The sequence below is a fragment of the Rhizophagus irregularis genome, chromosome 22, assembly GCF_026210795.1.
Source record: "Rhizophagus irregularis chromosome 22, complete sequence".
NCBI classification, from domain to species: domain Eukaryota; kingdom Fungi; phylum Glomeromycota; class Glomeromycetes; order Glomerales; family Glomeraceae; genus Rhizophagus; species Rhizophagus irregularis.
In genome coordinates this window covers 2,087,252-2,159,340 of record NC_089450.1, presented here as the reverse complement: position 1 = coordinate 2,159,340, position 72,089 = coordinate 2,087,252, and the positions used below count along the sequence as shown (strand labels likewise).

The window sequence follows — 72,089 nt, the reverse complement described above, 5'->3', positions numbered from 1 at the left end:
AAATGCCGATCTAATACTTTATTTAATTGAATTAGCTATTTCTCAATCCTTTACCTAATACCTTTTAAAAATCTCCTAACGTACTCATATTACTTATGGCTAAGCTTACGAGACCAGTATATATAATATCGCTAAATTTATAGATAGTTGTGATTAGTGATTAAAAGGAATTTTCCATCATAATTATATGGTATGGTGCATTTCTTTATTGAAGTTACACTAACAAACTTGAACATGTATTAAACTCCCATAAAATATTTTCTTTTCTTTCTAATTGAACTCGGAGAAGCTAATGGTGGGCATTTGGTGGCTTCTTACTATGTCTAGCTGCTATGTTTTTATTCCTTTATCTTTTGAATATGAATTTACGGTACGTGTAATGGTCGCACCAAGACAAGGACTAAATTAACAACGTTGCGATACCAACTGTTGTATCTATGTAATTTATAATTTCGTAATAATAAATATTATATACGAAATGTAATACGATAATCTGGATCTTACTGAACTACACGATATACCGGATTACTATTGGAGCGGACGTCCGGTATATTGAATTTCACTGTGTAATAGTATATATATGGAAGTATTATTTACTTCATTAATAAAATGTTATATATTAAATACAATAACTAAAGTTATTAACTTTTGAATTTGAAAATGATTGAATGGGTGATTAAAGTGATACAAAATTTTCTTTTACTTCTTTCGTTCACTTATATACATCATTTGTGTTTTGTACTCCTTTAAGTTAAAATATTATTAATTTGATGATAATCAAAAAAATTTTATTATCCTTATCTATAAAATATTCATTTATTTATGCATTTACTAATTTATTTTATTTTTTTACCAAACATTCTTTATAAGTATATTTAATTGGCAAATTGAATGGTTCGTGAAACAAGAGATCGGCGGGATAGTTCAAAATAGATGCTAGCTATAATGACTTATGTAAGGCGTACAAGAATTGCACAATTAATTGCTAGTATTGTGTGATAAATATATACTGAGTATAAGCGGTATTCGTATGTACAGTATATAATCAATTAAGAAAATGTATATAAAAAGGGTCTTGATTTTTTTTATCAAACATGTTACAATCATATTTTAAATAATGATTGACAAACGTGTGACATTATTTTTTAAAGTTTAATTAATCCAAGTGATCTAACCAAAATTGTCGTTATTACTTTGGTCAGCAAAACATTTTAAAGTTGGTGGCTAAGAACTTTTTTTTCTTTATAGAATTTTCGAAGTAAATTTAACATTATTCTCTGGTTTTACAGTAATCAATGTACTAAGTTTAGTTATATTCGACGTCAATATCTTTTTACTATTAAGATATCGATAATTTCAATAATTACCGAGAACGATAAGAACCGGCAACACTGGTCATATCCGTATATTGTTTGTAGCACAGTTGTAAAGTCTGTAGTAATATTTTAATATTTTTTCGTTAATAAGTAAGACCGGGGAATTTTATAGTTTGCTTACCTTATTTGTGCTAACAAACAAATATTGCGATGTATTTTGTTATGATAGCGATATGTTTGTGAAACAAAATATTGGATATTTATTAGATTTTATGAAACCTTTTATGACATCCCAAATTAGAAATATTGTACAACACTATAGGTTTGACCCGATTCATATTTAATTAGAGATTTCTTGAACTTTTATAAATTATTATTTAATATATTTTCATCACACCTATTTTACGCTTTTACGTTTCTTTCACCTATTTTTACCGATTTTGTATTTATTTTCCTTCCATATTTATTTAATAAATTTTACTTTCGCACACTTCGCACATCATTACATTCTTTTATTATCAATTTTTTAACATGATTAATAATAAGTTATTTATAAAATATTCATTTATGTCAATAATAATCCTTCTATTTCTATTCATTGACGTTATTTTAGCGATTGATGGTCGATTGGATGCCCCGGATAATATAAATAATTTCCATTTAGTGGTAGATTTTTCGTTAACGATGATTGTATTAGGCTTGATCGGATGTGTTTATGTTTTTTATAGGGTTTATATGCAGTGGATATTAAGTAGAAAAAAATTAGCCATGATTTATAGATTACCTTTCTATACTGCGTGCACAGGTACGTAGGATTTATAAAACGATTATGTCGTACATCGATAGCCTTTTTATATATTTGTCTTTACTTTTTTAGATTTTTTAATAAATTGCAATTTTTTTATTAATATGGTAAGTAATTAAATGCATATTTTAAATTTATAATTTCATAAATTTTTGAATTAGATTACAATTTTTTAAATAGTTACACACAGCTATATATGCACAAGTATGGAATAATATGCCATGTAAAATAATTGGCGCACTTAACTGGGCATTTCTTACGATAAACATATGCTTTTATGCTGTAATAGCGTAAGTATTAAAATTTTAATTTTACTTCTACTCGTTTTTTTTTTAAAGTTAAAGAAATCTTTCTTTCTTTTTTTAATAGGATAATAACCTATCTTCGAATTTGTCGCGAAATACATCTTAATTATGGCAAATATGATTATAAACTTTGGTTAATTGTAATTGCAGGAAGTATGATAATTCAATTAGTAAATATACAAAATAATGGTAAACGTGATTATTGGTAAGCCATTCTCACTTTCAAGATTTATTTCTCGGCAGCATATATTATATATTTAAAATTAAAATATTTCATTTTGTTAGGTGTGCTGCAAAATCAGGACAAATTAATTCAGCAATAATATTATTTTCTACTATAACGATAGTATTATCGATAATCTTATTTTGTTATATAAGTATATTAAGAAAAGTCCACAAAGCACCAGAATTTTTGTCATCATCATCATCAAATAGTCGAAGTAGTCGGAACGAAAATACTGCAAATGTTAGAGTTATTGCATTTGAACATTATTCTGAAGTTGAAAGAAAGGCTGCAAAAAAAATTTTGAGTTATATAGCTATGTTCATTTTACAATGGATCCCTATGTTAATTTCTCAAGGTGCCAGATTTGTTTTGGTAATGTATTCTATAGAAATAATATCTTAATATTTTTTTGATTTTATACTTAATTTATTGTGTTCATTTTTTTTAGAATGAAGAACCTTGGGTCTATGTTATGGGGACTATAGGTAAAGAATTAATAAAAACATAAACGTATATGTTTTTAAAGTAATTATAGTTTAAATAATCAAATTTTTTTTTTTTAAAAAAAAAAACAGGACGTTCATTTGGAGGGATTGGCAATTTAATTCAATTTATACTGAATGAAGGTTTTTTTCCAAAATCTTATGATATAAATTATGATAATGAAAATAGTGGTATATCACTTGAGAACACGAAACCAAAAATAAATAGTAAAGATGATAAAATTATTATAATTAACGAAAATAGCGATTAAAATCCGATATTGTATAATTAATAATTAAGTTTTTGTAAATATATAAATTATAATTTGTATAACAGTATTATAAGTTATGTAATAAATCATAAATCAACCGATGTTTCATATCCAAGACTGATAGGTCACAAAAAAAAAAATTTTTTTGAGTTGAGAACAGGACCCAGAAATATATAAAAGGGTTTGAGTTTGCGTAGTATTTTGAACTAAAAAATTCATGAAATCTTCCCTTTTTTAGATAATTTTTGATAACACCAGTCAGAATTTATTTCATATTATAGTAACCTACTGACATTATCATAATTCCGGCCCTGAAAAAATGCGTACTGTACATCTCATAGTAAAAATTTTTTTCATCACCTGACCCCTATATATATATTTCTGGGTCCTTTGAGAACCAACCACAAAAAATGATAGCGTATGTTTTAAAGCATAATATAAATTTTTAAATATAAAAAATTGTTTTAAATGAACAATAAAGACCTTGGTACTTACAAATACGATAATGCGATTACACATTATCTTTTAGCTATTACAGTAACAGAATCAAAGGATTTTGGTTCCACATTAGGAGTAATAATGAATACATTTCACTTTCATATTGCTAGTTTCAACTTATTTGTCTGGAGTGTAACGAAGGATCTAGATTATGGTACGTTTCGCCGAAATCTATTTTGCCGAGGCCATTTCACTGAAAGGAAATTTCGCCGAAGAGATATTTAGTATTCAAATGGTGTTTCGTTGAGGAAAATTAATGAATGCAATGAAATTGTTGAATAAAATTAATTTTCCTTTAATTAAAATACAATAAACAAACGCGGCTTGTAATTAGGGATGGAAATCAGTTCGTCAGTTCTAATTCAGTTCCACATCAGCTTAATAAATAAAAATATGCATCAAATTTTAGACACAAGTAGTGTGATCAATCAGAAAAATTTTGATTGGCCTTCAAAATGATTGTTGGAGTGTGATCGTCAGATGACTCAATAGCCATGTTCGGTTCGGTCGGATTTTGTTGTACAAAAATTATCCAATAAAATTTTTTTATTTTCGATCGCAAATTGAACTGTTTTAGATTGAAATTTAGTTCGAACTCCTTATATTGATATATATTGTTCCTTTTTTTCTTAAATGTCACGTAAACAGAAATTATATAATTTTGGTTGGTTATTATTTGGTATTCGACCAAAAAACCCAAAAAAATTGGGCTAAAAGTTCAAAAATGGTATAAATTAATCAGCCCAATCAAAATTAACTTAAATCTGACCGAAAAATGCGACCGACTGGAAATGAACAGGGCTAATTTGAAGTCAGTTCAAAATCAGTTCGAAGTTCAGAACGGTTGTTATGGTTAAAAGTAGTTTTAAGCCCAAGAGATTCAGAATCTTTTAAATTTAAGATCGGTTCCAGAATCGACTCAAGTCGACTCATTTTGAACCGATTCCATCCTACTTGTAATGTGTAAATAATTCAGTTGTCATATAAGAAAGAAAAGGAAAATTGAAAAATTCCATATCTTTGGCGAAATGTCCCTTCGGTAAAATGGCCATTCGGGGAAATGGAATTTCAGCGAAATGACACTTCGGTAAAACATTCCTTTGGCAAAATTGCTTCAGCTGGACTTCGGTGAAAAATCCAGATACCCTAGATCTGTAACCCATGTGATTTCTTTCTTTCTACTTACGACCGTCATAATTCCTTTTTGAATTAAACTACCCTTGCTTATTTCCTTTAACATTTGTATCACATTTTTTTGTATTTACACAAAGTGACAGCCTTCAATGGTTTCCGTCTACCTAGTTCTATAATATAATTGTTATACGATAAATTGGAAAGTGGTAAAATACTCCATGTATAAATTGTTATATTCTTGTCAGTTGCATATCTAAAAGTTTATTTTTACTTAAAATAAAATTGTCATGATCTAGTTGATATTTGCTTTCCTACTATCAAAGCATAAATTGTGCTTGCTGGTACCACAAATCACGTGATACAATTTTGTATTTCGCCGATACCTTTTTTCTATATACCGATCATCGTTATAAAAAAAAATGTTTTTTTATTCTATATGCCGATTTTAATCGAGAGAGTAACAGGTAAGATAAGATGTAAGTTAAATATCTCATAATTATAAGACAAAATTTTCGCCCTTTTTATTAACTCTTTTATTATCGTTATGTCTACAAATAAGCGTGTTACTTTATCTTTAGCTCAAGTTTATAATAAATAAAGCGCCTATTATAAAAAAAATTGATAAACCGAATTATTAAAAATTTACATATTAAGTTAGGTATAACAAGAATATTGGTTTTACCGAACTCTCAGTATAACGACCTAAAATCACCTGAACGGAGGGTTCGTTATATCGAGTTCTGACTAGTGTTCTGAAAGAGTCGAGTCGGGTCAGGTTTGAGGATGTATTCGAACTTGACCTGAGTATAAAAACCAACCTGTACAAATACCCGGGTTAATATTTACATGACCCGACCTCTGACCCGACCTGATATAGTTTAACCCCGGATAACCCGGGTCCAAATAAAATTTTCAGATATTTTATAATTTTTTAAATCCTCCTTACGCCCAGCCTGATTTCAAACATATACACGCGTGATTAGTGTTCCGAAAGGGTTGGGTCAAACCCGGGTCATTTGACCCGACCTGTGTTTAAAATCTGAATCGGGTTTATCATTATTTGACACGAGTCTTATATTCAACCTGACTCGTCGGGTCAGGGTCACACCTTTGCTTGACCCGGGTTGACCTGAGTTGACCCGGGTTTAATCAAATATTTATATTTAAAATATTTATAAACGTTTACATTACACGATTTTTAATTTCTAACTTTGTTTGTGTATAAAATGAGTGAAGCTGAGAAATTAACTCTTGGAAAGCGAACTTATTTAAGAAGTCTATAACACTTGAGCAGATCGAATTCAAGATGTTCCACTATGATGGAAGATATATGTTTAATAATAACTAGTCTATTTTATTAGATTTTATTAATTGTTATGAAAATATACTAGTTAAATATAGTAAAGTATTCACAGTTTCACACCTAGCAGCAATGGTAAGAGATTATATTGTAATCATTGAATAATATTAAAATTGGTTAAATTTTTTTTTTACCTGTAATTGAAAGTGTTACAGTTGAAGATTTTTTCTGGAGGAACTGGCCAAAAGAAGCAATCTAAAACCAAATACAAATCACGCATGTATATGTTTGAAATCAGGCTGGGCGTAAGGAGGATTTAAAAAATTATAAAATATCTGAAAATTTTATTTGGACCCGGGTTATCCGGGGGTTAAACTATATCGGGTCGGGTCAGAGGTCAGGTCATATAAATATTAACCCGGGTATTTGTACGGGTTGGTTTTTATACTCGGGTCAAGTTCGAATACATCTTCAAACCCGACCTGACTTGACCCTTTCGGAACACTACGCGTGATTTGTATTTGGTTTTAGATTGCTTCTTTTGGCCGGTTCCTCCAGAAAAAATCTTCAACTGTAACACTTTCAATTACAGGTAAAAAAAAAATTTAACCAATTTTAATATTATTCAATGATTACAATATAATCTCTTACCATTGCTGCTAGGTGTGAAACTGTGAATACTTTACTATATTTAACTAGTATATTTTCATAACAATTAATAAAATCTAATAAAATAGACTAGTTATTATTAAACATATATCTTCCATCATAGTGGAACATCTTGATTTCGATCTGCTCAAGTGTTATAGACTTCTTAAATAAGTTCGCTTTCCAAGAGTTAATTTCTCAGCTTCACTCATTTTATACACAAACAAAGTTAGAAATTAAAAATCGTGTAATGTAAACGTTTATAAATATTTTAAATATAAATATTTGATTAAACCCGGGTCAACCCAGGTCAACCCGGGTCAAGCAAAGGTGTAACCCTGACCCGACGAGTCGGGTTGAATATAAGACTCGTGTCAAATAATGATAAACCCGATTCGGATTTTAAACACGGGTTGGGTCAAATGACCCGGGTTTGACCCGACCCTTTCGGAACACTAGTTCTGACTGTAGATTTTTTTTTTTAGATAACTGAAGGTCCATATGAAAAATAATACTACATTTCTTTAAAACCCTTATTTAAATTTTAAATCTCTATACTTAAACAATTTCTTTGTCTAAGTATTAATATTGTAGATCCTGAACAAATCAAAAAATAATGAATTTAAATGATTTCCTTCTAACAAAATATAATTTAAAGAAAGTTATTTTCATCTGTAGTATAACTAACAATATATAAAATTATCTGAGAGATTTTGCGTCTAAATTGAGAATTATGGTTATATTAAAATGATTAAAATTCCTTAAGATACTAAAAATACCGCCAGTTTTTCACTTCAATATCATGATTGTCAAAAATTTCATTTCAGGATGTAATAAATCTCTGATAATCTGTTACGTGTTTTAAATTACATTAGTTCAAGATTCAAGATCCTTTGTTGTTAAATTCACAATTGCATTAGTTGTGTTTTGTATTATTAAATTTTATAATTAATTAAAGCCGAAGTTCTATTTTTATAAGATAATGCTAATAAAGCTGTCGTTATAAATACATTAAAAAATCTCTATACATATTTTTTTATAAACTTACAAATATCGTTAATTTTGCATCATAAATTAGGCTCTTATTGAATAAATTTCAGAAAAAAAATCTTATAAAGAGATTCATATAATTATTCAAAAAAGGAATTGTTTATTTTAGCATTGTCAATTGGGCCGTTCCAAATTAACTGTTTGTTTGACGTACCCATCCATCTATTTTTTTAAAAAAATCTATATATAATATTACCGTATACTATTACGGACCGGGTATGATGCAAAATCTGGAAGGTTGACCTTGTATTTAGTACCATGGTTTTCTAGAAATTTTATAAACATATAACAGATAATGTTTAAAACCTGTATAATAATCGGAAAAATATTTGTGTGTAATTCCTGGATAATATTACCGCATTTTGCAGTATATAAGCACTCCTTTTTTGCACTTAATGCCGGCCAAGATCCTCATAATTCCGGTCAGCAGTGGGATATTAACGACCCGAGTTTGGGAGTTATGCATTGCACGTGATAGCGTTCCGGTTGGAACTAACCGCAAATACGATTGTTTTCAAGTGAAAGAGGAGTACCTTTGGTCCGTGATATACCGACGGTATGTTAATACCTTTAAAGTTAAATAACGATTTTCAGAAATTTCTAAAATTTCTCGAATTTTTCCCAAAAATTTATTATTTAGTAACCTCTCTTTTCCCTCCACCAAACTTTTGGACGTTCAACAATAATAACAATAATATTCATATTACGTAAGTTTGTTTTGACTGTGTACAGAATAAAACTTTGGATTATTTATTTGTATCACACAAAAATGAATCATGCTTCCCTAATTCCCTAATAATATACTAAGGCATCCAGTTGGAGAATGTTGAAAGATTTATCTTTAAATCTAACTTACCTACTTTGCCGAAGAACATACAGCAATTTGATTATTTTATAAATTTAAGTATATTAATCAATATTATGGAAAGGCAATGTCCACAAAAAACGTTCGAATGTGTCCGGAAAAAAATGTCAAAATTTCCATCCGGCTTTGAAATAAAATGAACTGCCTAAAATCGGTAAAATTAGGGGAGGCATTATCCGCCCATTTCCCCTATACAGGTTCAGAGCTCTTTTCATATTTTAGAAGTTTCTGAAATTCGAATAAATAAATAGCATAAATGGAATTGATTTACCACTATATTTGGTTATATTTCTATGACAACTATACAAAATTTATATTCATTTTAATCGGTCATACAAAAAGTTGACTTAATTGTGTCATTAAAATTTAAAAAAGGAAATTAGAGATTAAACAGCCACTTTTTTTCGTTATCCACCTATCAGAATTTATCATATAAACTTTATTTTATTTGAACACTCATAAAATAAAGGTGCCTTCATGATTTTCAATTTTTTCAAAAAACTAATCAGTACAGGTTCTGCGTTACGTAATTATAATATCGGTAAAATGATGGGCGCATGATCAATGTAAGAAATAGAGGGATTAAAATTTTTGTTTATACTCGGTGTTTACTAAAAGTGTATATTGCATTGTGAATTTGTGATATACATTTATCTATTTATTTATACAGAATCTACGCATTCGTATAATATAAAATCGGGCCTCATATATAAAAAACTCTGTGAATTATATTATATATAGAAATGGCTGTGTCTTATAAAAGAAGCAAAACCAATGGAGATGAGGACGAAAATAAGTAGGATGTATAGATAGAAGACATGCTTAATTTAACGTACCCGTTATTACCTCTTGAGACGAATTGCAATAAAGATTCCAACAGATTACAGGTGAGACGAATATGAAGAATCATTTTTTATTGGTTTATCTTCTTCATCAGGAGAATAAAATAAGCGTAGATCTACAAAATATTACATGTGTGAAAAACTACGCAAATCTACACCACTCGCGACGATATACGAGTGTAAAAAATTTAGAGTAATTTTCAATAGTATAAAATAGTGTATTTTTAAAATTGACGTAGTTTTTTTAATAGTTAAAATAATGTATTAAATTTAATAAAATTTTCTTTTAATTTTTTTCACGTTTTTATTATTTTTTTTACTTATACTAGTCGAACTGATTGTATTTTATTATATTTTACTTACATAAGAGTCGAACTTACCTCACATTTTATTTATTTTTTTTTACATACACTAAGAATCGAACCGAATACCTCAAGATTCACTATTAATATATTAAGTCTCATTATCCGACCACTACACTATTTGTTCTTTTTTTTTAATTACTATTATATTATATTTCATATTTATCTTAGAATAAAAATGTATTTATATAATTTTTTTTAGTGTTAGATTATAAAAATACCAATTATTTTTAGTGTATGTCTATTTGTATAAATTTTATGCAACTTTTTTAAATACAAAATTATTCAAAATATTTTAAGTTACATTTTCGCGTGGGTTATGCAAAGTCATGTATTTATGCAAATTTCTAAAGCGTAGATTGCTGGAACTACCTACTTATGTAGAATTTATGAAACTTTTTAAGTTACAAAATCAACAAAATATTTTTTTAAATTGTTTTTATGTGTAGATTATTTAAATCATATATTTAAGAAGCTATTTCAAGATAAAAAGTATCATAAATTTTCATAAATAGGTAATTTCGAAGTTTTATAAGATACTCCTTATTAAATAACTATGTTTAAGTGTAAATTATGCAAAATTGTATATTTATAGATTTTTATGGAGTATAAATTTCCAGGGATTATACATATTTGACAACTTTACGCTAATATTCGCCTCATATAATCTCCTGATGTTATTATATTATATTCAGACAAAATTATTGGTTTACGTTTTCGTTATTCCTATCGGATTTGACAAAGTGTGGACTTGCTGACATAATATGACCAATCTTTATAATCACTTTGCAAATAATTTCGTTAAAAGTAAGAAAATTTTTTAATTTTGACCTTCTTTCATACAGTTATAAAAATTCGTTTTATTAAATTTTCGTCATAAATTGTAGATTAACACTATTTAGAATAAAAATAAATATATGATAACGGTTTATTCATTTATGAGTAAAGTTTCTGTTATCTTTTTTGAAAAATTTCATGCTTTATTTAATTATGTTTTTATTATAATTTCGGTTCTATTAACAAATATGTTTCTTTTAATAACGCGTAAATAGTATATTCTTAACGATTAAAAAGTATATGAATTCAATTTTTCGAAAATTATATACATAATTAAAGTGCATTTAAACATTCTTTCGATAATTCTTTATCGCTATCATGTCCTATGGTCTTTTTACAAATAAAAATACATAAGTAGATTTACAAACTACTAGTCGTATCGTACAGTGGCGGCCAAATGTTATGCATCACCTGAAAAAAAAATTAAAAATTTAGATATCTCATGATCTAAAAGTGATTGATGGCTAAAACTTAGGATTCTAAAATTAGAAAATTTAGGCTACCTATATGCAAAATTTAGTGTTAATTGATTGGCTAATTTATTAGTTACATGGCATTTAATCAAAAACCTCTGATGCATTTCTTTTGATCGTTATGAAATTCTTGAAAAAACTAAAATTTTACAAGAGTTATTGATATTTTTTATGGTAAATTAAATGACAAATTAGGTAATAAACAGCTTAAATTACTAAATAGGGTAAAAAAAAGTCAATAATTTTTAATTAATTTATTTAGATAATGTATTTGATAATTACTACTATATTAATAAATATACAATTATTAAATTAATAGCAATATTATTATAAATATCCTAAAAAAAAAGTTTTTATTAATTTTCTTAATGGAAGGGATTATTTCAAAAAAAAAAATTTCGTGCGATCATATTCGTAAATATGAAATGTGATTTGGTAATGATCATCATTTTACATAAATTCTATATATAGAAATAATATTTCATCATTATCTCAGCATCTAGCGATCGCAGAAGGATCATATATGACTCATCAGAATCGTCTCATCAAGGCGAATCTAATGGTGGTAGGTACATATTTCTAGGTACGATAGGTGTGGAGTTATTCACTAAACTGTCAAAAAATTGGCATTTCTTTATTTGATGTTTACTGTATTGCAGGAAGTTTTGATCAAGTAATCACAGAAAGATGAAACACAGCTCATCAGGATCATCTCATAAAAGCGAATCCAATGGCGGTAATTTCATATCTTTAAGTGCGATGAGTGAGAAATTAGACATCAAAACGTACTGCGGCACAGTAAACACCAAATAAAGAAATGCCAATTTTTTGACAGTTTAGTGAATAACTCCACACCTATCGTACCTAGAAATATGTGGCTACCACCATTAGATTCGCCTTGATGAGACGATTCTGATGAGCCATATTTTATCCTTCTGTGATCGCTAGATGCTGAGATAATGATGAAATATTATTTCTATATATAGAATTTATGTAAAATGATGATCATTACCAAATCACATTTCATATTTACGAATAAGATCGCACGAAATTTTTTTTTTTTGAAATAATCTCTTCCATTAAGAAAATGAATAAAAACTTTTTTTTTAGGATATTTATAATAATATTGCTATTAATTTTATAATATATTTATTAACATAGTAGTAATTATCAAATATATTATCTAAATAAATTAATTAAGAATTATTGACTTTTTTTTAACCTATTTAGTAATTTAAGCTGTTTATTACCTAATTTGTCATTTAATTTACCATAAAAAATATCAATAACTCGTAAAATTTTAGATTTTTCAAGAATTTCATAACGATCAAAAGAAATGCATCAGAGGTTTTTGATTAAATGCCATGTAACTAATAAATTAGCCAATCAATTAACACTAAATTTTGCATATAGGTAGCCTGAATTTTTTAATTTTAGAATTCTAAGTTTTAGCCATCAATCACTTTTAGATCATGAGATATCTAAATTTTTAATTTTTTTTTCAGGTGATGCATAACATTTGGCTGCCACTGTACGTAATAGATATATTCGCTAGCAATAGCGAACATTTGTGCTATGATTGATTTTGATATATCTGAATTTTCTTAGATAAACAAACTTAATCCTAGCATGTGATAATTATTTTAGCATATGATTAGATAATTATAGTGTGATAGTGCATAAGCGTGATTATTTTTTTCCAATCGCATATTCTTTCCGCAATTTAAAGTTATCGAGTTATAATTTGACACTGTAATTTCACCAAAAAAAAAAAAAAAAAGAATTGTATTGGTCTGTGTACAGACCATATTGTGGATCTTTTTTGTAAATCATTGAAAAAATTAATGATCTTTCAATTATAGTATTTAATAAAATATAAGATAGTTACCATTGGCACATTATAGTTACTTACAAAGTACTTTTTTTTTCGTTAATTTAATTGATCTTAATTGAATATATAAAAATTGTTTATAAATAAACGATTAAAATAATTTAAATAATCGATGTTTATAGAATTTAAAGCTTCTATAATTTGGTAATTTCTATATTTACAAGCTGAAAGTTTATTTTTTTCTGAGTAAAAATCATATGACAATAAATGTTTCGGGCAGTATTCGTTCAAACGTTCTGAAACCCAGGCACCTTTTGATACTTGATGATTCTACAGGCCTCATCTAACGCGTAAAAAATTCAATTCAAATATTTCTTTGCTCATGAACTACATCGTGCGTGCCTATATTAAGAAGCACGTGCATCTCATTTTTATAACAACTCTATAAAAAAACACTGTTCGGTTTTTTGTTCGGAAAATCGACCCCGTTCTGAACATTTACTTGACATTTATTGGACATTCATCATGATATTGTACGTTTTTTATGTGGTTAAAAATTCTCAATCTTCGCATCTTGTATTAAATTGTAACAAATATTGTATACTAATAGCGACCCCATTCCGAATATTTATCGGACAAACATTTTTATGGGGCAATGTAAGTGATAAATTTATACAATAGGACATGAAAAAAGATTCATATATGAATCTATGTTAAAGTTCTACTCTAAAACGGTTACATCCTACGTCTTGATATCAATTTTAGTGAGTCAATTTTTTAGTGTAGTCATGAGTACTATTTATTTAAATTTTTCTCCACATTTTTTATAATGTCAGCCAGTGCTACAAATTCCGGCTGGCATTATCATCTAAAAAGGAAAGATTTACCAGAAAGAATATTGTATTTAGTTATTTGCTAATAATTTAAAGAATGGGTAATTTAATCAGTTTTTAAACTAAATATTCTAGAGACGTTTATCAAAGAGTGAAATAATTATAAATCCAACTGTGAATGAGAAATAAATTGAATCGTATTGCAAAATATTACAGATTGTTCATCGTTATATATATTTTTAATTGACTTTCAATTTCTCCATTAATCACATTTTATATACAATATTAATTATACAAGTTATGTAACGTTAAATATAGAGATACATTTAGTTAACAAAGAAAAATGAAGTATCACGAAATCGGGTCATTTGACCAGCTTATATAAATTTTATGTGAAAATAATAACTTCACACTTTTAAAAATTTCCACTTTTAGAGTCCATAAAAGTTGTCTAGTATAAATATTTGATATATTATGCAATATTTACTAATCTGTCAAAACGAAACGTCGTGTACATTGCTTGGCGTTTTCCTTTTATAACACACCAATTTTTTTGCCAGACATAAACCCCTATTTTTCAACAATAAATTTGTCATTTCATTTCAAAAATTTTATTGTACAAAAACGAATTCCTCATACTTGAAAATAGTCAATAAATACGTAGAAATTGTGTTTGGGAATAAATAGTACTAGATGGAGATTGTGGTAAAACAAAAATGTGTAACAATTTACAAATTAGTATGAAAACTAGGCTATTTTGAGACTAAAATAAAAGACCAATCAGAATCAAGAATAGATCTTCGTGTAGGTTTTGGTTGGTTCAAATTGAAATTTGTGATTTTTACGGAGCATGTTTATTCAAATATCTAAAAAATACTATAATTATTGTATTAATACACTATAAATTTTTTCTTTATCTTTTCGCTATGCCCTTTGTGCTGTATATTTAAGCGCATACTGCAGCTTTTATAACTTTTTTTTTTACAAAAACTTATTAATTGAAAGAAAATGGTTTATTATTATATTATATAAACAACTATACATCTATTTATCATCAAAAAACAATCATCATCTTTCAAAGAAAAATAATAATAATTCTTTTTCTACTATAACGAACGACAATTACGATGAAAATATGAAAATGAATTCTTATATAGAAATGAAAACAAAATAACATTCCTGTGTGGTGAATATAATATTAATATATGTTTGTTTTATTATCATCCAATAAAAATATATGAACGTCTAATCTGAATGTAAACTGAAATGAACATTTGATAATGACTAAATGTTTAGAAAATAATTTTTCTATGTAATGTATAAAGACAAACACGACAATACCTTCAAGAAAAGCTCCGTGACTTTTTATGCCTCATTCTCTCGATATAAAGAGGTTGTTAACAAATAAATAAAAAAGACACAATGAAGGCAAACTAAAAAATGCATACGCTTTCGACTTGATGTTGTTAACTTTTAATTTAACGTTTAACAGCAACGGATTTAATTACAATACATCTCGCCTTTTGATTAAATTCCAAAAAGACAAAGAGTAAATATTTAAATTAATACTTAAACAATGGTACCATATATTTATGGCATGTAAAGCTGGAGTTTTCGCTTTTAACCGTTGCGAAAGACTTAAATTTCCTAATCTTGATGCTCATTTGATTCTAGTTAGACAAATTATTAGGCGCATATACAACTATTTTGAAATTTGACTATCATACAATATTGTGTTTGGGTTTAGCCTAAATTTATTTAAATTTTTTTAAAACTGATGTATCATAAATGTCATTGAAATTGAAATCGGCAATTTTACACTAATGCGTAACGGAATTTACTATCCTATTTGCTCAGGTTATGCCACGTCAAGTAATCTGACTAGCAGCTAAAGAATTTAAGAGCTGAAATAATTCATAATGCAAATATATATTGTTAGATAGATGCATTATAGTGTGATTATATACATAGTTATATGTCAACTGATTTATAAACAAATATGCATCATACTGTTATTGCTATAGTTAGTAGTCGCTCCAGTTACATGCAAATGATGCAATAACTCATTATATATTTATATTTATATAAACTCGTTTCTTGTTCTTTACAATGGCAATCGAACGTAATAACAATATCAATAAAACAAAGAATAGCAAACAATTATTCATCTTGTAATTTGATTTATTGTTTGAATGTATTTTAGGTTCATTAAAAAATCTAAAATTGTAAGAATTTACCATTGAATATAGTTTTTCCTTTTAGGTAAAGGACAAAGTTTTACATGCATGCATGTGCATTTTCATTCACAAAGACCTTTTTGATGCAAAATAAGTTATCTGTAATGATCCTACTTATCAGGTAATCATTTGAGACAATAAAACCACGTGCATATATTTCGTAAAGACTGCAAGCGATTGGACCAAACCCCTATAAAAAAAATTCTGAAAAAAACTCCGATAAATGAGTTTTTATTCCGAATATCCTAAAGAAACTCAGACACGTGATCATTTTTCTGAAAATTTTTTGTAGGGGACATCTACTAGAAGAAAGCGTATTTTTATCTAAACCAATTATATACCATACCACTAATAATTCGTTATCCTTAATATATTGAAAGGAGAGGTAGAAATGGAAAGAAATATCAAGCTGATAAATTTCCCCCTTGGATTTGTTTTTCTAAACAGTGGCCAAATTCTTAATTGAGATTTGGTCCTGAAGTCCTTGCATCCAGTTCTTGACCATCACGACATAATAAATTTTTGAAGAATATAATTAATATTGTTTGAATGTAGTTCTCAGTAAACATAAATACAAAATATTGGACTGACAACAAAATTTTTAACACAGTACACCTCCCCTGATAACATATATTCGGAGTCTAATTTAAAATTATTTTATTCGTTGACCATATTAAATCAATTGGCGCAATTATTTGGCATTATTATTCATCTATTTTATTTGATTTGTATATTAGTTTATTATATAAATACACGCACAAGATTAAAAAATATTTTCATTCCCTTACGTATCATAAAAACATCATTTTCCTTCAACATTTTATATTACTATATAGTATACTGTAATGGCTCCTCAAAGAAGACGAAGAACAAATAGAAAACATGTTCAAATTAATATACTCATCAGAAATGAAGACACGTTGAAACTCATTGAGAAACTTCCTCAACAAATTCAAAATGACGACTTATTGATAGACCAATTTTTTAATGGATTTTCTATGTAAATTATAACCGATTAAAAAGCTAAAATAAAAATTGACAGGTAAGAAAAGACTTATTATGTAAAAAATTGTAATAAAGTACTTCTTTAATTAGAATTTCTTATTATTTTAGACGTTTTATCTGATAAAATTTCATTATTATTATATGTATTTGTCTGTTTGAATTTTTTTCTTGAAAAACATGAAATATTATTAGCTGTCTTTGTAGTATCGGATAGACGTTTATAAAATAATCTTCATTATTTAATTATTAAATTGTCATCTTACCATTTTTAATTCTTCTATCAGTTCGCAATTTAAATATTGTTTACTTATACAAAGAGCGTATTTACTGTATAATAGAAGATTATTATTTTTATTTTATATTATTTATTATTGAAATAGCTAAATAATAAATTTTTAAGAAAATTGTTTACCTGATTTGGTCTAGAATTTTCCGATAAAGGTTTGGTTCTCAACATAAAATAAAGAAAAAATTAATCGGCAATAAAATAAAATTTTGTTATACGGCATCATAGGAAGGGTGGCTCTTGGACTGAGAATGTGCAAAGGACTGAGAAAATTATTTCTCCTGTTTATTCTAATTTCGATTTGTTCATCATCAAAAGCATAGCTAAGTAAATAATGAAAGCTAATTCGGATAGGAAATTTTAGCGAATAATAATTAGGGAAAAAATTGTTTTTTTTCGATCACGTGATTTTGTGATTAATGAGTGACATCCCAAATATAACGCGGTACACAATGTGGTCAACCAATTTGTATGAAGCCTTGAACATCGCCAAATACCAAAAAATACCTACTGATGTAGGTGGTCCAGGGTGGGTTTAGAGTGCCCTATTTGGGTCACCCTAAATCTCTACAGGCAGGACGATCTCTTTTTTGGAGGTTGGATTTTTTTTCGTTCAGAGTGGGTAGAGTAGCTTCCTTTGTAGGGGTTCATCCCATAGGCTCGAGTCTTTGTCTAAATTTTAAAAATAAAAATATAACGCGGTACACATTTTTTCAGGGCCGGAATTATGATAATTTCGGTCAGTACCCAAAAAAGGCAATAACTTTCCGCAGGCATTATCTATAAAAGGAAAGATTTTCATGATTTTTTTTTTTTGGCTGGTGTGAGAATTAAATCGTAACTGTTCCTAATAGATTTATTTGTTTATTGTTTACACGTTATATGAAATATTCTTTCTCTCTCTTTTTTTCTCTTTTCTTTTCTCTCTTTTATTCCTTAAAAATACTTTATCATGTTTAAGAAGAACTAGGTATTCTTAACTGCTAACTTAAATGTATTGTATGTAAAACAGAATATTTTGCATATATTGAAACTTTATAATATACGCGTTATTTTTACAGAAAATCATTGCCAAATTATAACTTAATACTTGCGCTTTACGGCATAATTTGAGTAATTGGTCAAACAAAACTGGCTTTTACTGAATAAATGAAGTTGTTTAACAGATATGAAAATATGCTCAACGATCATACAAACTAATATCTTTAAATATTCATGCAGTTATTTTTCATTATACCTTTTATTTTACAGCACTTTAATAAAATAATACTGACTTTAGTCATATAAGTAAAGTTATTCAGCAGTTGGGAGAACACTCAGGTACTGGTTTCTATTAACTTGAGTAATATATAATTAATAGTTAGTGGATAAATGTGTTTAGTTTAGTATGTATAAAACTTTTTGTATCTATTTGATAACAGATAAATATTAAAATACCAAAATTTTGGTCTTTTTGTTATATTTGGAGCGAAACAAATGTTTTTCTTAATATGTTGTACAAAAATAATAATAACATCCAATTAATTTTGTAGATTAACTAGAAGTAGCCCGTTGCTTCGCATCGGGTTGTATAAATTGATTGATCGTCATTTTTGATCACACATTTATCAAATTTAGATCAAAGTGACTAAATTAATTTTGAATGAAAACATTATGTGATATATCAGTTATAACTTTAAATGTAAAATGTAAAATTTAAATAATTTCTGGAAGTCTTGGCAATTAATATATAATTTGACGCAGACACAGTTAAAATTTTTAATTTATAACGTGGTGTCATTTTAATTTTGGGAGAAAATTGCAAAGGTATAATTCCGGCCAGAATTATACAAATTTCCTTTTCCTGCACATTAGTAATTAGAATGAATTTGCTGATCAAGTGTCTTAACTATTAAGCATAGATCAGGCGCAAATACATTAATAGATCATATTAAATGTTACACTACATTAGTAATTAATATTGTATGTCTATAAGAAAACGTAATAGAACAGGTGTAGAGGCGCAGATGAATAATACATTGGACAATTCAAAGATTATTTATATAGGCTAATCTAAACGTTAGTCACACAAACACAATTTTTTTAATTATATAGATTGTACCACATTTTAATCCAATCATATTTAAGAAAAAGTAATGTCACGTTGTAGGCACGTGAATGAGAATCATTTCCTCATTTAGTACCTTCTTGTCTACTGGGGCATATATTTTTTGTTTAATAAAAATAATGTAATCGAAATTTAAAAGTAATATTGTTCAAATTCTTATAAGAAAGAAATCTTACGTTTTACGCGTTGAGGGATCTACCTTTTTTTTTTTAAGATTTCACATTTCACAAATTCACAATGACAAATCCTCATTATGATTACCCACTTGCATTTACAATAATGTTAATCCTTAGTGCATATTAATCTTCATCATGTGCAACTGCGCCAATGTGTAGCCAAACAATATTAGCATTATATTGAGCATCACAAAAAAATATCTTCAAGCGAATAAATGCGAGAATTTTTTCAAAGAATGTTCTTTTATTTTTTGTTATTGGTAGATATTTTTAATTTTTTTTTTTTGTGGCTATCATATGTGATGGAAATTACCAAACTTAAGCAAAATCGGTGGCGATTCAACCAATTTGTAAATGTTCACATGATTCGATCTAACTATTAGTTACTTAATCTGCCCACTTTGGATTAATTACTTCGTCGGCATTGGTTATCTTATAATAACCAATAATAATACATTTTAAAAAGAATAAGGCAATGATTGCTGCTTTCTCAATTCTCATTCAATGATTTCTACAATAGGTTGAAAATGTTAAAACAAAAGATTATGGTTGATTAAATGAAAATATAAATGAATATTTTATATGTTAAGTGTTTAACAACTATGAATTTTTTATTTTGAACAATAATAATTCCTAAATATTATAAAAGAATGCCAATAATCACTTTAAAATTGAAAATTTCGTTTATTTAAAATATTAATTATTATTCTATAGTAATTTTTTATTTTCTCTCGTACAGCGATGCTGTAGCTTTTTGAAAACTTGAAAAACAACAATAAAATAATGTGTAATATCTTTTATCTTAAGAAATTTTATATATATGCGATTTATTTATAATACATTTAAATTATCACCGCCGTTAATTTAATAAATGAAAAAAAATTTAAAATAACAGGTGATGAATCATAATAATTATACGAAATAAATTTTAGTTATTCTTAAAATTTTTTTCATACTGCATTTAAATTTAAATGCTTTGTTCATAAAAAAAAGTAATTTCCAAATTTTAAGCTAAATAATATGATATTAAAAAAAGATACATTTCATAAATAATATTTTCTTAAAGCAAAAGTGGAAAATGAATTAAAATTTTTTTTTAAAAAAAAACTTATATTTTCAAAGTGATAAAAAGAAATAAACAATATATACAATGAATATTCAAATATAATCAAATAATGTGACAAGAAAAATAACAAATCTTCCCTCATAATCTGGACTTTTTTTGTTTTATGCCAAACATATCTCATATTCAATAAAAAGAACATCCATTATATAAGGCTTGTTGTATCGGGACATCAGTCTCTTGTTGTTGAATATTCAAAATAAGTTCTAACATGGTAGGAAATTTCCTACTGACAACCCTTCGACGTGGAACCCATCGGCGTCTTCTATTTCTTCTATAAGGGTCCATTGAGTATACTTGTATAAATATAATGTATATTTATATACTCGACGAAGAAGTATAAAGGTACGTATAGAAGTAAAAATTAGTGTGTTTTCTTTATGTATCGGACAAATTACATATATTGCATAACAAGACTTTTGCACTGTGTTTTCTTTATGTATAGGACAAATTAGAACTAAGTAAGTAGGAGTTCAATGAGAAATTTTCGCATTTTTATAATTTAAAAGATTTAAAGAAAACCAATTCGTATAAACGATACAATATTATGGAATGAAGCAAGCATCAATAGAAAACTTGTTTCTAACAAGAGCAGATATTAAAGTTTATCATTATCACGAAATACATGAGAATTTCATACATTTTTTTCATGAGATTTAGAGCAGAATATAGTTTAATATACTGTAATCTTAAACAGATTTGGTTATTGCATGATCAAAAAAAAATAACAATAATATAAAACTGTCGTTACATATGTGAAAACACAACTGCTGTGTATGTGAAAAAAAAACGGTATAAATATATTAAGACCGAAAATTCAAATTTTCGTATGATAATCGTATAAAATTCTTTATTTACGAGATTTACGAGAATGGGAAATCTCAAATTGATTGATAAAAACACTAAAGATTTGATGAAGAAATCTAAAAGATACGACGGGATCATCTTTATCTGTTCAAGTATTTACTATTTGAAGAATATCTGAACCCTTACTTTATACTTGCATAGATGACAATATACATTCACTCGGCTAAATTTTTTTTTTTTTTTTTTTGATAGAATTCATAAATTATACTTTATTGAACTTAACAGATGAAGAAGTTGTGACTAACCAAATAATCCCAGATAATGAGAAAGAACAATATGATCCGTGTTCAGTAAGAAACACAAACTCACAAAGTTCCCATGTATAAAAAAAAATGTACTATATAGGTATTAGATGGGGTGGTCTAAGGGGCGGATATGTTACCCACAGCATCTATTAATCAAACTGTTCAAATTTTCACCCCCTAAATAACTGCATGATGACACATAATCTCTTACAATGGCTAAGTCGAAAAAAATGGTCTATTTATCTTGCTCAAGTTTTTCAACAAAGATAAGAGAATCTTTGCACACAATAATTTATATCATTTATTGCTGTGTAAAATATGTAATTGTAATAAGTATAATAAAGTTCATCTACAGGAATTTTATGAGATGATTTACTGCAAGTAGTTTAAGGACTACTCAAGTATTTCAATTTTTTTTTTTTGTGCATAAAAAAAAATTTTATAACAATGCTAAATGAAAGTATTTTATTTTGCCTGGTTTTATAATGATTGGACAATGGAATTGCAAAGTGGAAATTAATATAAAGCGAAATGATCGACAAAAAGTAAATAAATTAAAATATAATTTCTAGTAATTTAAATTGGTAAAATTTGAAAGTTTACTTTTAAAGTTAGCCTTTTTTGTATCATTTATTTGTATTCATTTCGGAATTAAAAATCCGACCTTTTGAGTTGGAAACCATTTAGTAATTAAATAAGGATATCAATATAGGAGGATATCCGATATCAATAAAAATATAAAATTTAGCCGAATTGAAAGTGTAAAGTAAAAATACAAATTTAAAAAATTCAAAATTTTTTTTTCAAAACTTAATATTCACTTTTATGTCATATCACCCATTAAAGAAATTCTATATTTTTAGTTACCCTATAAAAAATTTTTTCTGTGTTTTTTTTTTATTCAATATTATTTCTATAAATGTATCATATTCACGGAATTATAGCCTCAAACCATGGAAATTATCCAAAGTTGCTTAGACTTTTAGTTATTTTTCCGTAAATGTATCATATTCATGAAGTTTTTACAGAAATAACGGATAAAATTTTTTACAGGTGCAAAAAGGCTCTCCTACGAGGAGGCAAGATAACTGAATGTGTCTTGATAGTAATAATATCTTCTATTTCAAAATAATGTAACCGAACCGACTATTATTTAAGTAACTCATAATATTTTACCCTCTAAAACTCTTTCTTACAAACGTGCACAATTCTCAAAAATATAGCCGAAATTGCATTATTTCAAGGACGGAATCACGATAAATTGAGTCAGTTTCTGAATTTCAGCTGACATTAATTAAAAATTCCTTAAGTAATATGTAGAGACGTGTGAATTGTGATTAACGAATTCCAAAGAACTACCACTGATTCAGACTGTAAAGTGACAATATTCCCTGCAGAAACTCGCTAGGAATTATCAGTAGACAACTTAGTTTGGTAAGACTTCACATAAAATAATTTTATTAACAATAGGCATTATATTACTATGACATGAAATATGCGATCAAAATAATATGGTAATTGTTTTATTTAGTATGTTAACTATCTTAGAAGAAGAAAAATACACTGCTGGTAATTATTAAGGATTCTTTATATTTCAGTTTTTGATATTTTCGAAAACATATAGTACATACTATTGTCTTAATATATATTGTTCAGGAATTTATGCAAATGGTTCATGGTTGAGAATTCCAATGTATGTAAAGCAACCTGTGATCCCAAAAGCAACGAATCTTCAGGTCAACATCTTCCCAGGATTTCCTCATACCTTACAGACCCTATCTGATTTTGAGAATAGGACTCATCTTGCAGTCAAATTTATCTTCTCACATATCCAGGACGTCTGGTGCTCAGGAGACTGGGACTTAACTGAATACATCATCAAGTGGCTTACCGGTATGGTGTTAATATTTAAAATTGCGCTCACAGATAATTTAATTATTTGAAAATTGATATTTACCAAATTTTATCACATTATTAGCAAAGAAGGAATTCGAACTGATCCCAAAAAATTGAGAAGGAAAGATTTTCCCATGACCGTAGAATTTGAGGATTTTTATTAATTACACTTTATTTATAAAAATGGAATCCTTCCATCTTTATAATTCTGGTGGTTCATTTAGACCAGAAAGTGATGTAATAATAACCTTTTTTTTTTATTAAATTTTTCCACTGATCGTCTTCAATTTGCGTAGCGTATTTTTCTACTTGTCTGTGCCCATAAATTCATCACAATGGCTCTAAAGCATGATGTAACAAGATAATAGATTAACAAGGTAAAGATTCTTGAAAACTATCTCAAAGAGTTTTGAAATGACATTTCGAATTACTATGTCATAAATTCATAATAGGATGAATTTAGTTCGTGCAACTCATCTTAACGAAACAAGTCGTATAAAGATTAATTTAATGTTAAGCTAAAATTTTCAAAATAATCTTATACAAACAGAGAGACAATGAGAGGCTTTTCAATATCGAAAAACAAGCTTCTGAAAAGTTGATGCTACGAATAACAGAAAAGTGAAATAAGCCGAAAAAGATGAAAAAGTAAATGTAAGAGAATTCAAAAAGTTTAAACTTCATCAATTATAATAATTTTTCAACCAGTATTTTTTGCTATTTCTTATTGTCCCCTTTTTCTTTCATTCTATTTCATTTTCCTTTTCTTTAACCAGTAAGCTGAAAGCCTTGATCTGGAAATAAGGATGTCTGTAGCGATAACTGACGACGTGAAAAGAAATTTAATACATTTTCATAGTAATCAGTGTACAAACCATAGTAAGTAGACTCCAAATTCCACAATTCTAAATAATCGAAATGCAACAAATTTAATTAAAACTTGAATTGATAATTTATAGTTCTGGAATCTGAAGTTACGACATGAATTCTTTAAAATTATTCATTTAATGATCAATGAATATAATAAGATTATAATTACACTACTCAAGAATTTCAAGAATAACAGCGATATTTCTTTCTAATAAACTTTCTGCAAATAGTTTAATTGTTTATAGCCAATCTTCAAGAATTGTTTACACTAGATATATTTAATATTCACGATTGCACTTATAATTCTGATTAAAGTTCGAAATATATTTATTATCTCAATAAATTACATAAATCATGTCATGATTAATTATGGGAAAGTAAAATTTTTTTGTTAATTTTACATTATAATTATACGTTAACTCTAGTCGAGTTCATAATGCTGCGACTACAACAATAAATAAAAATAAATTCAAATAACACTTTTACCACTTTTATCTAAAAGGATAAAAATGAACATTTTTACAATGTTACTTCATTATTTTATTGAGTATAATATTAATTATATTAATTGTAAAAATAATAGTTGAATACTAACGCCGCAAGTTACCACTAACCATATTTAGATTTCCAAGAAAAAGAATATTCTTCTATTCTTCAGAAATTTTGCCAATTGTAACCAACGTGACCTTATTTTTATTGATATAAACAACAATTTAATTAATAATAGATAGTATAAATAAAAATTTTTAATAAATACATATAAAAAAAAATTAATAAAAAAAAAATTTAAAAAACGCACCGGAATTTTTTAAATTTTTTTTATTAAAAAAAAATTTTTAAAATATATTTGCTATTAATAAGGCAACTAGGCAATTCGATTGGATCGATTTGTCAGCTTTACTTAATTTCCTAGAACGAGAAATTTGGATTGTGTATGACATCATTTTCTTAAGAATATAGGTATTCCCGTGCCGATCTTTGTTTCTTGTTTGGATTGTAGGATTAGATTGGATCCCTGTACTCTGTAGTACAAATCATGATGATTGCACGGTTGCACCTTTGTTCGATACGTGATAGTCGGGATACGGGATACACCTGATTTGGCTTAATTAATGGCGCAGTCGTGCTTATTTGACGGACAAATATATCCTGAACCGGGGGCCGGGGGTCCAGGTTTTTTATCCTAACATATCAGCTGATCAAAAAAGTCCCCTAATTTTTTTGGGGTGAAAAATTGCAAAATTATGATCTGGTGTTTTGCTATAAATAGTATACATTTTTTAATTGGCAGTTTTCTTGTATTACATTTTTCGAAGTCTTTGCTCAACCATTAACGAAAATAAAGATTATCAAAAAAATTAATATTCGGTACAACTGCTGATCATTACATATTAATACACGCGTAAATTTTTTTTTAAAAATTTTTTTTTTTAAAAAAAAATGGAAGCTAACGAAATTTCTTTACCACTTCAAACAGATCAACAAGTTAAGAAAAAGAAACCTGTTGAAATTCATAATTATCCTAAAGAATCCATTATTCAATATTCTGATAGTGAGCGAAGTTATACTTATGATATTATTAAAGAAGGAAACTATCCACATGCTACTTATCTCAAATATACAAAAGGTCAAAAAGGTTTTCGAATTCCAGATAATTATGAAGTTAAAGTAAGTTTAAGAAAACCTAAGACAAGACAAGTAGTTCGATGTATGATTAAATATATGGAAAAAAATCCAGTTTATTGGATATATTATGGAGATAAATTTCAATATCATGTAAAGTCAGAAAAATCAAGCTCAAATGCAGCATGTTTATATGCTAAAGTATGTAATTGTAATAAACAGAAATTAATATTAAAGAACTATTCTAAAAATTTTATTAATGTAAAATATAAAATTTTATAATAGGCCTTAAATCCAGAAATTAAAACGCGCTATTCAGGACCACATTTTTTTGGACTTCATTTAGAAATACTTCAGCAAGCAAGAGATATTCATCAACGAGCAACAGTCCTAAAATCATTTGACAATTTAACTTCAACTGGGCAGAATAATCGAGCCAAAAAAATTGCAAAGTCTATATCTACAATATTTGATCAAGTAACGGCAAAAGATTGTCATTCAGATGATAATCTTAGTCTAAAATCTATTGAATTTGATATTGGAAATAATTCTTTTTACCTTAGTGTAAATAAGGAAAATATTGAAGAAATAAAGCATAAAGCAAGAGCTGCCGTTCAAGCATGTGATAAAGGTCAAGTATCACGCGAAGGATATCGAACTTTGGCTTCAATTAGTCAAGATTTGCCACGTGAATGGAAAGTTTCTGTAGAAAAAAGAGATATTACACGCGAAATGAATGAAATTATACCAATTTCACTGATAAATATATTGCCAGGATCTGATGATTTTGTAAATTCGGAAATACATATCAATGATGCTGAAATTGTTCATAATATGCAACAATCAATTGGAAAAGGTGGACGACGAAATGTTGTTGATATTTTAAAATATCTAATACCTGGTCTTATTGAAAGGAAAATTTTAGATGTAATGAATCCAAAAATACATTTACGAATCTCTGGTGATGGGAGAAACGTTGGACGGAAGGTTAAACAGGTTATGATTACTTGTTCAATTCTTGATGATATTGATAATCTATATCGGCCTGAAAATCATTACACTATAGTCCTCTATCCTGGTGTTGAAAAATACGAAACTTTAAATAATGTTTTAAAATCACTAGCTATGGAATTGAGAAAATTAAAAGAAGAAGGTTTTAAAGACAATCAGAATATAGAGTGGAAGGTTGAACTTTATTTCTCTTCAGATTGGAAATTTCTTGCAATGTGTTTAGGATTAAATGCAGCAAATAGTAGGTATTTTTGTCCTTGGTGTGAAGTATCAAAAGAACAACAGGGTGATTTCTCATATGAATGGACAATCAGTAAAACCATGGATCAAGTACGTGAAGATTATACATTTTATAAGGGACATATTCGACCAGCAATTTTTGATATGATTCCTTTACAACACTGGGTGCCAGACGAATTGCATATTATGTTACGTATTACAGATGTTCTTTGGCGATTAGTACTTGATGAACTCAGATCTAGAAATACCTGGGGAGAAAGAGCAAGAAATGTAATAATTGAAGAAATGAAACGAATTGATGTTAAATTTCATTTTTGGCTTGAGATAGGATCAACTAACTGGCAATATACTTCTTTAATGGGACAAGATAAATTAGTTGTACTTCAACATTTTGATTTGTCTAAACTTTTTCCATATTCACGAGCAGTTCAAATTCGAAGTTTATGGGATAAATTTTATTTACTTCATAAAGCAATGAAAGATTCTAAAACTGATGCAACGCAATTTTCTAATGATGCTCGTGCGTGGCTGCATCAATTCTTAGATTCTAATTACTTTTATCAGGCAAGTGATATCACGCCTTATATGCATGTATTAGTGTACCATATTCCAGAAATGATGCGTATTCATCATAATTTTGGGTTAGCAGCATTTTCTTGCTCAGCGGTGGAAAAAAAAAACCACCAACAAGTTTCTCACTTTTTTAAAAGAACAACTAAGGATGGTGGTACCGGAAAAGGACGAAAGTCTGCAATTATTGATATTCTTGAATATGAAAATAGACTTTTATATTTTAAAGAACATGATGAAATTGACTCAATGCAATTGCCAAAACGTTTACGTGTTAAGTAATATTTGTTTAAAATATTAGTTTAAAATTTTGTTTTACAGATTCTTATTTTACGAAATATTTCATTTACTTCATTATCAATTAATAATTAAACCAATAAAATAGTTTTCGTTACATAGACTAATTTTTATACAAATGAATTTCTATGATTTCAGTTTTATTTTTAATTCTGTATATGCTTCTAAATACACGTTTTTTTTAAAACCCTCTATCCTTCTTTCTGCGCATTAATGTCTTTATTTTTCATCAATTCTTTAATAAAAATTTTCTATAACTCTTGTACGTGAAATTGTAAAATTTATAAAAATAAACCCTGATGAATATACAATACTACGCACATCTGATTTTGTTTTTCTCTTCCAGCAAATCACGATTTGTATGGGTTTAGGTTTATATATTCGTCGTTTTTTAGCTGTATGCATTGATGTCTTATTTTGATCTTGTAGAGATTCTTGAAGAGGATCGTGTTCTTGAAGAGGATCGTGTTCTTGAAGAGGATCAGGTTCTTGAAGAGGATCAGGTTCTTGGAGAGGATCAGGATCATTCGGATTTGGTGATTGTTGGTATGATAAAACAAATGTTTGTTGTTGCTGTGAAAAATATTTGATACCCCAATTATCATCTCCCAATACATTTGATAGCGTATGGTAAGAACTAACACCTTTAAAAATACACTTATAATTTCCCGTTTTTGGATAATAATCGTGTATATATCCTTTAAAAACGCCAAAAAATTGACTTTCTGTGCAACTAACCATAATACGAACACCCCCAACATGTCTTGAATTTTTTTTTAGTTTTTCTTTTATATGATAAACCAAAGCCTGTCGCGTTTCTTCAATAGCTTTCTCAGGCAAATCATAAACTGTCGGTCTCATAGTATTAGCTTCTTTAACTTTTAATATATGATTTTCTAAACCAGAGTGTCTTTTATAGATTTTTCCACATGTTCCACACTCAAACTTCTTGCATAACGTATTATTTGACAATAAGGACATAAGTACAACCCGGTAATTGTCTATAAATAAAGTTTTTTTAGACGAAATGCCGTGGTTTATATAATATTGGACGCGTTTTTTTAAAATAAAGAGCAAACTACAATTAAATTTATCTATTTCTTACTTGAAATTTTTTGATCGGTTCCCTTCTTTTTTGATCGGTTGCTCGGTTTGCTACATATTTAAAATATTTTTATTCGGGGTGTTGATAAATTTAGAGGAGACGTTTAGGGATCTGCAAAAATTCTAAGCCACTAAAAGCATATGATCTATGTAACACATAACAAATATAGGGTGCGCAAATCAGGCCCAATTTTTCCAATCAGCCGATATGAACCGCCTATAAAATAAAGAGTAAGCGTCACGTGATTAATACAGTTGCGGTCTAGGATAAGAACCCGAACCCCCGGTCTATTTTAAGGACACTCTTATTTAACTACCCCAGCGTAAATGGCCCCGCACATGTGACATACATATAATGTGTGACGAATAGGATTTTGCTACTAAAAAAATTAAAGTCCCTATGAAAAATGGAGGTGATGAAAAGTCACGTGATTTTAGTGACATTTTTCAGGTTACGCTGGGAAAATAAAAAAAAATCTACTAAAAATATGATTAATTTTGGCCAGTAAAACTAAAAATGTGATTTTGTATTACTATATGATTCCATATTAACAAAGGCATTGGTGATATAGATAGTCTACTTTTTTTGATATTGGTTGACATTTAGAATGGTACAATTTTGTTCTTCCGGGAGAGCAAGTACTTTTTTGATAGAAGTCGATATTTAACTTATAAATTCATATACCCGACTTTTACATACAAATGACACATGATAATTTACATGCATATCAAACTACATTAGGAAAGTTCTAGGCCTATCTATTTATGCACTCTAAGAAGATTCCACCTGAAAAAAAAAAATATTAGTATTTGTTCATACTTTTAAGGAAGGACGGATACTGTTATTTTATGTTAGTTTTAGTAAATATTTTTGCCAATTTTCTAAGAATGATCTCTAAAAATTTCTTAGTCGTAATTAAAATACTCATTCTTTGATAGGACTGAATAAATAGTTCATTAAGTTCGCTTTTACCAATGTAATAATATAACTGACACTTATATAATAATAAAATTCTGATATAATTAATATACACATGATATTAAAACAAATGGAAAAATTATTATAAGCCTAGAACATTCTAATGGAAGCTTTCTAAATTCTTAAGGTGTTAATTTAATTTTACGTATCGACCCTATTAAAAACAATAATTATTATCATAATAATTTTACAACGCGTACCGAAAACAAAGCTTACTTTATTCTTAATACCAAATTATTTACATAATTTTAAAAATAATTGAGGTTTTATTATCATTAGAAGTTGTGTGAAAAATTTTAATATTATATTTTTCATCTTTTTAACAAAGATGAAATAACAACAAACAAAATAAATTTGTTAGTTATCCAACCTAACACAAAAACAGCCCAAAACCATTATTACTTCCAAAGTATATTTTCCCACGCAAAATAACTAAATTTGGATAATTAATTATTGATATTTTTAGGTAGTTTATTACCATTTTATGAAAACTTGATGATGGCGATTATCAGTACTATAAAAAGTTTTAATGTATTTAAGACATCGAATTAGGTTGAAAACCGCTCAACCGAGAACTTTTTCCATCTCTAATTATAAACATTACTAAATTTGTAGTTCTATTGTAATTCATTTGATATACTGTAATTATCTAGTATTTATTATAACAATTTAATTTATATTTAATATAATAATTCTTTTTGATATAACCTTTTACTTATAAAAAAAATCGGTTCTTTACTTCTTTTTTATTTTAAAAAAGTCAAATGTATAGAAAATGTTTCCTGATGAAATTTTACGTATATTTTGTTAACAAAAGTCTATTACTAGATATTTCACGGGGATGTGTGATATCAATGATTTTCATGGCTGCGCCGTGAAAATCAATGATATTCCTGTGACTCGTGAAATAACTGATTTATCCCACGGTATCTGTACCATTCTACCATAAAAGCCCTTTAATATACTTATTTTGACTAATAATGATATACTTTTTATTCCAATATTGATAAACTTTTTATCCATCTTTTCAAATAAACCAACCCATGAAAAAAAATCACAAATTTTAACTAGGAACCGTGGGATAAAATTTCTAATATGCAAAACGGTAACGCAGTGATGACGAATGACAAATCATTACCTGGGCCATTCGTAACGTGATATGATTTGCCATAAAAAATTTTGGCCAGAATTATGAGATCACGTAACTTTTAAATGATTTTAATGTTAAAATGGTTCAAAAGACACATAACCAGCAACTGGCCATTATTGCCATTATTGACGTTTTTATATATCGGAAAAACAATTAAACAAATGATAATTTGTACAATGTAAAAATTAAGGTGGCGTTTAATTTTTGTTAAGATTGCCCATCCACATAATAAATAAAAAGGTTATCGTGATCCTCGTGTAACTATTAATATTCGATTTTAGGTTAATAAAATTCATAAATTAGGGGTTTATGAACAAACAAAGTTAGTATTATCCCAAATAAACAACTTATTAAGGATTTATATGTTAAATATGTCAAAAATGTTATAAGAAATTATAATGTACAGTTTAAAAAGGTTTTTTTATTTTATTTAAACTAGAATATCCAATAAAATATAAGAATAATATTTATAATTTATATATACAATTTTTTTTAAAAAAAAAATACATATATTGAAATATACAGAATTTTTTTCTGACTATGTAATAATTAATTTATGCTAAAAATTCAATAAAATATATGAACTTCAAATCACAAATATCACTTTTTTTTTAAAGCATAAATAAAAAAATACTACTAAGTTCTTTTCGTGAATATTTACAACTAATTTTACATTTAACAAATATACAAAGTTAAAGAGAATTTTAGAATTTAACCATTTAAATTTTGAAATCATTATCATTATAAAAAATAGAGCTTTAAAAAAAAGGAGTCCCATTGAAAAACGAGTCTATCAATCGGTTATTTGTATTCTGTAGAGGTAAGTTTGGCATAATATTGACGCGATTTAATATGTTTACGCGGTTATTAGGATGCCGTAAACGTCTTCGAGTCCTCCTGTTTACTAATTGATTTCTCGTTGTATCAAATCTTGAAATCTGTGTTATTCCATGTCTTAAAGTACTTAAGGTCATTTTGCCGTTTACGTAAATATGACTTATTTTTTCTTTTTTTTTTTAGGAGAATAAGTAAAAAAACGTTTAGCAGTACACATAACAGAGAAGTGCCTATATTTATATACTATAATGTTACGTATCACTACCTTATTGACATAATGAAGTGCACAAATAAACGTTATGCCGCAGAAAAAATATATATATATATATATATAAATAGAAACACAAGATAAGAAAGTAACAATGATAACAATGATAAACGGTAAAATTAAATGAACAACGATTGTATGATCATCTTATGTGGATGATATCAAAAAAAATAAATAAATAAATAAATAAATAGAAAATTTAAGTTCTGATGAATAATTAATAATGAATAAAAAATTGATTGATGGATAGATTGATGGATGTAAACTGACGAATAAATTCTGTAAATAAGATAAAAAAAAATTGATGAAGATTGAAATTGAACTTTAAAGATTAAACAAACTTAAATGGTAAATAAAAAAGTCAACATGGCATTCATTATTAGTTTTGATAATCAACAGCATTTTAATTGAGATGATAATGATTGTTGATAGGCGTAATAAAAAACTTGTTATCCGCCGCTGAAAAGTGTTTCTTTGAACTTGAATGACAAATTAGTAGAATTATTAATAATATGTGTAAGTAAATAAAGTATTTATAATTTAGCAGCGGATAAGAAAATAATTTATCCATTTATATTTATATTAAATTTACAGCATGATTTAGAAGAATCTTTTTGCATAACTGAACAGCTTTTGATTATTACATAATTCTCTGGTAAGTAACATTTACGAAATGAAAGGAAAGATGAGAAAATGTATTTGTATACAGTATCATTATTTGTGATATTAATAAAATTCATAAAAAAATAAATTACATTTATCATCATACAAATATTTTATAGATTTCAAATATTTTTTTTTTAAAAAAAAAATTTCGAAAGAAAAGAAATTTTTGAGCTCTATTTATTCAATAATTTATTGGTCATTTCCTAGTTTATTAACTATTCATTGCGCACTTGGAATTATTATTTCTCTCAATTTTATTCTTAAACTCATCATCTAAAAATAGATTCATTTTCCTTTCATCCGGAGATAATAATCCGCCACATTTCCTTATCTAAAAAAACAATTTAATTAAAAATAAAAAATATTTGTAACCCAAATAAGTTATTAGAATTATTTATGCTTACGCAGTATAAAGTTTTGGAGATTAAGATACAAAAATTATTAGATGTTTGAGTATATAATATAATTTAATTAATCTGTTACAAAAATAATATTTTTTTATGTTCTCAATTTTAACCTTAAATTTTGTTTCGATAAGTTTTAAAATACGAAATCGATAATAAATAATAATACAATCATCAATATTAATACAAACAAAAGTTTATTAATAATCACAATTCCTGTTTTTTTTTGTTAGATAAAACGAGAAAACCATTTAAATGCTATTTATATCACAAAAAATTGTGTAGGTCTCGAACGTCTAACTATTTCCATTTTTCAAATATTTCGAATTTCATATTTAGTTTGTATTACGGGTCAAAAAAAAGTTGGCATAGCCCAATACCTAAACTAATTTTTATATACTTTAGTCTTGGCTTAGGAATTCTAGATGTATTTATTATATACTTAAATTAAGGAATATAACAATTAAAAAAGTTTTAATAATTATATTTATCAATGATCATCAATTCGATTTCCAAATTTCAATTTCCATTTTTTTTTTTTTTTTTTTTGCCTTTTTTTTCTTTGCCTCGCAATTCGGATGATATTCTAACCCCTTCTATTAATAACCATAATAGAAATGATAAAGAAATAAAAAATTTTATTGGTATAAGTTAAAAGAGATGTTTTTTTATTTACAATTACCTGCGGATCTGCACGCGGATTATCGTGTAACCGTTACGCAGAATTGCTTTGTTAAATTAATTGAAATTGTCTTCATTGGATTTTTTTAATAATTGATTTTGGTTAGTAATTTGTACTTCTTCCTTTCATACGATAAGTATTTGTGGCTTTTTATTTTTATTTAATTTCAAAAATATTAATAAAGTAATATAGTAAGAGCTTCAATTCTTAAAATAGTTGAAAAAAAAAAAATTCCTTTACTCATTTCTTTATAATAACTTAATTTCATAAACCAATAAGTTAAAAATGATATTAATTTAGGATCTTCTTATTCGTCTTTTTCTAACTTTTTTTTTAAATTATTACTTATTAGTACGAGTGAAAAAGATCATTAATGACTAAATTATTGTAAAACCCATTTAGTTATTTCAACCAATCATAAATCGTTTCCCTATTACCCCCTTTCTACCTTTAATTAAAGAAATTAATTAGTAAAAAAAAAATTGAAATGAAGAAAAGTTATTGATAGGAACGCCGGTGACACATAAACGATGTGACCCAAAGAAATTCTGTACTTCTGGAAATATAAACAATCGATCATAATTTAAATTAAGCCAATGATAGTATCCTAAAAAAAATAGTCAAAAATAAGAGAATTAATTATATCTTATGTAAATTAAGTACTTATCCAAGCAACTGAATATTATTCAACCTTGATTCTTATGTACTGTCTCAGTCAGGACCTCTAATAGACAAATAATATGGTTACGAATCACATGATTTATTAATCGGTAACAGGTAATTAAAGATATAGATATTTATAATAAAAAATGGTTTTATTATGAAATAAAAATAACAAATTTCGCTACAATATATATTCATGATACTAAAAATATTTTTATTGTTCGGAGCGTAGCGAAGGAATGTATACGCATGAAAAATGCTCACGGATTTCTCCTCACGCGACGTCATCCAATGAAAATCGCAACTTTTTGTTTATCTTTTTTCGCTCTGGACTTAAGGTAAATCCTTGTAAATATGATGTCAGATGTTTTTAAAATGCTAAAAAATATTTCAAAGCCTTCATTGTTAAGAAAATTTAGGAATTATTAAAAGAAGGTAAAATAAAATAATATAAAACCTCTTTAGCTGGATTCTGACTAACAAATTTTTCTCCTGTCTCACGTATATCTATTTGTCCAAAGATTATCATAACATTCAAATAAATATTTACTGAAAAATAAAAATAGTGATCCAAGAATTCAACATCTATCTTTATTTACCAAAGCATACGTGTTGCTCACCACTTTCCAGCAGTAACATTAAAATCTACAGTCAACTTTGGAACCAATGAAAATTTGAAAATACGTGCATTTTAGAGAGGGAGTGCGTTTAGAGAAGGAAATTTTATATGACCTCTATATACTTGGGACTGAGTAAAAGGGTGCATTTAGAGAAAAAATACATAATACGTGCACTTAGAGAGAGTTGACTGAATAAGCTTCTGAACCAGATTTGGGGTAACCCTCATTAGAAGGTTTCTAGGTTCTACTTTCTCACATAATTCCTTTAAGTTAACTAAACATCCTAACATAGTTCCAATCAAACTTGCAAAAATCACTGAGAGCATAGTAAACATGTAGTGTATTTATTTATTTATTTTATTTCTAAAAGAGTAGTTAACTAAGTCAAATAAAAGCAGATAGTACTTTCGTACGAAATAACTATTATGTGTGTACAGATCTCAGAAATTCATCCCATACAGGACCTCACTCTTCGGTCAAACTATTTGAAAAAGTAGGACTATTCTAATTAATCAAATGGGGAACCAAAATACCAAAAGAAAAATAAAACTAAGACCTACATACAGGGAAAAAGAACGAAGAGGTTATATGGAGAAATAAAACAAATTAGGGTCAAATTGTAAAGGAATGTCATTAAAAAATTCAATATATAAAGAGTTGATCCAAGGTAAGTTATGGAGGAAATTAGAACTCGTAAGATAAATCCAATAAATGGAGTTATCAATATTGCATAATGATGACATGAATGGGTTACTATAACCCATGGTTGTAATATCAGCGTGTCTATGAGTATGATCAGGTATGTCATCATCATTTAATCGGCATTTTCGACTTGAACGTTTTTGTAAAAGAGCTTTTAGTAATATTATGATTTTTTCTAAATTCTTTCCATTTAGAGGTACGGACCTTTCACAAGAGTTCATAAATATCATGGTGAAGATCAAAGAGAAATTTTAAGAAAAGTTTCTTTATGAGTTTTTTGTGAATTTTAGCATCTTTGAAAAGGGTAATAATAGCCGTTGGAACCATGTTGATAAGGAGACAATGTAATTCAGGAGCGTCTTGTATAGATGAAGGGCTAGTATTGAGCCAGGTAAAAATGGGATATCAAAATTGATGTCACATTCATTGTATTTTTTTGGTCCATATTGTTAACAATCAGAGCGCGAAAAATAAGTTCGTGCTTTTTAAAGATAGGTTTTAAAATTTCAATAGATCGGGGACAAGTCCATAAATGTTCATTAGTTTACTGTGAGACTTCACAAAGGAAACAAGTATCAAAGCCTTTTTAGGATATCTGGATAATTTCTATTCAGAGTGTCCAATGTCGGTAAAGAGTAGTTTGAAGTTTTAGCGCGCCATCCTACGTGTTTACTATATTTAAGACTAGTAGGTTTAGTAAAAGTCCCATTCAATAAGGTGTTTAAAAGTAAAATCTTTGATAGTGGATAAAGCCCGGTGAGATAATTGACTTTCCATGAATAATCTTTTTAAAAGATTTGCGTCAATAAACATGTAGTGTATGGATGTAGGGTATGGTAAAACATCACATATAAAAATGTCACGTGACCATACTGGTACACAATATTTACCGTAGTAACACCACCAATTTTATAATTAAAATTTCACCCCACGTGATTGGTGACAGTTAAGGGGTTGTGAAAAAAATAATTTTGGAAGGCAAAAAAAAACTGTCCCTCAGATAAATATAAACAGTAAAAACGCGGTGGGGTGTGATGCCAATGATGAATATTATTAGGTCACGTGGGGTGAAAAATTTAGTTGGTGTTACTGGGGAAGTGGGTACACAATAGAATGGGTCTAGGCCTTTCCTTATTTGGTAATAAACAATGTAGATCTTTATGGAACGTGTGTGATATTTTGCAGAAAGTTAGTATGATTGTGTAATTTTTTACTTTGTATGTATGATTTTTTATGGTATATAGTATATATTTATAACAATATATAATAATATGCATGTATGATAGTATAATTTAAGTTTTTTATTACGTATAAACAAGTGAAACAACACATAATTATGTTTATTTAAATTTTTGTTTTCATATTTTAAAGAAGGAGCGAACGTCATCAAAAAAGTGTATGACGAGGCTGGTAAAAAAGTATGATTTATATACGTATGTATGATTTTTTTTTCACTACATACGTATATTTAACAATCAAAGTAGTGTGTACAATTTAAAATCATACGTACTAACAAAAAATGCAATATACATACTATTTTACAAAATCATACTATACTAAGATTGGATACACCGTATTTTGTATGTTATCATAACATCCAAAATCACTCTAATATATTACTTTTAGGTGATTATGAATGATAGATTATTTTAATTTAAAAATGATTAGTAAAAACCTTAACCAAATACATAATAAAACTACAGATAGCCAGTCAACTCATCGTGATAGTAACTCTCCGTTTATTAAATATATTTTGTAAAAATGAAATGTCTCTTTATTATGAAGTAACAAATACTAGAAAATAGAAATTTTACAAATTGTATTATCTAGGATAGATAATACTTGTTACGTAGATTCCTCATATCTTTATATACTAATAAAATAAAGTAAATCATGGTTTTCAATTAAAATTATGAAATCTCTCAAATAAAAAAGAAAAAAAATATTAATGATGGGAAATTTATATTATAAATTATAAACTAAGGGAAATAGATCAACGGGTATTGTATATAAAAATTCCAAAATTTATAATATAATTCTGACTGACAAAATCCTGAAAATAAAAATCCCTACAATAATTATATTAAAAAATGTTCATAAATTAAGATACTCAACAAGAAAAAACAAAATATTATTATATAAAAAATAAATGTCCAGAAATTGCCTGGAAATTGTCTGAAAATTTGTCTAAAGAATTATCCAGAAAATGACCATGTGCTGTATCCAGAAATTGTTCCAAAAATACACTCATTTCCGGACGCTTATTTTTGCCTGCTCAGTAAATTAATTAGTATGACGAAGAAGGTTATGAATGTCAGTTTTGTTGCTTTTTGCATTTTTTTTTTACAAAATTATTTTATCCTTTTTTAGAAATGGCATCCAGAATTTGTCCTGAATTTTTTCATGTCCAGAAATTGTCCAGTTCAAATTATCTGAATCTTATTATTTTCCAGGTTTATCTGTCCGAAATTTGTCCAAAACTTTATATTAGACAAATTCTGAACGAATTCCGGATATCTATTTTTTATAGGGATACATTTCAATATTTATTTAGTAAACAATCAGCCGCATTTTACAGCTATTTGCAAAAATAACGGACCACCTATACGCAAAAATTATTATTGATCGGCAGTAATTCCAGAAAAATTATAATTTTGGCCAGAATTATAAAATGCTATGCCGATCATATCCTTTTTTGGTAATAGCATTCCACAACTTTTGTTTTTTCCAAAAAATGAAAGTTCCTTTTAGACTTGTGTAACATTAAATTTCCTAAAATGGGAATTATAATTCTGGTCAAAGTTATAATTTGGCCAGAATTATGCCGATCAATTATGCTCTTGTGCGTATGACTGTGTATGACTGCCGGGGATTGGAATCGAAAATCGAATCTTTTCAAGATTTTTCTTATAGACGACCAACCTGACTTTGAAAGCATAGCAGGCTTTCGATTTTATCACATGAATTTTTTTGAATTTATCACGTGATATACAATTCCGATATGAAACATTGTTTAATATTTTGAAAAATTCGGCATATTAATATATCCTTAAATTCTATCAATATATATGTCCTATATTAAATTTTAATTATACCAATTTTTATTAAAATCAGATTATTATTGGCTAACTTTTATATGTAACAACTTATTAATTTAACGTGATCAATACATTTTTTTGATATAAATGTTTGGTGAATTCAAAATTCTACATAATAATTATAACTCAAACTTTCCAAATTAATAAATAGCAACTTGATATACTTGTATTCAAAATTTTACTGAATATGGATGTAAAATAAAGAACTTTAATATATATCATCTGTGTAAAATTAAAATTGAACATAATTCTTATAAAAAAAATGCAAATAATTTAACTTACATATAAACTAGGCGGACGTTTTTATATTCACTTTAAAGAATAGACCAAGACCTATCCAACAAATTAAAAATTACTTTGGTTGAATCATTGGTTGATGAATAAATGCGTTCAACACATTTATTCCTAATTATGAATTTGATTGTCAACATTTCTATATGTAGTGAATCAATTGGAAAGATCTTTGATTCCAAAATTAGAGTGTGATTTAATCTTTTAAAATGTAAAATTGTTTGTTTAGCCAATATACACACTGAGAAAATAATACCATATTACTAATATTACATCATAAAATTTCTTACCAATAAGTTATTTTTAAGATTTTGTATTTTATTTAAAGGAATGAAAAAGAGTCATTCACTATTCAAAGAAAATAAAATAATAGATAGATCAGTTTCTAACAGAGAAAAATTATGTAAATAATTTATTATAAAACCCAAAAAATTTGTTTTTTAAGAAGTTGTTAAATATACAAAGAAAAGAGCTTCTTCAAAAGGGTTCTTCCATCATAAATTTCAATAAACATAAAAAGCTTAAGTAAAAACAAACCTTTGAATATGTCTGTTTCCATTGTTGTAAATAGATCTCATATTTCTTTGTTTCTTCAGCTTATTACAATTTGAAAGAAAATGTACTATGCTTATTTTCATTTTATAAGAAGTTTTCAAGTATTTATAACTTCTGGATTCCGTCTCCAATAGCCAGATTCCTTTGTAATACGTTTAAACATAACCTGAAGAATCGATTTTTTTTATTGTCCTTCGCTATTAAATTTTTTGTGGCACAATTAAAATAAATTAGTACAATTATCATATGCCGATACATTTGATATCCAGCCAATAAAATACATATCTATGTAACAAACAATTACGTCAGTGTTACGACTGTTATGTCATTTAAAATTACTTGAAAACTTGATGATTTACTTAAATTTTATTTGTTATTTAAGTAAAAATCACATTTGCCAATCGTCATGTGATTATTCGAAAATCGGAAAGCCTGCTATGCTGACTTTGAATCAGTTTCTAATTTCAGCAAAAATAATCAGCACTTGGCCGGCATGAAAATTACTTTGGAGTCAGGTTAACTTACATGTAAAAAATTGCTGAGAATCGATTCTCGAGAATCGATTTTACTATGTTTTGTCGATTTTCGACTAATCGATTCCAATCCCTAGGGAGGAGAGGGTCTACAATAAACAAACATAATATAACTTTTGGGAAAATCGTAATTTAAATTTAGAGGGGTATTTAAACATATTTATTACTATATGTTTAATAGAATCCAGATTTTTGAAAAAATAGAGGGGGGGTACGTTAGACAAATAATTAAATTGAAGCGGCCTAAATGTTGTAAAGGTTGGACGTTAATTAATTAACCGATTAAGACGGGGTATTTTGCCGAATGATTGCCGATATTCTACCGATTGATGACTAAAATCTAGTTGTCATGTGATCATTTGACGATCAATGTCTCAAATATTATGCATGTTTAGTATATCAAATATATCGAATATAGTTAATATAGTCAACATATTTAATATAGCACATATGTTTAATATAGTGAATATACATTTATAGCAAGGAAAGAGGGTTATCATTGAATAAAGTTTTTATTAAAGGTTTTAAACAAACACTTTAATTTTTAAGTTTTTGTTAGTATTGCTAATCAATCTCCCGTAGTATAAGTAGTATAAGTGGATTTATAACGTTTCACCACTAAAATTAAAGTGGTTGTATTTGATTCTTTTTCCATAAAATCAGGGAATGTACTTCTTTTTCGCGTCAGGATCTGCTAAATACTAAATGGTGATCTCACCTTTTTTAGTAATTTACAACTTTAAAATAATATTATAAATTAGGAATTTTTTTTTTATTTACATGTTCCTTCTGCCATTTACTGGGTGACACATTCCTAATCACTTGTATATGAAAAACTAGTATATTTCCTGAATGAGTCTCGAAATTTCAGATAATCAATATCTTAAACAATTTCTTAAATTACTATGTTTACAATAAACACGTGATAATTTTTCTGAAAAATTTTTTATAGGGTTAGTTAGACAATTATATAATTTTATATATACAGCTTTATTCTTAATTTTAAGTTTATCATGAACTGACGCTAAAGTATCTCAAAAATCGGTTAATCGATTAAAATTATCTAAATCATAATTTATCGTATTTTGTTATTAAGCACCCGTCTTTGCACTTAATGCTGCCCAAGAACTTCATAATTCCGCACAAATCGTCATAATTCGGGCCAGTCTTGCTTATTTTCTGGGGGTGCTTAATGGGATTCCTTAATGTACAGTGGGGGTGTACGATATTAATGTACGAACTGGCCAGAATTAACGTTAACGCTATCACGTGCAAGTGCATAACTCCTAAACGCGGGCCAGTTTGTACGTTAATATTGTACACCCCTACTGTACGTTAAGGATGCCCGTGCTTAATAAGGTGGGATTTCGGTCACGTGTTCAACTCGAACGAATTTTTTTTTATTAACGTTAATGTTTTAGTATTAAGGTTAATAAATATGAACTAAATAATATATAAGTGGAAACAAATTGATATAATTTACATTCAAAAAAAATTCTATATTTTTTTTTTAATATTAGTAATTAATTAATTTAATTAATCGGTTAAGGTCCTCGGTTAATCAATTTTTAATCGGTCAATGTTTCTTTGGTCGGTTCCAATCTCTAAAATGTTAAAATTCCGAAGTGTCGGGAGAGTGAAAGTGTTAAAATTTTCATTTTCATGATATATGACGGCACCCGGATCGGATTAATAATTTAATTTACAGCTGATTTCATAATGCACGGGACACCCATCATTTTTACTCCATGCCGAGAGAAACTCGGTAAGATTCGGTATAACTCAGAATAAAATAAAAACTACACCACCGTGCTCGGACCAGTGCTCCGAATCTAACATATGGTTTTACCTTATTCTGAACTTTACCGAGTTTTACCGAATGTACCGAGTCATCTCTCGGTAACTATTAGGTGTCCCGTACATTATGAAATCAGCTGTAAAAGATCATATGATGAAGAAATGAAGAATGAATATTCGGAGCAAGATAAGAATTAATAATAAGATATTAATACTTAAAAAAAATCCAATAAAAAAATTGATAATTTGTAAGCTGTTGAAGTCTTGAGGAAGGTTTCACGATACGTCTCAATGTGGGTATATTAAGTCAAAAGGCCTTCAATCCATTATTCATTGTCTTGTTTCTTGAAAGTTATTATTACCATATTCATATATTGTATATAAATATAATAATTACCCTTAGGGAAAAATGGATCTATATTATAGAATTCGCATTTGAACGATTATTGATAGATTTGATGCCGCCCATCTTAACAACGGAGAAAGTCATTAAAACAATTGCCGCAAGCCTGCAACTATACAAACTTAAAAATTTTTGATTATTTTTTTGACATAATTATAAAAGTGCTTAAACATTTATGTCAAAGATGAAAGTAAATAGCCGCAATTTTCGGGCCTTGCCATTATTTATATTTAAATTAATCTAAATAAACTATATTCCGGTATCTCCGGTAAGATAATAAATCATTCAAAAAGTGCAAAAGTGTTAAAAAAAAAATTAGTATTATTGTAAATAATACTTAGCCAAATTATGTAAACTAATTATATAGTGTATATAAAGCGTTTTCTTACCTTTATCGGATATTTCTAAAATTTGGGCTTCAAATTAATTTTCCTCATTAAGAAGGTATCAAAGCTGTGTTATTTAATTAAACATATATAGTATATTTTATTTGAAACATAAAGATTACATAAAATTATGAATTTATATCCTTATTATACGTCGTTAATATAAAAGGAATAATCAGCTATGTTGAAAATCTCCTATTGGACATTAATAGCCATATAACGAAATTTCTATTTAACGATGCCTAAGATGATAATCAATCTAAACTTCTCGTTTAAGATTATAATTCTCACGGCTAAACATTTCTGCATTTTTTTTACTGAACTTAAAACTCATGCTTAACCATGTGACATAAATAAGTTAGCCTTTCAATTTCCTTATAAGTATTTCATTAACCATTATCTCATAAATAAATATAAACATATCTAGAGACATATAAAACCGAAAAAGAAAATAAAGTTTATAAAGAAGTAAAATTTAAAATTATTGAATATTGATTGATAGAATTTAAAATTATTATTTTTAATTTACTTTAAAAACCTACCTTCGAAAGAAGTTTCTTTACATAAGACTTATAGCCGATAATTTATGTACGTTGGTTAGGAAACTGCTTCAAATTGACATCGAAGTTCAAAAAATCTTAATATTTGTACCGGCAGACAAAATTTTTTTTTTTTAGCCGGAATTAAAATTATTTGTACCGGTTGAGAGTAGCCGATCATTTATAATTTTGGTATTTGAATAATAACTAAACCTGTTATGAAAATCATTACTCCAACGAGCACGGCTTTACGCCTAACAAATTATCTGATAGTGATTTGTCTAAAGGTTTTGAGATTCACCCTAGCTGAGAAGAAACATGTTTCTCATAAGATAGCCAAATTAATGGATAGAAGTTATACTTTTCCTTAAATAAATTTCAAATATTTGTATGATAATACGTGAAATAATAAAGGTAGAATGTCGTATTGTATTTTCATACTGTATTTATTGTTATTGCAAATGCAACATAATTAAAATTTTTTTATTCTTACTAATAATAAGTAGAGGAAAATCATAATTTTAAAATATATAAAATGAATAAAATAAAATACACAGGAAAATATATACAGAATTTTTAAAATATATCGATTCAGAACATGATAAATGTATGTTCTAAGTTAAATTATGATGAATAATAATTAGTTATCAAAAAAATATATATATATTTTTGTTACGAATCTTATCTTATCTCAATTACCTTTTAATTAATAACTTGCCAAAGTTAATAAAAAGAAGACCCATTGAAAAATTGGTATATCAATAAATCTTTTGTATCACTTGTAGTTTGTATAGGAAGTCGGTTGATACGTCTCAGTGTATTTTCATTATTAACGCGTATATCGCGTATACAAAGCATATCTCTAATTTTCCGATGTTTTCGTTGTTTTTGTATTTCTCGTATATTATTTGATAATCGTCTTTTAAGAGTCATCGATTAATAGAAATCTAATTTTTTTTTAAAAAAAAAATGGGGTTTGTGTGTATAAAAAAATAAAAACGCCGTATTTGTCGTATTTATATTTGAATTTAATGTAAAATAAAATGTTTATATTGATTTGACCTAAAACAGTTTTGGATAATCAACAGATTGAATAAGTTTTAGAAACAGAATATCTACTTGGAATTTTTATAACATATTTAGAAAACTGCTAATTATGACTTAATTTTATGTTCACAATGTACTTTTAACGTAACGGACTAACGGAAATGCTTCTCTTATATGTGAAAGAAAAATCGAAAATTGAACAAAGAATAAGAGCTTCAGAAGGATTGTAAGAAATGTACAATGTATTTATTTAATGACTACAAAAAAATAAAGCCCCCGGTTTGCAAATCTAAAATTACCCGAATTATGCTAATCAGTATTATTAATTTGGCCAGCGTTAACGAAAGTTTGGCCACATATTGCGCCGAATTGTTGCACAAATTCTGTACTAGGAATTTTTAGTAAAAGTCCAATCCAATCCGAATCACAAATCAAGTATTACAATACAATCCAATCCAACTAATGAAACCTTATTAGGTCGATCTTATTTTACGCCAAACAATCTAATACCTGTGTATGGATGTTCTTAAAATAATAAATTCGGGAGTCTAATTGTAAAAAAAAAAAAATTCGCACTTTAATGAACTTCAACAAAAACTTTCAAAAAATTCCAAATAAACTATAGTTTTTTTCAATAAAGTGTACGCACTCATTATATTTATAATTTGAACAATAAATAAATACAATAAGATAAAATAAATAACGGCAGTGCTAAGTTAACTAACTTGGTTAATTTATCTGGTTAATTACTGTATACATTAAATATATTAATTAATTGTTACTGTATATTATTTATATAAAATATAGTAAGCTACTGAGAACCAGGCGATGATCAACAAATCCATGATGCAATCCCATATGACACGCATATCATATAAGTGAAAATTGATTATAATAATTATGTATAAAATTTATTATTGAGCTGAGCACGAAATTGTACATCATAATGAAATCCGTCTTTTATAAATTTGTATCAAATAAATTTTTGAGTACATAATAAAAAGTATTCAATTTAAAATAAAAGTTCTATTGAAGTAACAAAAATATTTTAAATAATATACAAAGATCGAAAACAATTAAATATATGACTAGACATATGTTTGCTCTTGCGTACAAAAAAATACATAATATACAATTAGTATCTTGTCAAGATTTCCAATTCATTATTTTCCGAATCATTTCAAGTACCTGATCCAGAACAACATGAAAGAGACTATAAAATATGATGTGTTCTTAGTATTGTTTAGAAAAATATACCAACTTACTACTATTTCTATGATAGAAGCCAGGTACGTAAACTAATCCTCCAGGATAGTCAGTTTCCCTCGTTACTAGTCCTTTACTAAAAGAACCATGTAAAAAAATACAAAAAAAATAACAAAAATAAGAAAAATATGAATGAGAAAACACGATAAAAAAAATTATCGTGCCCCGTAATTGCCGATAATTTGTTATTTTTAAAAAATCAAAAACAAGCTATAATTAAGCTATAATTAAGCTAGGGTCCATACAATGGGTCACACGATAATATCGTTATTTGCTTTAAATATACAATTATTAACCAATTCTGGAAATCCGATTGGACAGATTTGACTACTACGTGGCAAAAAAAAAAAATGGGTGTTACGATAACATGCAAAGCGTTCCATACTGATCTACATTGATTATTACCAAATAAGGAAAGGCCTAGACCGTTCTATTGTGTACCGTATGGTCACGTGATATTTTATATGTGATGTTTTACCATACATACAGGGTTTCCATACACTACAAGTCTACAATGACTACATGTCTCCAAATCTTTTACCAATCATCTGCTATCATTGGTTAATAATTGTGATATTAATCGCTACAAAGCACAATAACTTATAAAAAGATAAAAAATAAGTAAACGCAATAATAAAAAAAATGATAAAAAAATGGCATTATGGTCATGCGATTTCTTTCACAGATAATGTAATTTTTAAATTAAATCCTAGTAGTTAAGAGGTAGCCAATCAATTTTTTTCGATTTTTTGGGGTGAAAAGCTAGTATATATATATATATATATAATTTTCTACTAAAAATGTTTTTATCGTTTTTTCTTCTAGGTTAGATTATTGTGATTGTTGGAAAGCTTTTAAATAGTTTTTGAAATGCGAAAGGCTTCATACCAAGTTTTTTTTGTCTATTTTTGTTCACGTTCTTTAGTCTTTACATAATTTCTCTTGAAGAATTATATTTCTGTACAAGTTTTTTTAAAAATTTTCGTTATATAACCTTTGTTTTTTGAGATACAGTATATATGTATACATTCATATATTTACATAAAAAAGAATAGAAAATTTTATAAAAGTTTTACAAAATTTGAGACGAGGTATTAAAATCTCTACTGTACTTTCAAAAAATAAATAAAAAAATCGACAAAGCAGAAAAAAAAATTTTTTTAATATGTTAAACATAACATATAATACCTCTTTTTTTTGAAATATATATTGTGTTGCAAAAAGAATAAATTTTTTTTATTTTACCAAACAGCAAATACTTACAATGATGCTCAAGCATTAAATTCTCTATGAATAGAAAAACGTGGATATCGTTCATAATAACAATCCAAACTTCATCCAACATTCGATAAATATAATCATACCACCTTCAAATTAGTTAAAGAAAACTTATAAATCAAGACATCGGAAATTGGTTTTGTATAATAGACAATTTAACTTTACGATCCTTGCTTCTTCCTTTAAATTTGGGAAATTAGCATTTCAATTTGACGATAGAAGTTTCAGACGAATTATTATCACCTCTCTATTCTTCCTAATATTAGACTATTTATAATTCTCTTCTTCTTAGATTGTTAGATACAAGTTCGCAACTTCCTTTCGCTAATTTCTTTACAGATGGTTCCTTTATTAATATTATTGAAATAATATTTGTGTCATGAGATTGAATTCGAATCGACGAATACGCTTGTAAATAATTGGTCTTCATTGACAAGAGCTGAAATATGAAATCATAGAAGCAATACCACAAGATACTACGATTTCTAATTATAAATTTTTTATCATTTCAGATCATGTGATTTGAAATAACTGTAAGAAAATTTATACTCTTTTGACGCCAGCCTTTTATTAGATCGCTTTAAATCTTTGTTCAAACTACAACAATACAATATTCCACAAATGGACTGATGGTTTCATTTACTCTATGAACCAAAACTCGACAATTCTTTAATTTCCGTTCAACAATTATTCAAGTTTAGAATTTTTTTTTATGATTTTGCAAGTTTGTAACGGCACACCATCTACTATATACCGAGTTACCATCGGGCATGTGATTTTTGAGTATGTGATTTTTTCTATATACGGCACAGTTGTGGCAACTTGATATATTTCGCGTATTATTTAAGCTATTTTCGCGTCTACATTACCGAGGATACAAAATTATTTTGTAAAATGAAAAGTTGGCCTGCTTTCTTTCTATTTTGAAAGATGTCTATTACAATGGCCATAAATCTTTTAAACCATTATTTGAATTTACATGTAATTATAGAGCTAAAGGTGTTAACCCAAAACTTACAGAAAATATGAAACTTTGTAGAAATAAAAAATTGCCGACCTAATATCTTGGAAATCACCAAGTAAGCAATAATATTAATTCAACAAATAAAATTTCGTTATTTTTTCTCTTCTAGAGGAACAAAACTAGTCTGAGCAGTAATAAATTAGTTGAAGATGCTGAAAAATTTTAAAAAAAATGAACTAAATCACTAACATGAAAGGGCCATACTAATAACACATTTTAATACGGTAATTTACTATTGTAAAGTTTTTAAATGCAAATTGAATTGTTTAAATCAATATTGCATTTTATTTTAATAAATAATAACTTAGTTCTTTTAATTTAAATTTGAATTTTAAATTGCTTTACTAGAATGCACCCGAAATACTTATCTTTGGAGTTACATTGGCAGCTTAGGGTTGCAGTTAGGGTTAAGGTAAGCATAGGATTAGGTATTGATTAGGAAGGTTGGTTTATGGCTGAAAGATTATCTTTAGAGTTAACGTTGAAATGAATGATATCATAACCACAGCCAAATCACATGAATCACGTGCCCTTGATATTTACACTTCATCTCACGTGAAATTGAATTTCGCAGTAAATTTTTTCTATTCAAAAATTATAATCCAAATACTTCTTCGTTTAATCTATTAGAAATGTACTGTACTACTTATCAGTAATTTTTAGTATTAACGTTAAGAAAAAAGGTAAAAAAAAATTTATGGATTTGTTAAAGCTTATGACAATTGAAACAATTTGGCAATCATAGCAATAAATTGGAAAGAAAACAATTATAGTTAATATAATTTAATATATAATACTAGAAATCTATTCAGTTAAATTAGACACAAAGAGAACGAATCAAACTCCGGTTATTCGAATTACAAGTTCAGACTTTGGCTTGTGTTACATAAAAAAGCTGCGGTTTATCAATATTACGTTGAATGTAGTGGAACATTAATTTCATTTTTTTTTAATTATATTACTTTTTTATCCATTTATTAAGCACCACTATTAAAATTTTGCAACTAATTTGCATGGGAAAAATATTGGCCGAGAAAGTTTTGACTTAAAATTTTTTCTTGATCTGATAGCGACAAATAAGAAGTGGTGCTTGCTTACACTAACGAAAAGTCAAGGGGAGAATTTCCTTCTAATACAACTTTTATTTCGTGATTGCAAATGATGTTTTAATACATTATGTTTAATTTTTCTTTCAACATTTTACGAATATGGTTAGACAATTATAATAATATTTTTATTAATTTTAAACAATTTAGATCCTTAAAAGTAAAATAAGGAAAACAAGGAGAATTATGTATAAATTAATTTATGTAACAATTAACAAATTTCGGGGAGAAAACCGCGAAATCTAATAGTAGTATTGTAATAATAAAAATAAAAATTTTTGTTATAAGAAAAAAAAATAAAAAAAAAATTTTATAAGAAAAAACACAAAAAAAAATTTTTTTTTTTTTGCCAACTCCGTAAACAATCAATATTTATTATGAAAAAAAAATTGAATAGAAATAAAGAAATAAGGGATAAATAAAGTTTCTATGAAATAGAAAAGGAAATTAATTACATACATTCATATCTTTTAATATGATACAATAAACATACTTTTTTGTGTTTTAAATATAATAATTTCATATCGGTGGACGTGTACATAAGGCGTAGTAAGTATACAATAATTTGATAAATACTTCTTTTAAGCCAAAAATATATTAAATATATAATATCCGTTATGGGATCTATGTATACAATAAAAAGTAAATGTGAATTTAATATTATTTGAAAAAAAGACAATTTATAAAAATTATTAAACAATATCTGATATTCATTGAATTATAGCTATTGTGACTATATAAATTTTTTTATTTTACATTTTGTACTAATATTACTATGTAGTTTTTTTTTGCGTGTAATCAAATGATTACTAATCAAACACCCAGAAAATTCTTCGATCTCGTGATTTATTTTTATTTATCACATGTGTCACCCCATTTACTGTTAGGTGAAATCCTATGTGTCACTTAATAAACTGTCACGCCCAAATCGTGTCAGCGGCTGAATAGACAGGTGATTTTTGATATATTACAAACACAACGAAAATTATGAAAATCATTCAGATTTAGCATTTAACACAAAGTAACCATATCCGGTTATGATAAATTACTGCCATCTTTACTTTTTAAATAATTCAATAAGACATGTATACTACTAAATTAATTGCCAATCCGTCTAAAATCGGCACTGCGTTAATAATAATTATAAAAAAAAAGCGTTTTTTACATCTCACGCGCGGTAGAGGTTGGAACCGACCGAAAAAACCTTAACCGGTTAATAATCGATTAACCAGCTACCATAATCGAATAATAATCGATTAATTAGTCGGTTAATTAATCGGCTAATTAACCGATTAAAATATAATAAATTTTACAAATTTTAACCTGCGTACTATCACATAACATAATTAATGTCCGAAATATATTTATTTATACAAACACTTAATTACAAAAAATATTTATAAATAGCGTAAAAAAATACTATACATCGCCTGCCTTTACCAGCATTAGGATGGAACTTGGGCAGAATTAAGAATATGAATGTAACTCCGCCCAAAATGCCATCATCCTAATGCTGGTAAAGGGATGATCGCCAATAGGAAGCAATATCCTTTGATTTTTTGTTTGCTGCTGCTGACTACTTACTACTAGTTGTTGATTCAAAAAATGACGACCTTTTAGAAATTGTAGTACTAGCTAGAAGATGCAAGCTTTGGCGACCCAGATATAGTGTTTGTATCCGGATATAGCAAATCCGGTTGTATTAACGGTAAGAAGTGGGTATCCAGATAAAGGTTTTTTTGAGTTGACATTATCCGGATACAATTTTAGTCTAAATGGATCCTCCGGATATAAACCGTTAACCTATGTAATCTATCCGGATATCCGTTTATGTTAGCAGATCAATACATTTTAAAAAATATTAAATGCCAATCTGCCAATGTAGTAATAATTGTCTCAATGTCCAATGTTTTGCCACATGAATCACCAAGTAATAAAAATACTAAAACGCGTTAAACCACTTTTTATCTTGCTTATCGTCATCTGTAATACTCCATTTTCCAGTATGACACAGCGCTAAAGCGATATTACTTCTTTTTTGACTTCTCCCTCTCCAAATGCGGCATCTACTCCCTCAGAACGACTGTTCTCAGACGCGGGAAATCTTTTAACTGTTAAGAGAACACGAATGAAATAGTCGTGTTATGTTCTTAAAACGGAATAGTCCCCATTTTGCTAATATTCACCCTCCAGCTCAACAAGTAACTACTACTCCTATTGATGTTTAAACTATACCTTATATAAATTACACAAATAAATTCATGCTTTTGAGATAAATTTTATTTTTTTTATATTTACAAATTATTATACAATATTAAATGAATGATATATGCATAAATTATATTAAGTTCACGGATTTTATCTGGGTATAAACTCGCTAATGACCTGTTAGACATCCACGAAGATCACGGATTAATCCGGATGAATACCCGGATTTGTAAAAAATATTTTATCAGATAACCGGATTTGAAAATTCTTAACGGAGACGGATTTATTTATCCGAATGATATCCGGATACAAACACTACTCAGATAAAGATTCTTCAATACTTTCAACATTCATCCATGTTAAATAGCCACTTTTAATAAAGTTTTACTTAAAATAAATCAATTTAAATTTTTTATTTTTTTTACGTAAATCTATATAACTATGTAATAAAAAAATAAATATCTGTTTCTGCATTTTTAACCGATTTAATTAATCGATTAATTAATCGATTAAATTATTCAGTTAAATTATTCAATTAACCGATTTTTGAGGTACCTTAATCGGTTAACCGACTTAATCGATTAATTAATCGATTAACCTTAATCGGTTCCAACCTCTAACGCGCGAAATAAATTTCCACCCATTTCACAAATAAAAATACCCTTCATTAAATTGCCAGTGACAAAGTCTTTTTCTCTTTTACGGTTTTTATTCATATAATAAGAATAGATTTCGTCGATAATTCTGAATCTTAAGCAAGTATTTAAAACTGACTTTTTAATTCTACAAATTAAAATAATGGAATCAAATTATTACGATAGGGATAAGACTAATCCATAATAATATTGTTACCGTATTCATCGGAAAATAAGCAACCCCCGAAAATAAGCAACATGGCGGAATTATGGCATTTTCTGGCCCGCATTACTAAATCTTGGCCTACATTACGTGCAAAAGTTGCTGCTTATTTTCGGATGAATACGGTATTTTTTTAGTTAATTCTTCTACATTTGTACATGAGCCACCAAAATGAGCAGCCAATTTTATGAATTAATTTGATGTTATATACTAATTATAAATAGAATAATATAAATAGAATAATTACATTAGTCTACTTGAGTATATAATGGACATTAAAACGTAATAAGTACTAAAAATTTTTTGTGTTACATCATGACTGATCCTTTGGAATTTCAATTCCGACTTTTATTCCCACAGAAAACTGAAAGAATTTATATTAAAAAAAAAGATTAAACTTGTTAGATAATCTTTTACTTAAATAAGAAAGTTTTCTTCCCCCGACTTGAAGAAATAAAAACATTTTTTTTATTTATTTTAATTCAATATTCAATCATTTTGATCTGCGGGCAGATCAACACTCGCGCATACCGATCAAGTTGTACTTTGTACGACAATAGATTCACTTTATTCATCTTTCCATATCAGATATTAAATTATTAATTTAATAGCGGATAAACTAAAAGAACTTATAATGACTTTATTATACAGTAAATATGATAAAAAATTTTACGTTACACATGCAGGTTTAGCCACAATTTAAACAATAAAAATAATTTAATAAAACATATTTTCATGCATTGAATGTATTGAGTTCGCAAAAAATAAAAATAATGAATATAAAACTTACCCATTCAATATTTCAATTAATACTTTTTGTTGCTTTTAATTTTTATTAGAAATTGTGTTTCAAGCAACGTTCGCAAAATTTGGCTAATTTAGGGGTGTTGTAGAATTTTTAAAGTTCATAGTTTCCGACTTAATAAGAAACAAGAAGGATGCATAGAAGAAATATTTACTTTAGTAGGCCAATCTTTTTTTAAAAAATGTGATTTGAAAGATTACTCAATATAAGAATTACGCCAAGCTGATCATTGTGTGATTGTAATGTTTGTCATTGTGAAAAATTTTTTTTAGTTCAATTAAATATTAAATTCAATTTCATTTAACATCTGAAACTTGAATAGATACGAACATGTGAAATAATTCATTTATTAATGAAACTATTTTCTTTTGAAATAATTTTGTGTAAAAAATAATACCAAAATTGTAAGAAGGCCCCCAAAAATTGTGTTTGTATACGTTTAATTTTATATAGCGAGATTATAATCGCAACAAAAAAAAAAGATTTAATATCACAATATATAAAATCATAAATTTAGAATTCAATTAGGAACGCATAAATAAAAGTTCTTCGAATGTAAGTAACGGAAAAAGCTATTAAAGATCCGATTATAAAATTTTTTATAATATTTTTTATAAACTCCTAATTTTTCCGAAATTGAGTTCTAGTTCTTCCTAATTTTTCCGAATTTTAATTCTATATATGGAAAGAGTAACATTTTTTACAATTTTAAAGAAACATGTGCAACATTTATTGAATGAAAAACATCTAGATTCTGTTACGAACGGATAAATTTTTATATCCGAGTTACTAAATTTGGTATGGTCATCAATCTAAAATATCGCGTATACAGCTGGATTTTTTTTATATACACTGTATAAATATCAATTCTCTGAGTATATATTGCTTTTTTTAGAATTTTTAAAAGTATTGCTCTTTTATTTTTAACAATTATATACTATTGTTTCTAAAATGTAAAGCACTAACCCGATTTAAACCTTTCTTTTCCGATAAAATAAAAAGCTTTTCATTTAATAAATGTTCTGCTTCATGATGCGACGATGTAACAATATATTCTCTTACGCTATATAAATAACAGTCCGATTTCTCTCTCCTCCTCACTTTTTTGTATTAATTTTTTTTAAAAAAAACATATTCGTTATTATTATATTTAATTCTATATTTTAAATAAAACTTATTATCGCATACATATTTCATACATTAAAATATGCAATCACAATTTATTAATAAACCAACTATTTACTATCCTCCATTCATAAATACTACAAATACTTCATTTAATCCTCAATATAATGATTCATCAAATATAAATAATGTACAAGATATCCCAGTCGTTCTTGACAATTTGTCTCAAGTATCGGCAATAGATCCTATTACCACCCTATTTACTACACCACCTACACTATTAAATATGAATGATCAAGCAATGGCTTCAAATTATATCTTACAGCCTATGCAAGACCATCAGGTACTTCATTCATCTTTATTAGCTCATCCTCAAGTTATGAGCGAATACTCATTTTTCTATACGCCATGCAATGATTTCCAAATATATCATATCATATGCAAAGAAATATCATTTTCCTTTGAAAGCATGTCTCAGTTAATAAGCAATACTGATAATAACATGATTGATAATTATGTTAAACCTAACAACATTTACATATTTTATCATGAACTACCTGAAATTAAGAAGATTTATAGAGTAACTTGTGAAATGGTTCCGCATACATTCATATTTCAATTTTTAAATAAAGTTATTTATAATATTGAATTCATTAAATGTGAACATCAAAAACAAGAATTTTCTATTAGACATCAGGAAAATCTCAAACTTCATTTGAAAAAAGATTTAATTCATTATTTGGTACCAAAAAATGTTCATGAAGATAATTATAATTTACATAAGAGATTTATTCAAGATTACTATATTTATGAAAGTATGACAAACTCTAATACATCTAATAATTTTCAACAATGTAATACAGATTTTGTTCTTCCATTTGATCAATCTTATAGTTCTCAACAGGATAATAATAATCAAGTAAATTATAATAATTATGGTAATTAACATTATTATGACATCCATTCATCTGTAAGCCACTTATTTAAATTAGAATATTATCTACTGAACATTGTCGTTATTCTTATTATATATTTTCTATTTTAAAATATGTACAATATTTTTATAAATAAAAATTTTTGTATATTTTGATATGATACAGTAATGCACGTGACTATCAAATTGCACGCCAGAGAAAAGTGTCGTTAACTGATTCTATTCTTTAATAAGGTTTCATTTTGTTATAATAATCTAATTTTTTGATACAATTAATCAATAATATTAGGCGACATAATGTTAAAAAATTGGTTTGGCGGTCGGTATTTTTATTTAAATTTGTGAGGTAAGACTGGTAGTCCCAAATTTTAAAAAAATTTTTTTTTTTTCTTTGAATAACCTGCTAATTATTAATATTAACAAAATTTTCCTGTAAATTTTTTAAAACCAGGTCGGCGGTTATGAGAACCAATTTTTTAATGTTGTGTCGCCTTAGTAATAAGAGAATGTAATAATTTATGTAACGTGCTCTACAGTATTAATTATATGTGTATAAATTAGGGATTTCAAGTTGCGACAGTATATATAAACTGTAAAAAAAGTATGCGACTTATTTTTATATTTTTATATAAAAGGAGGAAGGCTTCGATTTCAACTGAAATTTAAGCGTCTATATTAATTATTTTTTGATTCTTTTAATATGCGTGAAATAATTACATTTAATAATCCTTTCTTTATCAGGACACTTTTTATAATTCGGAGAAAAAGCAATTGGGATGTTATTTACTTATAACATGCTGAAAAGATATGGAGATAATACGTTGGTTACCTCGCGTACGAACATTTGATAATTTATCAGAGAGATTTTTTAAGTATGTTTGGTGGCTTATTTCGTATCATTTTCATGGGATTTATAGCCTTAAACGCGGATATCCGGGAATGTATCATTTTCATGGAATTTATAGCCTAAATCATGGAAATTTTATCTCTCTAACACGGATATCCGTGAATGTATCATTTTCACGGAATTTTTACGAAAACCACGAAGAAATAATGGAAATATTTGGATAAAAATTTTTTATAGGGAAGATTAAAATGATGTATTATAACTTTTATTAAAGTAGAAATTATTCCCGAATGTACTAGTACATATTTTTTTACACAAAAAAAGAAATATATATATATTATTTTGTTTCAATTCGGAGAAATTAAAAAATACACTTATTCTTTACGCACATTTTAGGTTGCATAGTCATACAAATCAAGAAACACGATGGTATACGAAATTCTTCAACTGCGAATTTCTAATTACAATAATTTTAATAATAATCAAATTTGTGAAAATTATTATTACTAATTAGGTCGTGTGTATCATCATTTCAGTTCCGAAATTATATAATGCCAGCTGGAATTACTGATCTTTGTCTATTCTTCAGAATCTAGAGATGTTTAAATAATATAGGACAGCTTTATTCTAGTAAAAAAAAAAGATTTGTCATTTATATTTTCAATTCTTGAATTAGAAAATATGATACTAATATGATGATAATTAAAAATCAAAAACATTGGTTTTAATTATTTAGCTATTGACGGAATCCGTTCAAAAACTGGCCCGCGTTATGCAGAATTATGCGTCACGGTAATTCTAGCCAAGAACCCTTAAATATAAATAAACAAATAATAAATAAATAAATAAATAACATAAACGACTTAGCGATTAAGTTAGAATATACGGTATTGTTATAACAGCCCAACAAAGTTATTTAAGTACGGTAAATTCTTAGTTAAAATTCTTTTTATATGTAAAACTTTAATGTAAATTTACCTAACCTAACTTACTACAATAAACCTACGCGTAAAAGCGGGTTAAGACTAAATTGATTTGGCCTATTAAGTTACTAATTCGGCTTAATAGTATTTACTATTTTTCATTTATTGAGTATTGCCGTTTATTATGCAGAAATCATACAATTATACATAAATAATCACCTTTCACTCAACCCGTAATATAAACGTTATAGCTGCCAATAACTGTAATTCAAAATTTTTTTTTTTTTTTAACAATAAAACGTATAAATAAAAATTTTTTTAGTAAATGAAAATTTACCCGAATAAATACAAAGTAATATATTAAAAAACTTTTTATTCCGGTTGGCGTTTTTTTTTATGATTCTTTTTAAGGTTAACAAATAAAAATTTTTCACAGCACAATAACTATGATTGTTTGATTGTTCATGAAAGTTCTTTCTTTTAAAGAAAATTAAATAATCATATTTCGTACAATTGTATATATTAAGAAAATAAAAGTAACGTTGTGTAAAATGGTTTTCTTTTTTTTACTTTCATTTTTTCGTTTCTAGAAAATGTAATCGCGATAATGAATCTATGCAGTATGACATAAATTACTTTCAAACGGAAACACGTAAATAAAGTCTCCTGATTATTTCAAAAAAATAAATAAATAAATAAAAAAGACGAGAATAAATGTAGTATTTATTTAAACTAATATAAATACATGGGTATATGTGTGTTCCTGCAGAATGAAATAATTATAGAATCATTGTTAAATAATAATAATTTTTTTAAATAGTGAGGATATATTTATATTTATACATAATAAAAATGCCAAATTGCTTGTTTTAATAAATTTATAACAATTAAGTTTAAAATATTTTGATTTTCAAAAAACAAACATTCTACATGCATAGGAACATGTTGTGCATCGGGTGACGATGATATCAAATGACAACTTTTTGGTGCATTTCGTCCAAATTTCAACATAGTTCGACTCATATATTAACTCTCTTAATAATAGTTGCCCGAAGAAAACTAATTTGTTGGAGAAAAAAAAAAGAAATATTTTATATTATAACACTATTTGTTTGTTTAGTTTCTGCATATTGCAAAAAGAATAAAATTTGCTAAGCCTCAGCTGTCATATGATTTAAATTTAAACTTTAATGCAAAATATAGGTGATCACTGTACAAATCGTATATATAAAAGTATGGATGGCTAAATCATGCATCATACTACGTACACTAATGTTTTTCACCTGTTACTAATAATTAATGAATAAGAAAACTTAGAAAAAGACTTATTGCTGTTTTCTAATTACTGTGATCTAGCATTTTTTAATAAAAAAAAAAAATTTTTGAGAAAACATGTGAAAATAAAAATTTTATTGCATTTTCAAATAAAGGAGGTATGATTATAAGCTAAAAATTATAATTTTAAGAAAAAATTTTCAATCTTTAAATAAGTTTGCTTATAAATAACTTTTTTAAAACCGATTTGTTACACAAAATTTAAAAAGTTACTTATAAGTAAACTTATTTAAAAATTGAAAATTTTTTCTTAAAATTATAATTTTTAGCTTATAATCATACCTCCTTTATTTGAAAATGCAATAAAATTTTTATTTTCACATGTTTTCTTAAAAAATTTTTTTTTTATTAAATAATGCTAGATCACAGTAATTAGAAAACAGCAATAATAATCTCTAATCCATGTAAAGTTTTATTTAATCTTACGTAAGTATACTGCACATATGATTTTAATGCAATTAACAATCGGCTGATTCCTGCTGATCTGTCTGATCTGTCATTATTAACTAAAAAAGCATGTGAAAAATTATTTTAGCTAGTCGGTCCTACTTGTCAACCGGTTATTTTTGTGATATTTTGTGATAACTTCACATAGTTTTATTAGAATAAATTCTCCCTTTACTAAATAGTAAATGCTACAACTTGCAAATTATGGAAGCTAATCACTAATCCACTTTTTTCTTTAACCAATGATCAAATGAAAATGATATTAATATTGATAATACTCTTTCTTAATAACATTTTTCTTAAATGTTCGAGTTTAACTCAGATTACACATGTTAAATTATACTCTGGTTAAGACAAGGTTCGAGTTACAAAAATATGAGACCCGAATAAATTATGGGCCTTTCTTTGATATATTCAAACCCTGATCCGACTTGACCCAGTAGAAGTACTACTTGTAAACGTAAATTGTTTTTCATTATTAATTATTTTTTTTTTACTTCATAAACAATTAAATATGCTACAATTCATTGTATTATGATCCAAATATTTCAAAGTTCTTTGTACGTATAATTTGGTGATTCTTTTTAGTGCTATAATATCAACTTTTCTAACAAATTGAATTTGTTGTTAGCATGACGTGTTAACAAGATTTTAGAAAAAAAAATTCATGAAAAAAAAAGAAATGTGGTATAAAGGATCAATAGTTTACGAAAAATCATCCCAACCTCTCTAATTCATTTTATATTTAACCAGAAATTCAATATTCATTTCTTGATCTCTAAATTCCTGAACTTCAACTTCTAAATCTTAATGAATATTATCCAATTAAAATAAACATTCTGGACTAACAACTTTATTTAAACCACAGTAGACGATTATATTTGAAAAAAGTACATTTTGTGCCAAAGTTAGCTATTGCTCCAAACTAATGCTATGAAAATTATGTTATGAATAATTTCCATGTACATTCTGTGCTAAATTAGAAAAATTGTAAATTGTTAAAAATTAACACGTGATGAACGCACTCTTTCTTCTAACTTGTTACAGCGCTCTGACGCTGTAATAATAATAATTTGGATATGTTGTAGGCCATGTCCAAAACGGCTCAAATTAGGAGATCATCGTTGGTACAGTCATTAGATAATTTAGGCCGATGTTTAAGGTTGGTCATATGACTGTGCGACAAATTTTTGTTAACTTTAAATCATGAGATTTCATTCAAATTACGATTTACGGTAAAATTCGTAAATGTACGTTACGCTATAAATAAATAAAAAATTATATAATACAATTCTCGTATAGATAGATAATAAAACAATAGTTGGGAATTAAACAATAAATATAAGTCTTTTTACTTTTTATATTTTATCCCGATGAATAGTTTAATAATTAATTTAGCCAATGTCCATATTCATTTCTAAATCTGATCGGCGGAAACAGATTATTATCTCCGATGACATATACAGTATTCTTTTTAAAATTATCTTTATATATAAAGGACAATAATTGACTTACAAAGTTTCTTAAGCCATATCGTTCGAGAATTGAGACATTTCTAAATATTTTCCTTTAAATAAACGATAAGCCATCAGCACTTCATATGTTAGTATGATAATTCAAGGGTTCTTTTAAATTAAAGTTTTACGAAAGTTTTACGTGTGAATTTAATGAGATTCACAATAAATTTCCCGAAAAAAACTGAAAATCTAGCTTTATAATTATTGGTTCATTGTTAAAAAAATTTTTTTTTCAATCATTTCACTATAAAGGTATATTTATTTTTGAAAAAAAAAAAGAATTTCCTTTTTTCTTTCAAGAAAATATCTGGTGGCTTTCTTTTTATTTGTAAATTTTTTCTAATTAAAAGAAATCATTGGTGACTGAAATTGTGGGGTATAATAAGAAAAAAAAAAATTTTTTTACCTTTGTTCTTTGGTATTGTTACATGATAATCATCACCAAAAAAAAAAATCGATAATAAACTTTGCGCCAAAAAATCCATATGAAAGAATTTTTCGGCTTCGCTAATAAAATTAGTCATGATTAAATGTACAAGTTTTAAAGTAAATATTCTTTTTTTTTATACATTTATTTAAAAAATTTTTTTTTATATAATAATTTAACCAAACCAATTAAATAACTGCCTGAAACAATCAACCCTAGATATAACGAACCCTTATACTCAAATATTACTGTAAATAATTTAAATTGGTTGACTCGTTACGGTTACGGTACGTTTCACCGAAGTCTATTTTGTCGAAACTCAATTCGCCGAGGTCATTTCGCCGGAGGGAAGGGATATTTCGTCGAATGGACGTTTTGTCGAATAGACATTTCGCTGAATACTTTTCCCCGAATCGTTCATTTTGTCGAAGGAAATTTCGCTAAAAATACTACTTAATTCCTTACAAGAAAATAAAAATGTTTTGGAAAATTGATGAGTACGATGAAATTGTCAAATAAAATTAATTTTCCTTTACTGTAATTAAAATAAAATATACAAACGCAACTTTTAGTGTGTAAATAATTCGGTTGTCTTATAAAAAGAAGAAAATTTTCATATCTTCGGCGAAATGTCCTGGCCATTCGGTAGAATGTCCATTCGGGGAAATGGCACTTCAGTGAAACATCCCTTCACCGAAATTTCTTCGGCGAAATGAGTTTAGTAAAATGGACTTCGGTGAAAAGTCCGGATACCATTCATCAGTTAAATGTAACGTGTTGATAAAAAAAAGTCAGTTAAACAAAAAAGTCGTGATTCATCACGTACTAGTCGGGATAAGAATGAATCTAACGTCAAAAAGCATAGAATTTGGATAAAGGAAGCACATTAAATCCATTAACGATCTATTTTGTAAATTAACATTTAATTGCAAGCGCGTTACAATATTTCTAAAAATAACGGCATTTTTTAAACTTAATTTTCTCGTTAATTACTGCATCAAATTTGTTCAGAAATATTTAAAACCTAATCTTAAAATTTTATTAATACTTGGTTGAACTACTATTATTATCTATGACTGTCGCTACTTGACATATTATTAACAAGGTTTTACTATATATGATCATCAATATTTAACACTCCAAAAGATTCAAATCTAATAATTGCGCAACTCCTGAGGATTTGCTATAATTCTTCTTTACTCTCTGGCAATGGATGATGTATCCGACCCTTCCTTTCCAGTATAATACATCCCATACATGCTAAGTTCCAGGCTCTATCTAAGCGTGTCAAGGTTTATTCTTCCAAGTTTTAGCCAACCTTGCCATATGAATAAGTATTATTTTGAATATAATATTTTTCATCGCACATATTCTAATAAATAATTTTCTAAACACTATTAAAGGAGTTAGTGATTGCTATTGAACGTGAATTAGATAAGGAATCTTATTATACTCGCATTAATGAAAGATCTATAAACGTTATTAAGGTTGATACGTCTTCCGGTAGTCCATCGGGTAGATGGGTGAAAGTTGTTTATGAGTCGGCAGTGGGATTTAGATAGTCTCGTAGAGCAATTAATTCTTATCCCCCCACAACTATTTAGTAACTAGTTAGCTAGAGCTTTGTTATATAATCTTAGCAGTAAATTTCCCCTCTATTATAACCAAGGGAGCAAATCCATTTTCATAAACAACCCCAAATCATCACTCCTACTTGACCAGACTTTACAGTATAAGACATTCTATATCATATTTTTCATGAGACCGTCGCCAAAACCTATCTTGTCCCATCTCCTTTAAATAATTATTCATCGCTACAAATAATTATCCAAGTTTGTCCTTTCTTTTTGCCCGTATTAAAATCATCCTTGAGATGACTTGAAAGACCAGTTAAATATAACAAATTTTTTTACCTAATGATTCGCTATTTTAATTGCAAAACTTGAATTTGTACATAATTTATCAAATTTTCTTACCTCCGGCTGAATTTATAATTAAAATTCAGAAATTTACACGATGAACATCAGAACAATTATTCCGTCTATTAATATATTGTATACTTATTTTTTTGCCTATTATTCCCATCATAATCTATCATTTCCAGGTTAATTGTCTAACCACCTATCATAAACTTGCAAACAAGCTATAACCTCATCTCAGATAGAAAATAATCAATTCTATCTAGCACTGTCTAAAGCAGAGTATCCCCTTTGAGCATACTCTCATAAAGACTCGGGTATTTCTAGACGTAAGCTGATAAGCTATTATGACGTAACTAACCGATAAATTATTACCTATTCCTTGGACAAATTCATTCAACTGAAGGATCAAGTTATTTCTATTAAAGTTTAAACCATAAAATGTGCCGTATTTTTTTTTGAAAATTTTAATCGGAGATAAAAAATTACGCCGAGTTCGGTGACAAATAACAGGTGACAAATAAGTTTTGGACCACAAAAAAAAAACTAAGCCCCTCAGATAAATAGTGTTTTTGGAACTCGGGCTTGCACGTGATCATGTGACGCTAAATGACGCTAAACATCACCCCTTACTCTAATATATTCGGCACAGATTTCAGACCAGCGCAATGTCATTTGAGTTACGTCATAAATCATAAATAGTATGTTTTAACTATTTATAGTTAAGATATTTGTTAGTATGATGTAATTATAAATCATCGAATCAAAAATCGAATTATTATATTATTATTTGCTGTTATTAATTGTTTTAGTTTAACGTTACGAAAATGAATATTTTTCTCATGATTTTACGAACAGTTTTGGATTGTGGCGACACAATTAATCTGATGAAGAAGGATAAAGCATATTATTATGTCGCCGTTAGAGAAAGGTTTTGATTTGCGTACAACCTATTGCGGTATTTTAACAGGATTTTTTCATAAGGTTTGCATATTAGCATAGAATCTATGTATTACAGTACGATAATAATTTTTTTTTTTATTATACTAATACAATAAATTCATTATGATAATATAAATATTGTGCATTTGTAATAATAACATTAACCAATGAAAAAAATCATAACAGATAAGTAGGGGCTATTGAGCGTAAGGCGTAATTTTGCGTACCACCTTATTGAAACCCCTGCGTACAACTATTAATAAATATTTCAAATGTACCGAATATTATTATAAAACTATTAATTTTTATGATCAGATAAACTATCAATATGTGGTAAATTTAATACTGGTGCGGCTCAGCAATCAAAGAAGCGAAAAACTCTTCGATTTTATAAAGTTTTTAAACTTTGTTCTTAAATTCTCGATTCTTTTTCCAGATGTTAGATCTTAGAAACGATTGCTTTCCCAATTCAGGTTTAGTTTCCAAATAATTTAGATAGCTATCTTCAAAATTGTTCGCTCCTCGCCGCCGTTTTTAGATGTTTGCCTGCAAATCTTTAAGTATTTCGAATTTTCCACGACATAATATTTGAACTACTACTGTAAATTCATCAAATTAGTTTATGTAAGAGAATTTAACAAACTATACCTTGTATGTATTCATCTTTATAAAAAAAAATAATAATAATAATTTTAATTTCTCATTATCTCATAAAATTTTCTTAGAGTTTATTTGAAAAAATAAAAATATTTTTTACAATTTAAAGTTTTAAACATTGATGGATTCCGTCGATCTAGATCAGCTGTCAAACAAAGTTTGGCGATATTAAACATCTTGCAGAAAGCCACAGTTAGAATGAGGAATATACTATTGAACAATGGTTTGACCAGTACGAAAAATTTTATATGTTTGTTACACGAATTTAGAGTTAATACAAGTTATACATCCAGTTAAATTAAGGTAACTTACTTTGTTTATATGGCAAATTTTCATTTGTTTCAAAAATGTTACATAAAAAAAGAAGATTTTATTAATCTGACGCGCTAAAGTTACGTACAAATTACAATATAGCACAGGCAGACTAAACGACTAAACAAGTAAAATTCAATACATTTTTGTTGTGTTACTGTATGAAATAATGATAAATTTTTCTAAAGTACAAGGGGTAAATTTAAAATTTTTTAATTTGGCGAAGATAAGATAAAGATAAGGCCCTTGTTTATTTATTTATATTATTTACTCGACAAATATTTTCATCATATATATAAAAAAAATTTTTTTCTATATTAAAAAATTTTTTTATAATTAAAACTCTATCATTGACTATATTTATCTTCATTTATTCCATTTTGTATTGCAAGCAAATATGTCCACAAGGATAACTAAATAATATAAAATAAATAGATGATAAATAAACTCCGATATTTTCATTCAACGAATAACAAACAGGAGTTCGTTACGTGTAGTGATGAACGAATCATATTTTTAACGAAAAATCTTAAAAGTATAATTCATTTTATGATTTAATAATTTTATTTATATGCACAAAATCAGTGTCTTGAAAAGTCAATGACAATAAGTCATTTAAATCATTGACCAAAATGGAATATTTGTAAGTAAGCAAAGGAATTTTAAAATCTTTTATTTTATATGGTTCAAATAAATTTCAAGCAATTTATAATGTATAAATATAAATAATCAATTGTTGTACGGGCGGCGGCAGTGTTCAAAATTGGATGTGCGGAATGTGAGCTCCGCACATGACCTTGAAATTCGCTCTGCTTAGTAATATGGCAAAGTATATTGCGCACATCATCTATAAAAATTCTCACACAATCATGGTACTAGACTACCGAAATTACCGACCCATCCTTATAATGCCTTAAGACGATGATACTGTACTATATTGTCAAAATTTTACAGTAACTGCGATTTGCCGATTTGGGGAGCGATATTGTTTTCAAAATGAAGCCACATTATTAGCGTATAATGCTATTTATTTATACTTTACATTTCAATTAAATTAAATTGTTGTAAGAACTAATTATTATTCCTATGAAAATTGGAGCTACGAGATTTTCTTTGAATAAATATTCTAACATCCATTTTGCAGTTTCTTCATGTGTATTTCTTCCATCTGTGCGAGAATTGCATACCATTTCTTTCTTGATTATTTATTTAAGAGTAGTTTGAGACTTTGAGTCTCTTAATATATAATATTGGAGTAATGCATATTATTTTACGGTTATTTAATATAGAAAAGTGGAAAAATTAAATTAAGTTCTGATCCACGAGAAATCGGCTATGTATTTTTATCTGTAGGGGCTATATAGATAAGTAATAAATATTAAAATATATTATAAAATAAATTCTTTTGGCAAAGTTTCAAGAATTTTTTCACACTTTCCTATAAGCTCAAAAAATCAATTCTTTAAAATTTACGATTTTTTATAATATTTTTGTCCCCAGTAGATTTGGACCTCAGAAAAATATTATAAGATTTCTCGCTCGATTGAGATAAAATTACTACCATTCAATTCGTCTCAGTGAGACGAATTTAACGAGCTATATTTCTTACTTCCAATAGATGCTGAGTTATAGAAATGATATTTCCCCAAAATTTATTATTAAAATAATTCCGATTTCTCACGGATTGGTCTTAAGTTTCCTTTTTTTTTAAAAAAAAAAAAGAAAAGAAACAAAGTATATATATAAATTTACGAAATTTTTTTTTTCAAAATTTGGAAAATTGTCAATATTTAAGAGTTATTTATAAAATCTTTCAGTTTATATTAAATATGGTTACAGTCTGATTTCCCAAATGGCATCTTCCTGAATATGCTTTTCCCGAAATCAATTACCTGAATGTCAATTTTTTGAAATTGAACATTTCCTGAGACATCCAATTTCCCGAATCTCTATCTCCTGAATTCCAATATCCATGAATCCCATAAATTGCTGGTTTTAAATTTTGTAAACAATAATATTTGTAGAATTGCTAAATAAGAGATCATTAAATTTTACATCATTATGATAATCTTTAAATTTAATAACTTGCTCATATCCATAAATAGTAGAATCCCGTGCAAAAAAAGTAACTATCATATCGCCTGCACTTACTAATCAATAAATTATATGTATATGTCTTAAAACAATGATCGATGTAATTTGTTTATTATACAAAATGCATTCAAAAGTTCATTCAACTAGAATGTCTCACTTTAAAAAATTGGGATGTAATCATAGTTTAAAAATAACACTTCGATATGTCAAGAAAACTAACTGATCAACCATACGTAACTGAAAAATTATTATACCGAGAAACTTTTCTCCTTTAATAATGAATAAAATATTTGTATTATTTAGCGGAAATTAGTCAAATCCTGATTAGTGGTTTGTAATATTATTTTCATTTTTATTCCATATGATTTATAAACTACCAATAAATTTTTAAAAAATACATTTTCAATTCGGGATATTGGAATTCAGGATATTGGAATTCGGGAAACAGGGATTCGGGAGATTGGAATTCGGGAAACAGGGATTCGGGAGATTGGATATTCAGGGAAATGCCCAGTTCGAAAAATTGGCATTCAGGTAATTAACTTCAGGAAAATGGTCCGATAGGGATTAAAATTATTCTCAAATGACCAAAATTCCACTTGTGTAGTATTATATATATTGTTAGGATTGGGTGAACTTCAAGTTATTACTTGCATATTATTTTACTTGTTGAAACGGCTGCATGTAACTTAATTAATTCTGGCCGGTAATGCTAAATTTGACCCGAATTAAAGTTTTGAAGTATTGAATATTTCTGCGGAGCGGAAAATTTAGAGGGGATTCCTTAATGTACAGTGGGGTGTACGATATTAATGTACGAACTGGCCGGAGTTAACGTTAACGCTATCACGTGCAAGTTCATAACTCCTAAACTCGGGCCAGTTTGTACGTTAATATTGTACACCCCTACTGTACGTTAAGGACGCCCAATTTAGAGATCCTGATATTGGAGGTCCCTTAACGTACGCACCGTGCTACGTACATCCTACCAGAGTTATGCACTTGCACGTGATAGCGTTAAACTTAACTCCGGTCAGTGCGTACGTTAATATCGTACACATGATGCGTAAGTTAAGGATGCTCCCAGATATTGTTCATATGATATTTGTCAATGTAACTTACTAATTGTAATATATAATAATTTTTAAATAAAGTATTATTTTTTTTGAATTTATCTGTTATATTCTGCGGCTCAGCTAGCTGGCATTTTACATACCGGCTGACATACAAAAAAAAACAAAACATTAAATTTTTCGAGAACTCCGGAATTATATATTATATGATATTAAAGATTACAAGGTATATCAATTAATCCTCAGATATTCAAAATAATTTAACAAAATATGAAACAATAATTGTACCGAAACTATAATGAAAACAAGACCGGAATTAACTAAAAGAAAAAATTAGTCATATATAACACGTGATTTATGAATATATAGTTAACCTATTCCAGGGTTTCTAGTAACTATAATTATTTCACGTTAAGCGATAGTTTTATATAGCATCCTATTCTTGGAGTGGTAAGAATAGGCTGATGGATTTTTATATATTTATTTATTTATTTAAGGTATATTTTAAATTGATCACATGGGTGGCTTGCATTAGCCGCTTATCCATGTGCCACATTGATTAAATAGTTAAATATTATTGATCAAATAGTTTATCTATCAGATCTTTTTTTTACTGCTTTCTTTCTTGTTCGTTTCACTCCTTTAGTAAAAACCATATTAAATTCCTTTTTCTTTCAACATTTTTAACATGAACGAACTATTTTCGCCACCATCCTTTAATAATATTAATATTCCTGAAGAATTTGGTCTATCAAGAGAACTTTTTTTCTTTGATAATCCTGGTAAGAAATGACCAAACTTACCAAATTTAACATTAAACTTGTTCCTATTCGTTGGTTTAAAGATAATTATATGCAGATGAACCCAAACATGGTTGCAGCCTTTATAACAACTCAAGGAGATCATGTAGCATGACAAACGGTATTGTGTTTCAAATTCGTGGTGATTTAAATGCAAGGCGAATTAGAGATCTATATGGAAAAATTTCAAGTGTTTTTAAAGAAGCACTCAAGAAGGCCGTTGATGAAGGGTCGTGTAGCACATAAAAGGATTAAGTCTTCCATTGAGGCGCAATACTGCTTTATCAGACAATAGCAGGTGCGCTATTGGAGAATTCTCATGAAAATCGAGAAAGTAACAAAAACATGCACTGCTGGTTAATTGTGATGGTTAATTTATTTGTTTAATCATTGTAATGAATAATATTTGTAACTATTGCTTTCAATTTTAATTAACAACTAATTTTAAATTTGCAAACTTTGAATTATATTTATTATTAAATCTTTAAAATAATGGCTCGAATTACACTAGTAATTCGCCGGAGCAAAATTTAGCGGTTGACAAATAAAAATTTACTCCTGGTTGACAATCTTAAACAAAAAGGTGAACATGACGAATTTATATTTCTGCCGAGTTCGTACAACAATGATAGATACGATACACGACGTTACTTATTTACTTATTCCATTCTCCACGTGACAGTGGCGCGATATAACCTCACTTTATTTTTACACAAAACTTTCGCTCTTTTCTCTTTTGACCTTTTATTTTAAAAAAAACTTACGCCCCTTATCTTTGAAAGCACCTCTCTTATACTTTAATTTAGTATTTTCTTTTAATAATGTGGTAAGTTTCACTTATTTTTTCTTCTGCGCTATTACTTTAAAATATTTCGTCCATTTTCTTTGGAAAAAAAACTTTAAAATGCCTTTCCTCTTTTAAGGGATTCTTGGCACAGCTAGCACATGCAACATTTATTTTTTTTATTGCGCGTTTCGCGAAAAATGTTTTATCAACATTTTAACAAAATTTAAATTTTGCAAATAAAAAAGAACTTCAAAAAGTTTATTTTCCTTTTTTATTTTTTTTTTGTAGATTACCAATTTATTAAATATTTCATTTAAACGAAAATCTAAAATTTTAACATTGCAATACAACTAACACTACAGTGACTACACAAAAGTTAAAATGCCAACTCCAAAAAAAAAGAAATATTCCTAAAGAAAGAAGTGTTTAAACCAAAAGAAACATTTAAAAAGAAGGAAAGTTAATACTCGATAAATAAACTTACAATGTTTTAACAAAAGAAATCCTAAATAATGCACCCACATTTGTATTTTAAGAAAAGGGGGATAAATAATATGCCCATTCAGTTTGTTTTGTTTATCGCAATTACATAGTAAAATATTATGTCAAATTGATCAGCATACACGGGATTTTATATCAGGTGAATCTGCAAAAATTTTTACCTAAGACAAAAAAAAAACTTAATATAAAACCCGTTTTAACCCATGTAACATAGTCAACACCAACTAACTTAGGGTAGGTCATTTTATAAGTTGTATGAATAGTTATAAACTTATAATAAAAAATTTTTTTTTATTTATAAGCTTGTTTTTCTATTTCTATTTCTCTTATTTTTTTTCTTAACAAAATCTTGTTCTAACTTCTTTTTACTCTTCTGTAGTTTCTTATTTACAAAGATATTTTCGAAGATAAACATTGAAAGAAGCTAAAATTGACTTCTTTAATACTCTTTACTTTTTACTTTTCTATAGTAGAGGATGGTTTTAATTAGGGACTTAGAATTAGCACGTGATATTACGCTAAAAATTTCAGCCCATTTTTTTTTATTTTATCAAATCGTACCATCCATTAAATTTTAGAGTTACAACCATTACACTGTAAAATGAGTTAGGAATTTTGCTTAATTCTTACTTCATGATTTCATCGGCATTTTATGCACTAATTAATAATTTGGCGTAGTCAACAAGTCATATGTTACGTGAGTAACGTGGTAATAACTTTTTAAGGGATAATTAATTTTTAATTTATACGATTTATGGTAAAAAGTAAAACCTGGCGTATAATCTATAAATAAAAAAATTTCAAATAGACATAAATATACAAAAGTAGTGTGATATAGCGTGGTGTCTCACAATCCTATGAAATTTCGCATTCAAAATTACATTCAAATTTTACATCTATGTAACGGGACGTTATAATAACGTAACCCGATTAACGATAAAATTTATAACAATAAAATTTTTGTCATGCGCAACTTACAAATTAATAATTCTTAAAAAAGTGAATCTTTGAAAGAAAAAAAGTGACGGTTATTTTACATAATAAACGTTTATCGTGTATATAAAGTTTGGTCGTCTTTTTAAAGATAATAACGCATATTGAAACACTTTTAATCTTTTTTCGCTAAATGAGCACCATCTCTTATGGTTAAGACTATTAAAAATTTTTATAATGGAATCGCTTAATCAATTATATGTTCTATAGTTTATGTTTTCTTTTAGTCTTTTAGTTCATAGTCGCCACTTATCGGTATGAATTTAAAATTCTTTTCTTTTCGAACATAAAAAAGAAAGAAATTTAAATTATTAATTTACAACAAATTAAAATGCTGGCATTTACCATTAGGTATAATAACTCTTTTTGATTGTACAAATCGGGTACTTGGCTAAAAATTAAATTTTTAATTCATCATCTAAAACTGATTAGATCTGCAATATGCACGTACTGATCTTTTTCATGTGAACAACTGAAAGAAAATGAAATATTAATTTCGTCAGATAGTATAGTTATTGAGTATGATATATACTTCCGATGTTGTATAGTATAGTA

The 72,089-nt window shown here is 27.3% G+C and overlaps 6 protein-coding genes across 7 annotated transcripts; 5 read left to right on the top strand and 1 right to left on the bottom strand.

Moving 5' to 3' along the window:
• Positions 1-2,225: 2,225 nt before the first annotated feature.
• Positions 2,226-3,406, top strand: OCT59_014706 (uncharacterized protein; the record flags this gene model as incomplete). Its single annotated transcript, XM_025312227.2, has 6 exons — positions 2,226-2,228; positions 2,302-2,411; positions 2,491-2,631; positions 2,712-3,024; positions 3,101-3,137; positions 3,228-3,406. 6 exons carry the CDS (start codon positions 2,226-2,228, stop codon positions 3,404-3,406), a joined length of 783 nt encoding a protein of 260 aa, XP_025190040.2.
• Positions 3,407-23,636: 20,230 nt separating this feature from the next.
• On the top strand, positions 23,637-24,138 carry OCT59_014705 (uncharacterized protein; the record flags this gene model as incomplete). The annotated part of the gene is made up of 3 exons (XM_066150191.1): positions 23,637-23,694; positions 23,782-24,018; positions 24,104-24,138. The coding sequence occupies 3 exons, from the start codon at positions 23,637-23,639 to the stop codon at positions 24,136-24,138; spliced, it is 330 nt and encodes a 109-aa protein (XP_066002382.1).
• A 2,193-nt stretch (positions 24,139-26,331) lies between these two features.
• On the top strand, positions 26,332-28,617 carry OCT59_014704 (uncharacterized protein; the record flags this gene model as incomplete). Of its 2 annotated transcripts, XM_066150190.1 has the most annotated exons (3): positions 26,332-26,715; positions 26,800-27,150; positions 27,224-27,250. In XM_066150190.1, the coding sequence occupies 3 exons, from the start codon at positions 26,332-26,334 to the stop codon at positions 27,248-27,250; spliced, it is 762 nt and encodes a 253-aa protein (XP_066002381.1). The 2 variants fall into 2 exon arrangements, with proteins under 2 accessions (XP_066002381.1, XP_025190042.1); XM_025329115.1 differs by having other exon boundaries at positions 26,800-28,617.
• A 252-nt stretch (positions 28,618-28,869) lies between these two features.
• OCT59_014703 (uncharacterized protein) lies at positions 28,870-29,493 on the bottom strand (the record flags this gene model as incomplete). The annotated part of the gene is made up of 1 exon (XM_025323711.2): positions 28,870-29,493. The coding sequence occupies one exon, from the start codon at positions 29,491-29,493 to the stop codon at positions 28,870-28,872; it is 624 nt and encodes a 207-aa protein (XP_025190043.2).
• A 25,615-nt stretch (positions 29,494-55,108) lies between these two features.
• Positions 55,109-55,972, top strand: OCT59_014702 (uncharacterized protein; the record flags this gene model as incomplete). Its single annotated transcript, XM_066150188.1, has 1 exon — positions 55,109-55,972. One exon carries the CDS (start codon positions 55,109-55,111, stop codon positions 55,970-55,972), a length of 864 nt encoding a protein of 287 aa, XP_066002380.1.
• Positions 55,973-69,141: 13,169 nt separating this feature from the next.
• Positions 69,142-69,499, top strand: OCT59_014701 (uncharacterized protein; the record flags this gene model as incomplete). The annotated part of the gene is made up of 2 exons (XM_066150187.1): positions 69,142-69,235; positions 69,312-69,499. The coding sequence occupies 2 exons, from the start codon at positions 69,142-69,144 to the stop codon at positions 69,497-69,499; spliced, it is 282 nt and encodes a 93-aa protein (XP_066002379.1).
• Positions 69,500-72,089: the final 2,590 nt, after the last annotated feature.